This window comes from Cryptomeria japonica, chromosome 3 (genome assembly GCF_030272615.1).
Source record: "Cryptomeria japonica chromosome 3, Sugi_1.0, whole genome shotgun sequence".
NCBI lineage: Eukaryota > Viridiplantae > Streptophyta > Pinopsida > Cupressales > Cupressaceae > Cryptomeria > Cryptomeria japonica.
This window is the reverse complement of record NC_081407.1, coordinates 913,494,153-913,566,241: the sequence shown is the minus strand read 5'-3', so window position 1 is coordinate 913,566,241 and position 72,089 is coordinate 913,494,153.

Sequence of the window (72,089 nt, the reverse complement as noted above, 5' to 3'; positions counted from 1 at the left end):
CACAAAGTACTATATCTTGGTACTCACTATTCATCACAAAGTGCCTAGATCTATCCTATCCTAGGGCCTTTGCTTGAGTGAATCCTCTTGAGTAGTTTCCTAATTGGCAACGTATGTTCTATCACAGAATTGTCAATCCTAGCCCTATTTGCAATCCTAGTCTTCCCTGGAGGACCTGCTCGAGTGTATCCTCTCAGCAGCTTATCCAATCGACAGCGTATGTTCATCACAGAACTGCCGATTTGACCTAGAAGACACAAATTCACATTTTTGGACACAAACGCACTTTTCTGACATAAACGTGCTTAGAGACTGCATAAACGCGCCTGGATGACACAAATGTACCTGCCTAGCACAGACGCGCCTGCACAGTGTAGACGTGATCGCATTGTGCACAGACGCCTTTTCCTGCATAGACGCGCTTGGCACAAACACAGACGTGCCTAGCGAGCACAGACGCGCCTGGCACCAACGCAGATGCACTGGACGTTTTTTGACATTTTTTGGACCCTAACCTAGAGCGCATTTATTACCCTATCTAACATGCATTAATGACAACAATAAATGCAACAAAGTACGAGGAGGTTTTGTGGTATTTACCGGCTCTCCTACCTCTACTGGCCTCTGATATCGGCGAACGTGATCGAATCTGTGAATCAAAGCCATCGCTGCTGACTGCTGCTACTCTATTTCGCTCTGTACTCTGCTCTCGTGGATGTGTGGATGACAATGAGGATGTATTTCCCTCATGGTCTGTCTTATAGACTACCCTATCCCTAGCCCTCGTTTCCGGAGTCAGTCTTCGTTATCCCATGACTTTGTCACTTTATCCTGTCAGTCCATTCTATCCCATCTTTCTTATCAAGAGATTGTCTATGATCTTTTTAGACATTTTTTTCATCCAATCTCTCGAGGGGGCATATCATTCCCATCTTGGGGCAACTTTGTATTAGTTCATATTATCTTCTTTGAAACAACGCGACAAGCCGCATTGTCTCAAAGAGGGGCAAAATGTAGACACCCAAAATTGTCCAGTATTATTAAATAAATATTTCATTTATTTAATTATCTAAGCTTAATTCTTCTATTAATTAAATAAATCCTTATTTATTTAATTAATTCATTTATCCTCTTCTAGCCCTATTTCTCATTTAAATAAATACATTTATTTATTGAAATTATCCTTTTTCCTAAATTAAATAAATATCTTATTTATTTAATTGATCCCACTTCTTCTATTAATTAAATAAATCTTTATTTATTTAATTAATTCATTAACCTTTTCTACCCATGACACATGTCTTTCATCTCTTAATTCCTACACTACCTACCCCTTTCATTATTTTATTATTTCTTTTACCTACCCTCTAATCATAGCCGACCTCCTTTTACACCTCTCAATCTTATCCCTCCATTTCATATAGTGTTTTCTATATAAGGAGTTGCTTCCTTTATTATCAAACCCTAACTACCCAACTACTTGATCAATTTGACTACTTGGCATATGCGATCCTACTTGCAACCACATTTCATTCTTTGTTGAGCTCTTGTGCACATAAAATCCGAGAGCAAATATATCAAGCAAGATCAATGGAGATAGGAAGAATGGAGATCCAAACCCTATTGGATGTGTGATGGTATAATCTTTGTGATTTCATTTGATTTGCATTATCTTAGGTAATCTTCAGATGTTATGGTGGATCTTTGTTGTTGTTAGGCTAGGGTTTTGTGGTTGAATTCATTTAGCCTTTCAATATCGTTATTATTGTTATCCATTTTCACCATATATAGCTTCTATTAAGGGAAAAAAACCCTTGCAGCGTCCCCCCTCCTATGTTGGAGATTATGATGGTGACTTTAACAAAGATGAAGGTGATGGTGTAGTTTTAGTCGACGATTTCTTTGTGGAGGACATGTGGGGCAATGAATGGTTCAAGAAGGATGAGCTTATCCTCGACATTCTATTAGAGGCTCAATAGAAGGTGCAGGGGCGTGTGGACATCAAGAAATCTTTGGATACACTCAAGGATGGTATCTGATGGTTGTATAAGGGCTTCCTCCTCTTAGTCATTGTTTTGTCTCCCCTTTTGGTCCATCACTCTATGGCTTCTCCCCATGAGGTGGCTCATGCTTAGCTTTTTGCAAGTATTGAACAAATGGTGGTCATGGCTCCAACCTAAAATGTGAAGGGGTTAATGAACTCTGCAAATGGAATTTTTAATGATATGCCTTATTTTGTTGGTGGGGGTGATTAGGTAGTGACTTCTCCTTCTTCCTCTGTTGTTGCTTATTTTAGTATTTGCAAGAGGGGTCTTTATGTAGCAACTTTGGTTGGCAATGATTTCACGTAGGAATCTTTCTTGTGATCCTCTTATGAAATATCTCCCTCTTTTGGTTGTGATGTACTTTATTTTGTTGATCCCCTCCCTGCTTTGTAGGCTTCTAAGCCTGATGTGGCTATGCAAAATACCTACATCAATGATGTCAATGTTGGTTATGGCAGTGTGAGTGTTAACCCTAAGGATCCTAAGATGATGAATGTTCCTATTGGTGAGGATGGTTTTGATGCTATTGTTTCTATTAAATCCATGGTTGAGAGGAAAATTCAAATTGCTATCCTTTCTCTTACTATTAAGTCAACTACTTGGCTTAACAACTCATTGGTTGGGATATTTTGTGGTAATCACCCCAACATTGCTATTGTTAGAAGATGGCTACTTTGTAAATAAAATTTAAGAGGTCAAGTTGAGGTATTCGCTTTGTTGAATAACTTTTTTCTTAATTTCCTATTCCAATCTATTAAATTACTCTTGGGCTTTATAGGAAGGTCCTTTGTTTATGGGGCAAAATGGCCTATGTTTTAAAAATTGTTCTCCAAGATTTACTACATTGAATGATGACTTTATCAAGTTCCTTGTTTGGATTAGATTATTGGGTTTTCCTTTGAAATATTGAGATGAAGAGATTTTTATGCTTCTTATCAAGTTTTTTATAGTACATTTCTACTAATTCAATCACTAGATTCTTAAAGTATTTGTTATTTGCTAGATTTTGTGTGTTTATGGAGAAAAATATATCCCTACTAGGATTAGCTTTTCTTCCAAGCTTGGTGATTGGGTGTAGTAGATTGTGCTTAAAGACTCTACAATAATTTGCCTTTGTTGTTGCATAGTGGGCCATGGTACTACTAATAGCTCAAGTCAAATGGAGAAACCAATTTGTTTGGAGGAAAAATGAACAAATACTTATTGTTATTGAAGATACCACCTTTGATGAAGCAAAGAAGGATGAAAATGGAGGGGACGCTTTTGTTAAAAGTATGGCAATGGATTCCTCTCTCAATGGATTGGGATTGGATAATGGATCCACTTGTGGTCTTATGTATTGTTCCACTAAAAATAAATAAAGGATAGAAGGATCCTTGCCCTATGGTCAAACAAAAAAAATGGAACAATTTGGCTTTAAACCACGGTTGGTATTTGGTAATCGTTAGTTGTTTGCTTTCTTGGTTTTGTTGTTGTTCATGTTAGTTGTTTGTCATTGTATTACTATGCTTAATGCTCATCTTTCTATTTGTACAAGGGTCTAGGCCCTTTAAAAATCCTTATTTTACCTTAATCAAAACATGATTTAAATTTAAATTTTTATTCTTAAAAAATATATTTCTTGGGAAGCTTACAAAAAGAGAAAGGTAGTTTTTCGAAGTCTACAACAAAGGAGAATGAAACTGACTGTGTGTATGAAAGGGGTTGTCTCAATAGCCTATGGAGGAGGTCAAAGTCCTTCTCCACCCAAGTAAGCGTCCTCCTCATGCCAGTGCCTAATAGTTTCTATTTTGCATTTATGTTTTTATAGTTTCTTCAATGGGGTTTTCTCTGCCCTTTCATTTTTTTCTTGGCTCTTCGCATTGTGTTGGCGACTCTAGAGTCTGGGCTGGCGATGTACCTAACTACCAATGGATGATTCCCCAACTTCACATGGAGATGAGGCTACAAATTCCAAGGTAACTAAGAAAAAATCTTTCAAAGATGTCCTAATAGATACCCCTAAGGCATTACCTAAAGGGGCTAGATTTGTTGCTAATATTGTTTGCAGTGCAAAGGGTATGGAGCTGATGAAGTTTGACGAAGTAAGTTGAATGCTAATAACCTTACTCTCTTTCCTATTGCAAAAATCTTGGATGCTTTGATGGTGAAAAGAATGGGCTGAAAGATGTTGCTATATTCTTGGCGGCAATGGACCTATTCAAAATGTTGGCCAGGAAATTTGATGCTTGGTTCAAAAATGTTTGGATTAATAAATTAGGTTTTTAAATTATCTTTTGCGGAATGATACAAAAAGGGTTATTCATTGTTTTTTTAAAGATATAATATGCAGGTTTCTATTACTAAGAAGCAATACTGGAACATAGGAAACTATGTTATTTTGTGCTCTAAAATGGTCTCCTGAGGTTGTTTGTGATGAAGTTATTGCCTTGTCTTGCCCTAGATGGGTTGTTAAGAAAGTTTTGCCATTTCTATGGGCTTTCTTGCCTCAAATGTTAGAGTCTATGGGGAAAGTCATGAGACAAGATGAGGCTAGGGTTACCCTACCACATCTAGATGCTAGTAGGGTTTTGATTTATCTCAACCCAAGCATCAAATTTTTTGGTTCTATCAAAGTTATCATTAACAAGCTAAGTATGTTAAAGAGGTGTTGACAAAGTTTGATATGTTGAATTTTTTACCTTTTACTACCCCTTTAGCTGTTGGATGCAATTTAAAGATGCATCTCCAGATATTGATCAAAAGAAGTACAAATCTATGATTGGAGGACTATTGTATCTTACCACTTCTAGACTAGATATTATGCAGGTTTTATGTTTGGTTGCAAAATTCAAAACTAGTCTGAACACTAGTAGAAAAAAAGCAATAAATGACTAAAAAAATACTAAAAATTGCATATAGATGACTAATCTTGGTCACGTGACCATTAGTAGTTTATTGTCGGTCATTTATAATGTGAGCAAATTTATGATTAAACTATTTTTAGTTTTATTGGTTGTTTTGATTGATCAATTTGGTAGTATATTTAGTCTTTAATTTAGTCATTGATTGTTGTTAACTGGTCATTTATTTAGTCATTGTAATCATGCATATTCTAAATGTTAGTAGAGATATCCATTTATTTGTTTGTATATATTTCAATATATACATATGAATGTATATTATATGCATATGTATATACTGCTCATGTTGTTTATTATGTACATGTACTCATAAACGCAACTAGAACACACACACACACACACACACACACACACACACACACACACACACACACACACACATCTAAATATATTTTTATGAGTATATTCTTTGCTTAAAAAAATATAATAACTATTGTAACTATTGTCTTTTAAACCTAAGGGTATATGCCTAAACATATATACGTATGTATATATATATATATATATATATATATATATATATATATATATATATATATACATACATACATACATATGTATGTATATATGTATATGTATATGTATATGTATATGTATATGTATATGTATATGTATGTATATACATACATACATACATACATACACACATACATAAATTTATTTTGTTTTTATAACAAAAAATTAACACAAAAAAAATAAATTAAAAAGGGGAGGGACCTACAATACCAATAGGGGGACCACATGCCCTTTGAAGGTTGTGGCATCCCTGTGGGGGCCGCAAGCCCCTGTGGGGGTGCAACGACCACCCCACAAGGGGTCACAAACCCTCTGCGAGGGTGTTGTGGCTCCCACAAAGTGGGTTACAAGCCTAGAAGAGGGAGGGGAGCTGTGGGTAATGACAGACCCGACCCCCTCTCAATCCAAAAAAAACTAATAAAAAAAGAAAAAAGAAACATGTTTTTAACATACATGAAAAGAAAAAGGGGGCACAAAACTCAACCAATCCTAGCCTTGACAACTCTTGCATTTTGGGCACCTGTAACAAAACCCCCATTACAAAGAAGAAGAAGAAGAAAAATTATATTAGATCTTGGGTTATTATGAGAAAACCAGTGAAAAAGTAGAGGAAATTCTTGAAGAATAATAATACCCATATTTAGAAGAAATAAAAAAAAAAATTGCTGGGAGAATCCTCTAAATCTTCATGGCATCTTGGAGTAGCCCATACACCCTTGAGAAGTCTGCAACAATGGCCTCCATGGAGGCGGCTAGGGTTATGAAATTTGGAGAGATGTCCAAATGAGAGAATAGGGCTAGAATCCCCCTTCTTCCCATCATATTAGAAATTAGGGCTTTCCAATGAAGCCCTAAGATCCAGTGGTGGAAATTAAAACAATCTGATGAATGAAAATTTGTGCTCATCTCATTACGTTTGGTTGGAAAGAATAATTGAAGAATTAAGTTAATTAAGTAGAATTAGTTTCATGGTGGGGGACAATGATATTAGAAACCCATAACTTGGGAGTTTAAAACAACTTGAGGGTGGGGTTATTCTAATAGCTTTTAATTATTGTTTTGGACTTTCATATAAAGATATAAATAATTAAAAAAAATCAAACCTAAATCTTTTCAATATGCATAACTTCTACTATCTATTTTTGCGATCTTTTTATTTTATTTTTTATATCTTTTTATAAATTAAAATGAACATCTAAAAAATAATTTTCTACGATAAATAAAATTATATATAAGTTAAATAGAATTTTTAAAATTTAATACTTGTATATATTGTACATTAAAATTTAAAAGTATTTTATGAAATACAAAAACCATGATGAAAAAAGAAACCACAATTTTATTTATCACTTTAAATAATTTAAATTACCTTTCAATTTTAAAAATTAGTAAAATTTAATTAAATTATTGTACAAATTTAAATTACTCATAGACATGATTATTAATTATTATTATTGTAAATTTATATTATTGAAATTAAATCCATGAAAAATTAATCATAACCTTGATTTAAATTCTAACTTAATTATAACCCTAATCTTAGCTCTAATAGTTGGGAAAAATAATAAAATTATTCTTAGAAGAAAATTGTCAATTATATTATTATAATTTTTAAATTAAATTTATGTCAACTATTAAGTATTGCAAATTCAATTAGATTTATGTTAAATTGATTATAACCTTAAATGTTGTAGATTTATTTTTTGTGACTAATAGTATAGAGAAGTAATAGTTCTTTATTTAGTCATTTTTATTTGTGTGACTAATTATTTAGTTGCGTTTTTTACCTAGCAATCAAATTAGTCATCTATAGCTATGTTGCCAAAAATTAGTAGAATTTAGTTATTTTTAGTTATCGTGACTTAAAGTTTTAGTCACGTAGTCATTTATTTACCAAATTCTACTAGTGGAAGAAGACTCATGATAAAGAAGTGAAGATGATCTTCAAATATTTGAAAGGGACTCAGGATTTCAGCTTATGGTACAAGAAAGATGAATATTTCAGGTTGAATGCATATATAGATGTTGATTGGGCTAGAAGTGTTGATGATAGGAAGAGCACAAGTGGTGGAGCATTCTTTGTGAGAGACAAATTGGTTTCATGGATGAGTAAGAAACAAGAATTTGCATCATTATCAACTGTTGAAGCTGAATATATTGTCGCAACATCTTGGTGTACCCAAGTTATGTGGATGAAGCAAACTTTTAAGGATATCAAAGTTGTCTATGATGAAGCTATTCCTATTATGTGTGATAATACCAGTGCTATAAACAATTCAAAGAATCCAGTTATGCATTCAATAACTAAACATATTTCAATCTGTTTTCATTTCTTGAGAGAGAAGGTTGCAAAAAGGAAGTCAGATTGGAATACATTTCTATAGCAAAGGAGATAGTAGACATTTTTACAAAGGCATTAGTGAAGGATACTTTTGAGTATCTCAGACAGAGGTTAGGGGTTATTGTCCCTCTTTTTTCTAACTAGATGTAGTTTTGGTGGTGCATCTTTCTAGGGGGAGACTTATTGCTTATCCTTGTTTCTTTCATTGATATTGATACTGTTTTCAAGGGGAGGATTGGTGTGAGTGGTTAGTATGTGTATTTTTATCTTTAAGTGCCCTTTGTCATTGTTGTCAAAGGGGGAGAGAGTTGTGAGATTATGGCAGAGATTTTTTGTGAGATTATTGGAGAGAGTTGTTGTGAGATTATCAATTTTTTAGTGGTGTTGCTGGTTATCAGTTTATTGGTGTTTCCATCAATTAGAAAGGAGGAGATTGTTGGAGATTGTTGTTAGCATGGTTGCCATTGATGTCAAACTTGGTTATCTAGATGGATATTAGTTTGGATATGTTTTGTCAGACCTTGGTTATCTGGATGGAGTTTTCTCTTAATACTCTTTTGGTGTTGGTTGTGTCATCCTATATTTAGGGTGGTCTAGAATGCTTTTGGTGCCCTCTGGATATGTTCTTAATTGTATTGCGGTTTAGTGGATCATGTTACTTTGGTCTTAATATATATTGGAAGATGTGTTAAGATGTTTATTTGGGTCTCACGTTGGTTTGTCGAGATCCACATGAAGTATTTTGCATCGGAAGTGGTTATGTGGTTGATTATATCTACACATTATAGTTTGTAACATCTTTTAGCATCTGTGTTAGCATGTGTGGTTTGTTGAATAATTCATGGAATGATGTATTATGATATGTTTTGATTCCCTCTTTCTCCTGGAGTAGAGCAATCTAAGTATTTTAGGTTCGAGTGGCTTAATTTTGTGTAATATTGCTTATTCTATTTTGGTCAAATCTTGATTAGGATTTCAATGTTGTATCTCACATATAAGATGTGTGGATGGTTTAATTGAGTATGGATGAGAAGTGAATTGTGTGAGAAGTGTATGCAAATAATTTGCAAGCATATTTGAGTTTATGGTGATGCGAAAATCAATTTGGGAAGAGATTTGAAGCTGATATATTTTGTTAGGCATAGTGCTGTGATAGTGGATATCATCATAGATGTTTTCCATGTTATTGGTCTCTTGATTATTTTTCAAGAAAAAAAATCATGATCAGGAGAATCCTTCTCAATTTCAATTTAGCTATTTTATTCGTTGTTGATTAATAGTGAGTCCTTCGGCAACAGTTTGTATCTTGTCCTGAAGAAGTGTTCTTCAGCTATACAAGTCCTTTTGTATCTTACCTAAGGTAGTGTGCCTTAGTTTTACAAGTCCTTCAAGTGTTGGTTCTCCTTGGTTGCAAGCCTAAAATGTTGTAAACATTTTTATTTATATTGTGAGTTAGATTCTCATTGTGGTTTTTCCCTGTTTGGGTTTTTTGCGTAAATCTGGTGTTCATGTGTTTATGTGTTTCTGTTTGATGTATTGATGATTAATGTGTTGATATTGAATTAGTTGGTTGATAATTATTTTTGAAGTTCCAGAATGATTCACCCCTCCTCTCAATCTTGTTGGGTGTTCAACAATTGGTATTAAAGCAAGTTTCAGGTCTTTGGAAAGCTTATCCTATTGAGGTAGTTCTAGAAATGGCACGAGACCTTGTTAAAGCTCTAATGTTTGATGGAAAAAAATATTGGCAAGAGACACTGCATTGATGATCAGATGTTGTCATTGATGACAACTTGAGTTAGATATCCAATCCCCAGTTCATAATTCATTCATACCGGAAGATTGATTGAGGTCCCGCGAGGTCTGGTGAGAAGAACATGTCATCTAGAAAAGTGTACAGTTTTTTGATTGGTGATTCGTTTGTGTTGAGTAATTTATGTTATAGATCTAAGAGATGCATTGTGGACGTGTAATATGCCTTATCCAGGTTTTTATGCTCCGGTTTTGAGTCTTGTGTAAGTTAGAAGATCCAATACATGTTTTTGAGTAAAACAATGTTCATCAACAGTAGCGTGTGAAGATTCTTTGTGCAGATCATGTGGAGTGATTTTGGTGGTTATTTGTGTGTTCGAGGATATTAAGCTGACATGTGGGAAGCGTGTGGACAATTTGTTTTGGTATGCATGATTATTTTTTATCGGATTAAGTCGACTTGGGTAACACATTTCATTTGTGTGTTAAATGTTGATGTGGATATATAAGACCGATTGATTTGATCATTTTTTATATTGACAGTTATGTGAAAAGTATGTATGAGAGATTGTGAGTAGTTTCACGTGTGCAGTTGAAAGATTTGTGCTCCGATATAATGCATAATATCATAATAGAGCCATGTTGTAGAATAGAGTCTTTTGTGCTTAACCAAAACTATACTCAGGCATTTGTTGATGCTATTCAATAGTTCAAATCTTCTTGTATCTTTTGTAATCATTTTGTAAGGAAATGAGCCTTCTGGGCTGTAGCCCTTATTGTAATTTTTGAGCAGTGAGCTCTAGGCAGTGTGCCTAGATGCATGTGCATTCCCATTGTAATATTTCACTTACTCCTAATAGGGCAGTATCTCTTTGTGGGTATGTTTCCACCATGGTTTTTCCCTTAACCAGGTTTTCCACGTATAAATCTGGTGTTGTGGTGTTGTGGATGTTTGTCTTATGTGTTTACATCTTTCTTTTTTTGATTTGCATTAGATGGTTGAAGAATCAGATTAATAATGTTAGTTTGCATAACACTGATTCACGCCCCCCTCTCAGTGTTCCTTGATTCCAACAATTGGTATCAAAGCCTAGTTCCTTGAAAGGAGCCTAACAACTTGAGGAAGATCGAGTAAGGTGTTTTAATAGATTCAAGTGGTCTTAGACAACAGCTACTTGTTGCACTTGATGATCTTGACCAGTCCAAAGCCAAAGTTTGGGAATTGAAATCAAATCTCAAGGATGTTGAAAAATTCATTCAGTCATCAAAGGAGCAACTGAGTAATTCCAAGGAAAAGAGAAAGGATATTGTTGATCATCTTAAGAAGAAATAAATTCTAAGAATGGATGATGAAGCCTTGAAGGAAAAGATAGACGAATGTGACAAGCTTGCTAGAGATAATGTAGTTTAGAAGAATGAGATGGAAGCCATTATGATGTAATTAATAAGGGAGATTGAAGAAAGGAAGAAGAATGAGGAAAATCTTGCTCAGTCTTTGAAAGACAACCCCCAATTGACTTCTAAGATGCTCAAAATTGGTCTTAGGCAGAGGTTTGGTAAAGATATCTGCAAGCTACTCCTTGGTAGAAACATGCTCCAAGACAACATCTTTACTTTGAACTTTTTTCCCGAAGAAGTGATATTTCAATTCAATGTGCTTAGTCCTTGCGTGCAAAATGAGATTTTTTGAAATGTTTATTGCACTTGTATTATCGCACAAAATTTTTATTGGTTCTGAGATTTCTATCTTCAAACCTTCCAAAATGTGCCTCATCCACATAGCTTGTGTGCAATTCATATAAGTTGCTACATACTCAGCTTTAGCAGTAGATTGTGAAGTACAACTCTTCTTTTTAGTACTCCATGAAACTAGCCTTCCTCCTAGAAAGAATTCTCCACCGGTAGTACTCTTCCGGTCATCAATATTTCTTGCCCAATCAGCATCTGTGTATGCTTTCAAATCAAAATTTCCACCATATGGATACCATAACCCATAGTCAACAGTACCTTTCAGATATCTAAAAATTCTCTTGGTTGCCATCAGATATGCCTACTTTGGATTCTTCTTAAATCTAGCAACAATACCAACTGCATGGGCAATATCCGGCCGAGTGTGAACAACATAGTGTAATTTGCCAATCATTGACTTGTATTCCTTTTCATCTACAGACTTAGATGCATCTTCCTTGGACAATTTACAACCTGTAACCATTGGGGTTCCAATTGGTTTACACTCACTCAGGCCTAAAGTCTTCAAAACCTCTTTCACATACTTGGATTGAGTAATGAAAATACCATTCTTCATCTGTTGTATCTGTAAGCCTATGAATTTTTTTATTTCCCCTACTAATGACATCTCAAATTCATTCTTCATTTCACCTGCAAAACAATTACTCATGTCATCATTACCTCCAAATATAATGTCATCAACAAATACTTCATTGATCACTATTTCATCTCCTTCAAACTTGAGATAAATGTTGTTGTCATAACTGGTTCTAGCAAAGCTTATCTTCATCAGATGAGTATGAAACCATTCATACCATGCTCTGGGTGCCTACTTTAATCCATACAAAGCTTTATGAAATTTGCATACCATGTCTTCCTTATTTGTCAATGCATAACCATCATGTTGCTCTATACAAACCTCTTCTTCCAGTATCCCATTCAAGAATGTAGACTTAACATCCATCTGGTATACCTTGAACTTCTTATGAGCTGCAAATGCAAGTAATGTTCTCACACCTTCTAGTCTTGCTACTAGTGCAAAAGCTTCTCCATAATCTTCTCCTTCTTCTTGTGCATAACCTTTGCATACTAATCTTGCCTTTTTGCGAACTACAACACCATCTTCATTTAACTTTTTTCTGAACACCCATTTAGTACCTATAACATTCTTGTTTATCGGCTGGGGTACTAGGGTCCAAGTGTTCTTCTCAATTTGATCCAACTCCTCCTCCATAACTTTCACCCAATGATCATCACCAAATGCCTCCTTAGCACTTCTAGGTTCAAAGGTGGAGATCATGCAAGAGTTCTCTCTTATTCTTTTTCTAGTTAGTACACTGACATCCTTATCTCCAATTATCTATTCAGGACTATGATTTAGTCTGACATACCTAGGAATAACATGATCATTCTCTTCAGGTTCAGCTTCTTCATTATCATCTTCTTCTGAATTTGTTTGTTTCGGTTGAACAAGTACATCAGGATTTTCTTTACCAGTTTCAGGTTCCAAAAGAAAAATGCAAGGATCTTCATCCTTCTTCTTAGAAATGGTTCCATTTGAAACTTCAGGACATTCATCTACATGAACATCAGTACTCTCAACAATTTTTTGTGTCCAGTTGTTGAAGCATTTATAGGCCTTACCCTTGGTGGAATAGCCAAGAAAGATTCCTTCATCACTCTTAGCTTCAAACTTGCTTATGTAATCACCTCTTTTAATAAAACATTATCTTATTTATTTTAATTAAATATCTTTTGCATATTTAATAAAATAAATCAATTTGCCATTAAATCATCACAAAGAGTAATTAATTTGAAAAATAAATAAAAATTGTCATAAATCTTCAAAAAAGGAAACAAATCAAGAAAGAGGAATTGGAAATTATGAGCACAAATCTTCAAAAAAGGAATTAATTGACAAAAAAAAGAATTAAAAATTGAGAAAAGAAATAAATTGGAGATAATCTTGAAAAATAAATTAAAAATTGATAAATAATCTCAAAGAAAGCAATTAAAATAATTAGATCTCAAAATTGAATGAAATATAGAATAAGCCAGTTTTTTCTTGATTTTATCTTAATTTTAGTTCAATTTCCTTTAAAACTGAGAAAAGCATCCAATCACATCAATTCACCTGGATTGTGCTTCCTCTTGGAAAATCTTGACCGCTCACCATCATTTGATCTCAGCCATTGGTTTCTTTCTGAATTTTCTATAAATTCAGGCTCTCATCTCTCATTCAAAAATCCTGGAGAATATATTGTTATTATGCTATTTTTGCTCTAGGTTCATTGAGAATTTGCATTGAGATATTGCATATTAGTTATTTCATATTGCTTAAACCATTTAGCTTAATATTGCTTAAATCATGTTAGATTAATCTTGCATTCATCTAGCTCATACTCATGCTCATATAGATTTAAAAATCCTTCGTTTAGGTGTTGTCTAGTCACTGGATAGCTTAGCAATCTGAAAGCAATCTAAACTCGCATCTACTAGAAGGTAATGAGTTGCTTTGTAATGGTTTATTATTCATTGATTATTGATTTACTAACCATGCATCTAATGACTTAATTAAAGTGTTGAGTATTCCAGATACAGATACAGGTCCACTTTTCACACACACATTTTTGGTGCCCACCGTGGGGCAGAAAACTAATTTTTTGGCCTCACAATCATTTTTTTTATCCTCCAGGTTTCATCCGTACAATCTCTGCGAAATATCGTACAAGTAGTATCACTACATCGTACGATATTATATTGAAGCCTATTATTTGTCGTACAAATCATAAAATTATGTCATACGACATATTGTTCTGATTATCTGATTTTATATTTTGTCGTCCTATGCTTAGTTCTGACTTGTATGATAAAAGCCTTTTGTCATTTCATTCTATGATAATTGTCATATGGTGTTGTATTCTATTGGGTTAAAATAAGTTTCACTTTCTAGGTCTTCTCTCAAATTTTGATAACGCTAACGCTAATCTTGGATCGTCTTCTGTTTGCCTGATATTTTCATAGCTTGACCAGTTTCTTGCAGGACACTTGTCAAAGAATTTATCAATCAAACATACGTCTGTTAAAGAATGAAAACAACATGACTACTGATACGTTGTTTTTGCAGGTTGCCTAAAGAGAATCAACCAAACATCGTGTATTCTTTAAATTCATTTTTTTTAGGCACCTAACTTGCTATCTGGTTAAAGAACAAATCTGTATTTCATGTTTTAAGTAAATTCCAAGAGGTAGGAGAGTATGCTCTTGTCTTTTTAGACAATAAAAAATCTAGACCCTTGAGGTATTTTCTTTATTTGGGATTTGTACATCTTTAGCAGGCTTGCCCTCTTGAGGAGCTTAAAAACTCTTAAAGCCATTACAACCAGTGTGAGGGGAACGACCTAAGTGCCAAGTACTCCAACCCACTATAAAATAAACGTGATTTGATGAAAATCAAGTCAACGACATCACTCGAGAATAGCTCTCCTCAGTACCTTTGGGTATATTGAACCTTGGTTTTCAAGGCTGGGAGACCTCTTAATTGAGTTTATACCTCGACGCACCGAATGAACCCCTTACAAGATCCAATTAAAATGAGAAGCTACCCAATTCACCTCCGAAAGGTTGATAATATTTGTGCAAGAGAGATAGTAACTCTCCCAAGATACTTGCCATATCGTGCCCCCATTAGCGTTTGGAGTCGGCTAATACAACATTGAGAATCCATTGCATGAGACTCAGTGATCGTATTCTGATTAACTATTGGGTGTGTACCTAAGTCAGCAAGCAAATGTTTTCTTCTCTAAATCAACCTCCATAGGGTTTGCATGTTGTGATTGGAGTTACTATTTATACTGCGTGTTTTCTATGTTTCCATCCCTCAAAACTAGAATACTAAAACTAGAGAAAACAAATCAACAACTCAGTGATAAACTCTGTCCGTGTCAAAACTAGTCTATCCTAGTCAAAAAACAGTCTATCTCAGAATTGGTCATACTCAGTTGTCATACTCAGCTATTAAAAAACTTGGAATTTTTGTCTGTCTTGTTAACAGTCGCACGAACCTGATTATTTGTCATCCGCCATCATATCCTATGTCGTACAAGTCTGATAATCTATCGGCTGAGCTCAATCCTCCATCGTACGAAATCCAATAGTTTGTCATTTAAAGCTACATCCTGTGTCGTACGAAAAAAAATTGCTCTGAATCTTTTGTCATTCTAGACATACCCATTTGTCGTATGGTACTAGTCAACAACTCGTACAAAACATAATTGTTGTTGTCCTGGAACTATTAAATTGTCATCCGCCTCAGTAAATCCTATCGTACAAATCTCTGATTTTGTTAGTATAGAGTAGTCAAAACTACCTAAAACAGTCTACAACAAGCATAAAATTGGTCATCATCTCCCTGAGCATAAAATTGGTCATCATCTCCCTGAGCATAAAATTGGTCATCATCCCCCTTAGCATAAAAAACCTTGATAGCGTACCCCTACCGTTATGTTGCATGATTTTGTCGATCATCTTTAAGCTAGTTCAAACAAACATCTTATCAAACCTAAGTTAACTTAGATAATGTCTTACACAGGATAGACCATTCTTGAAACCAGACTAGATCTTAGTCACTTCTCTCAATCACTACGTTAAACGAACAACTATCTCCAATTTGATCTTGACTTTTGCAACACATCTAGCTCTGGGTCTCGTCGGTTGCAAATGCCTGTTCAAACCAGAAGCTCTCGCAACAAAATAGACAAAGAAAAAGAAACACCCTTTTCATCAAATAACAATCCATTCTTTTTAGAAAACCTCTTGCCAAATAAACCGTCCTCGTCACAAATACCAATTTACGATCTACCAATCTTCAGTCGGCCCCTATCTCCCACCATGTCTGGAGAAAGGAAAGAAAGACAAGATAGTAAACGAACACTCATGACAACTTCAACAATCATGCCACTGACAATGAGTCCTCATAAACTGAATCTAAAGTCCTTGAGCCTCCTGAGGTCGAAATACATAGATGTCAGAATGATAAAGAGTTCCGAAAAATGATGAAGGTCATCATGGCTAGGGAAAAAGAAGACTATTTCCTAGAATTAGCAAAGCAAGGCGCCAAACTTCCTACTGGTTATAATGTTGAGGCCCTCATCACTAAAGAGGAAGAGACACCATTGGGAAGGATAAACAAACAAATGCAAGCATTACAAACTGAGGTCACAAAACTGAAAAACAAAGATAAATCACCAAAACAATATTCTCTAGACCCAATATGCCCATTCCCATTTGACAAAAACCTTTACATGCCTCCATTTTCCTCAAAAGTAGAAATGCCTAAGTTTGACAAATATGACGGGAATATAGACCCTCAAGATCATATCATAGAATTTTGTGCTTTATGCATGGAGTTCATGCACGACCAAACGTATCTCATGCGCCTTTTCCCGAGAAGTTTAGGGGGGAAAGCTATGGAATGGTTCTCAAGTCTACCAATGGGAATAAAAACTTTTGAAGAATTAATCCAACTATTCTTACAGCAATACTCCTATAACATTTGTCACCCAGTCACTTGATAGAGCTTTGCAATACCAAACAAAAGACAGGAGAACCCTTTCTCACTTTTCTCCAACGATGGAGAAAGATGTTCTCTAGATATTCATGGACTATTCCAGATCTTAAGAAGATGGATATCTTTGTCAACAACATAATCCTTGAATTGAAATATTGTGTCTAGATGCAAGTACATCCTTCATTCAACAAAATGGTACATAATGCCCTCAGAATGGAAAATGTGCTTATAAAAAAGGGAGATATATCACTTTGGAAAGAAACACCACAAGGTTCTAGTTCTAAAGAAAAGAGAAAATACTAGAAATACGATAAAGATAACAACATAAACATTGTTAATGATGGGGTGGTAGATACTGTCAAAGCAAAAACAAAATCCACAATATTTAACTTGGCCAATGGCATGCAAGCACTCAAGGCAGCTGAAATTGCGGCAGAAAATCCTCCGAAGAAAGCAAGAGAATGGTTTAAAGAAAAGCCTTGGCTTTCAAAACCTAAACGTGATTTTACTCCTCTAGATGAATCATATGAATTAACTTTTAAAACCTTATTAGCAGATAATATGATAACATTGCCAGACGATTCTAGACTATATGACCTAGAAATTAGACCCAAATGGTGGAGAGAAAATGAATACTGTGACCACCATCGGAACAAGGGACATAACATAAACAACTACATGAAACTCTGACATGAAATCCAAGATCTCATTGATGTAGGCAAGATCATTGTTGCAAATCACGTGACTAATGCTGATCATAAGCCCTTTAAAGATCCCTTACCGACTTATGAACAAGGAGATTCCTCAAAAGCCAAGGGAGGAGCTAGAGTCAATTATACCTACACTAACAACGATAATGTGATCAACATGTTTGAATCTTCCCAACCTGAATATTGCAATGTGATCATAGCCCAGGATAAACAAAATCAAGCACAAACTGCTAATGTTATGACTCGTGCTCAAAACAAGATTACTCTCCAAGGAGCTAGTTCCTCAACTTTCGATCAAGCAACATCAAACCTACCAATCCCTCCAAATAGACAAATAGATACAATCATGGCCAAATCAAAACAACTGGCTTCATCATCTTCTCCTGGTTATAGTATTGTCGAACAATTGAAGAGAACCAATGCTCAAATCTCCATTTTGGAACTACTTAAGATCTCTTCTGCTCATAGAGAGATCTTGGATAAGGCTTTGCTCACCACCAGTGTCCCTAAAGATTTAGACGTAGATCGGTTTCAATCTATGGTGGGTCACTTGACTTCACCTCATTACCTCACTTTCTCTGAAGAAGATGATAACTCACTGAGTCACCCACATAACCAACCATTACACATTGAAGCCATGATCCATAAACACAGAGTTAAATGCGTTTTGATAGATGGAGGCGTTGGGTTGAATATTTGTACGTACAATCTACTGACATAGCTGGGATTTTTTGAAAACATTATTGATCCAACAAAGAAAATAACAATCAAGTTTTATGATGAAGAAAGAACTTCTAAGGGTCTGATACTATTACCAATCAAGGTAGGACCTGTAGAAAGAGATGTCATTTTTCAGGTCCTTGATCTTCATCTTTCATACATCATCTTACTGGGCAGGCCATGGATTCATGAAATGAAAGCAGTACCATCTGCGTATCATCAGTGCTTGAAATTTCCTTATAATGGAGTTGAAGTCAGTATTCCTGCTTGTACAAGTTATACCTGCAATGCATTAATGAAAAGTGTTGATGCTTTTGTTCCTCATAATAGAGCAACCTCTACAACTGAAAGTTCAGAATCTTTGCTGAAAGATTTAAAAAAGAAATTGAAAATCACAAACATTGGCATAGATGGCTACAAGATAGAGCCTATACTCTCACTAATGTCTCTTCCTTCATCACAAAGACAGTATGGAAACCCATTCATAGGTTATGAAGCCACAAAATTCAACTCCAAAAATAATTTATGATGGTCTCTTTATACAGTCCTCTACTTCTCTTGCAGATGAAATAGAAGAGGATGATGTTCTCAAATCGCTTTTCAAAGAAGATAGTGCAAACAAAGAAATACGACATTGTGAGATTTTCCCGACACAATATGGTCCAGGCTATAAGATGCTTCAACGCATGGGATATTTAGGTACTGGTCCTCTAGGCAAGCGTCAAAAAGGTATTGTTGAACCTATTCAGCTACAAACTAAGTCTGCCAATGATAAAGCTGGACTGGGATATGATCCAAGAAAGTCATCAGATCAGAAGCACACGTCCCACCATCAACTTAAGTTGAAGAAAAAGGTACTACCTTTAACAACACAAGAAATTAATACTCAACAAACCCAGGAAGAGTGCAACAATGAACAAGAAGAATTTCCAACCTAGAAAGAGGAAACAGATGGTAATCACATTCCAATTGTATCAGCTATAATACCACAGGAAGTAGAAGTCCCAAAGGATATGAGAGATAAAGTATACAGAATCAGAGAATTGTTTGCACCATTGAACATTCCGGTCACATATACTGGCAGACAACAAGTAGATGATTCAGAAACTGATTCAAATGAATATGAATGGGGTCCAGACCACATCTCAGATACATCTACTACAAAAACCCCTGAAGAATCCAGTGATATCACAGATGATGCACAAGAGATGATACGACTAAAGATGCAAAAGGAAATAGAAGAAATCAGACTAAAAAGACAAGAAGACTATGAACAACAGTTGGAGGAAGAAAGGACACAGGCAATTTCTTCACCTACTAACTCTCCCTCTAATAAGATAGGACAAATAAGGTACAGAACTACAAAAGAAGAATTAGAAGCTACAGAAACAAAACCAATCATCAGTCCAAACAAATCTGAATGGAACAGATGACAAGGATTAACAAAACCATCAGGGTTATGTCCACAAGTGTGTCAAATACAAGCAATCAATGAACCAAATCACAAAGGAACTTGCAACATCAAAGATGTGGGTATTGATACTATATATACTTTTACTAAGCCACTTGAAGACAAGTTAGAAACTTCATCCTATGACTCTGATAACGTAGACATGAGCTCTATTTATAACAACAACTATTCAACAACGCATTATGACTACTCCATCATGAATGTTGAGATACTGTCTACTAACCCTGTTACTTGTCAAACCACGATATGTAGTCCAATCTGAAGTAGGTGACAATGCTAGAAGTAGGTCGGTTGGATTAGGTCCAATAGACAGTAATATGAATTTTGATAATCATGTCATAACTCTTCCTGGTCTCAAGACACATACACAAGGTAGTCTTCTGGAACTCAACTAGTTAGTCTGAAGCCATGATGATAGTACCGTGAACTCCCTTGAGCCTGTTCCATCCTTATCCCTAATGCATCGTGAACGGATTGATTCTACTCTTTATAACCAACCCTTGAGTGTACCTACTTTTGCCAATGACTATACGTTAGCCTATTATCTCAATGCAGTTGAACCCATGAACTCTTCCACCAGTGAACAGAGTGAAAACAAGACTGAAACATATATCAAGTATCTTAGTCACAAAAATAAGAAAAATAAAAATAAAAGACCTGATGGCAAAAACCACATTGTGGTTGTAATCTAAAAAAGAGAAAATAAAGGACGTACCTAAAGGTGAAAACCTCTCTGAGGCGCTTAAAGGTGAGATACTTGATATGCTGCCAAGTCACTTCCAGGAAAGATCTTCTATATTGATCAAGCCAACTCAGCTAGTGAACATTGGGAGTCAAGAGACACCACACATCATTCATTTAGCCCAATCACTATCAGCAAAAGAGTTAAAAGATTTCAGCAACCTCTTTTCAGAAAAGAAGATCAACTTTGCATGGACATACTCAGATATGCCAAGACTAGATTTTGATCTCATCATGCATCATCTCTCTATTACACCAGGAGTTAAACCAGTCAAGCAAAAGATCTGTAAGATGCATTCTCATGTGGCACTGCTATTCAAGACTGAACTAGAAAAATTGCTAAAAGCCAGATTTATAAGAGCTACAAACTATGCAGAATGGATATCAAACATAGTACCTATATCAAAGGCAAACAAATCTATTAGAGTTTGCATAGACTTCAGGGATCTCAACAAAGCATTTCTGAAAGGCAATTTTCCATTGCCCAACATTGACATGATAGTAGATATGACTGCGGGATATGAGATGTATTCATTAATGGATGGATTCTCTGGTTACAATCAAATCAAGATAGCGCCTGAAGATCAAGAAAAGACAACTTTCACGTGTGCATGGGGAACCTTCTATTGGAATGTTATGCCATTTGGGCTAAAGAACACAAGAGCAACTTACCAAAGAGCGGTAACCACTATCTTCCATGATATGATGCATAAAAACATGGAAGATTATGTTGATGACACCCTAGTAAAAACAATGAAGAGATCTATGCATATTCAAGAACTAGGTCTCATACTAGATAGAATGGAAAGATTCAAGCTCCGGTTAAATCCTAAAAAGTGTGCATTTGGAGTAACATCAGGAAAATTGCTTGGTTACATAATTTCAAAAAAAGGAATTGAGGTTGACCCTGAAAAGGTCCAAGCTATAATGGAAATGCCTCCGCCCAAGAATATCAGTCAAATGAGAAGTTTACAGGGCTGTCTTCAGTCAATAATGCGTTTTATATCTCAGCTAGCAGACAAAGCTCAACCCTTCACAAAGGTATTAAGGAAAGGAGTTCAATACAACTGGGATAAAGATTGTGAACAACATTTAACAAATCAAAGATTATCTTTCTAATCCACCGATATTAATGCCACCAATTCAAGGTAAGCCATTGATTCTATACATATCAGCTATAGATACTTCACTGGGGGCACTTCTAGCACAACATGATGAAAATAAAAAAGAGAGCTATATATTATATCAGCAGAACATTGGTGTCTTATGAAATGAACTACACCATAATAGAGAAAGCATGTTTGGAATTGGTCTTTGCATCACAAAAACTAAGGCACTATATGTTAGCACACTATATTAAGCTAGTAGCCAAGATTGATCCGCTCAAATATCTTCTCAGTAAATCAACTCTTACAGGAAGACTGGCTAAATGGGTCATGGTTCTTATGGAATTTGATATTGAATATGTGGAACATAAAGCCATCAAAGGATAGGTTATTGTAGACCAACTTGCTGATGCTCCACTTGAAGACAGTCAACCTCTACATATAAAATTCCTGGATGAATCAATCATTCACCTTACTCAACAATCATGGAAGATGTTCTTTGATGGGTCTTTCACTCAACATGGTTCTAGTGCCGGAATACTTTTTATTACTCCCCAAAAATATTCAATCCCAAAAGATTAAAAGATTCTCTTCCCTTGCACAAACAACATTACAGAATATGAAGCTTTGGTAAACGGGATCAAGCTGGCCATCGAGTGGAAGATTGTTGAATTACACATCTATGGAGATTCTTAACTCATTATCAACCAAATCAATGATCTATATCCGACAAGAGATGAAAAATTGATGCCTTATAAGAGAATGGTGGATGATCTCAAGAAATACTTTACCTTCATATCATTTCAGCAGATCCCCAGATCAGCAAATAGAGCAGCGGATGCAATGGCCACTTTGGCATGTGGGAATCTAATTTTCACTTTGAATTCCTAGTGGAAGAGTTACATTATCCTGCCTATGATTCTCCTGAGTCCCAGATGGTCTTTTCTATTATTAGACATGACTCATCTCATTATAGCCACATTTATTCTTACCTGTGTGACCAAGTTGTCCCTGTTAATCTTTCCCGAAATGAAAAAAGGAACCTAATCCGAAATGCATCATGATACATCATCATTGCTAACGACCTATTTAGGTGAGGTTTAGATAATACTTTTTTTAGATGTCTAGAAATTGAGTCCCAACGCGCATTATCTGAGGTTCATGAAGGTGTTTGTGGATCGCATTCGAACGGTCTAACTTTAGCACGAAAACTACTAAGGGCTGGCTACTACTGGCCAAACATGGAGAAAGAAGCTATAAAATTTGCTAAAACCTGTGAAAAGTGTCAACTGCATGGGCACCTTATCCATGCTCCAGCAAGGGATCTCATACCCTTTGTGACACACTAGCCCTTTCAATAGTGGGTGTTTGATCTAATTGGCCAAATATATCCTGCATCATCTAATGGACACAAATTTATTATCACTGTCACCGAGTACTTCACTAAGTGGGTAGAAGCAGTTCCGCTCATCAAAGCAACTGACAAACAAGTAGCTCTATTTATTATTAATTATATCATCTGCAGGTATAGTACACCTTCATCCATTATAACTGACAATTGAGGACAGTTCAAGAACAAAGATCTAAATGAACTCTGTGAAAAATTCAAAATAAAACAACACTGGTCATCTGCATACTACCCTCAAGGTAATGGACAAGCCGAAGTATCTAACAAGAATCTATTGACTATCTTACATAGGACGGTCAATAAATCTGGAAAGGATTGGCATCTGTAGCTCAATCCTGCCATGTGGGCTTATAGAACAAGTATAAGAACACCTACTGGGGCTACACCTTTTTCTTTGGTGTATGGGTCCGAAGTAGTATTACCTATTGAGGTCTTGTTACTGATGAAGACTATAGAATATCTAGATTGCAAGAGCTCGAATTGCTGGATGAGTGTCGACAAGTGGAGTTTGATCATCTCAGAGTGTATCAAAAGAGAATGTCCAGAGGATATAACAAGAAGGTTTGACAAAGAGAATTTCAGATTGGTGATCTAGTTCTAAGAGAAAATCCTAAAAATCAACAGTTTCGAGACAACAAGGGGAAGTTTGAACCCAACTGGCTGGGTCCCTATATTGTTACTGCAACTTTTGGCTCTGGTGCCTATCAACTCTCAACATTGAAAGGAGAATAGCTCCGCGAACCGATCAACACCATCCATCTGAAGAAATTCTTCACCTAAATATTCTCTGCTCCAGCAGCCTATACAACTAAAAAGTCCTGAAGAAATCATAAAAAATTAGAAAAAGTCCTGAAGAAATCATAAAAATCAGAAAAAGTCCTGAAAAAATCCTAAAAATCCGAAAAAGTCCTGAAGAAATTCAAAAAAACAAAGAAAAGAAAAAAAGAAAAAAAAAGGGAAAAAAAAGAGAAAATGCCTTGGTGAAAACCTGGTAAACAGGCACCTTGGTAAAAAAAAAAGGAATCTCTGCCAAGCAGGTGAAAACCTGGCAAATAGGCACCTCTTGTACTCAAGCACTCCATCTATCAATGCAACGTTGGTATTCCCACTTTCGTGCATCTTTGCTTTCGCTTGTACATATTTAAGTCACTTTTGTGACATCTGGTTCATTGGAACCCTCATGGCTTGAAACTGATCAATGTCCTAGTCTTAGGTAATCGACAAGAGAACATTGCATGTCCTAAGCAGTATCAACCAAGTCATCTTTACGTCAGTAATACCTAGTCATCCACTCCAAGTCAGTCACCTGTCTCCCGACTACTGAAGAGTTTTATCACTGAGTACACAAGCAAAACAAAACTGAAAACAAATACTGAACAGTTTGAGCTATACATGAAAATTTTCTTTGTGTGTTGTCTTTAATTAAATTTTGATTATTATCCCTCTGATTAACTCGAGGAAGTATATCTTAACTAAGAGGAGCAAGGATTGGGGGCATAATATTTTCGTTGTTTTCTGCTTGTAGGAATGATTCTGATGATCTGAAAACATCTAATTAGCTAGGTGTATGTGATAAGTGCCTTCACATTAAGGTTAAATCGCCACACATACCTTGACTCTACTTAGTTGAATGCTACAGGGAGGTTCCCATCATTTCTTTGTCTGTTTTGAGGGAATTTATTTACTGTGCAATCCGGGTCCATGCGTAATCTATCCAAGGATATGAATGAAAAAAGGGTCATTGTGGACAAGATAATTAATATTGAACATGAAAAGCAAGGAAATCTAAATCTGCCTGTTGTGGTTGTAAAATGCTCATTGATGAAAATTAAGCTTTTCAAAATCCAGTGACTAGGTTTAGGTTGCATTTTGCATATCATTTTGCATTTTGTGAATTTAGAGTGATTTTAGCATGATAACAATGATCTCTTTATCTTTTGAATGATATTTGGAAGCTTCATCATTTCTCAGCTAAGTGGTCTCTTTTTCATCATCGTTTCTCCGATTGAGTACTTGTGTATTAAGATGTTAGATGCATACATGAGCATCTTCTATAGAACCATACATTTCATTTTACACTTATTTGCATTCATATTATTGCATGAAGAAAAATAAACATTTGCATTACTAGTTACTCATTCTCCTCGTTTATTTGCATCATCATTTATTTGCATAAAAAGAAACAAAAATAAACACCCATATTCCATTTGCATTCATTCATCTATACTGAAAATATATGCATACATATAGAATAAACCATATAGAACAACATCTCATAATCATTCAACACAAGTACGATGAAATCAAATCGAGAACTCGTAAATTGGTTGTCCTGAGTCCATTTTCGGGTTCGAAATCGAAATCTGACATCAATTCTCTCATCAAAATTTCACGGTGTTGACCACTTAGCGCTTTCATCAACTGCTCATTCTCTTCTTCAATTTGCACTCAATTTATCATTAATCAACACTAAATCTCAATTGAATTCTCACATTAACTCTGATTTTAATCTTCAACGTTAATCTTTGTGCTCAAATAACTTATAATTGCTTAAAATCACTACACAACCCTCGCCATCTTTCGATTTCACTCTTGAGGGGGCATACTCATGACCTCAAAGTCGAGAATTTCTTTCAAAAATATTTGTTACAAGTCCAGCAGCTAATTTGTTCTAAACATCAAACAAGACCTCATCGCTAGGGGCATCTCAACTTTAGCGCTTTATATCAAGTTGAGATTTCTCGACCATCTGAATCGAATCAAATCTCTAGGGGCATATCAGTTTTATTGCTTCATATCAAGTTGATATTGTCTTTGTCTGAATCAGTCTCTTAATCAGTTTCATCGCTTTTCATCAAGTTGATTATTCATTTAAATTTAATCAAGGGTTTAAAGAGTATCTTTGATCACACTCAATCTAAGTAGGTGTTCAGTTTCATTGCATTGAATCAAGCTGGATAGTTTATCTTCGCTCATCGTATCTTGATCCATCAAGTTCAAGATCAATTTTATCTTCACTCACTGTGTCTAGTTCAATCAATTTCTAGATCAGTAAGATCCGCTTCTTGATCAATCAAGTTCAAGTTCAGTATCTTTTCTCTCTATCATTCCTAGTTTAATCAAGTTTGGGATCGGTATTTCTTTAATCAACTCTGTTCAGCTTCACTGCTTCAAATCAAGCTAAACACCTTTCTCTTCATCTAGTTCATGATCAATCAAGTTCAAAACTAGTATCTTCTAGACATCAAATTTTCTTTGAACCAACACGTTGCTCACACATTAATTCAAAGAGGGGAAAATGTAATACCCTAAAAATGGTCATCTAAACCATGGGCCCCTAATCTCGACAATGTCATCAAGGTCCTAACCAAAGGCAATTAAATAAATCTTGAGCACACAATTAATTTCTAAAATCATCAATGTCACATGGCAAAATTAATCAACCAATATTAATTAAATATTTATTTAATTAATTGATCATTCCAAGTAAATCATTTTCAACAATTATCTTATTTATTTTAATTAAATATCTTTTGCATATTTAATTAAATAAATCAATTTGCCATTAAATCATCAAAAAGAGGAATTAATTTGAAAAATAAATAAAAATTGTCATAAATCTTCAAAAAAGGAAACAAATCAAGAAAGAGGAATTGGAAATTATGAGCACAAATCTTCAAAAAAGGAAATATATCAAAAAAGGAATTAATTGACAAAAAAAAGAATTAAAATTTGAGAAAAGAAATCAATTGGAGATAATCTTGAAAAACAAATTAAAAATTGATAGATAATCTCAAAGAAAGCAATTAAAACAATTAAATCTCAAAATTGAATGAAATAGAGAATAAATGAATTTTTTCTTGATTTTATCTTAATTTTAGTTCAATTTCCTTTAAAACTGAGAAAAGCATCCAATCACATCAATTCACCTGGATTGTGCTTCCTCTTGGAAAATCTTGAACGCTCATCATCATTTGATCATCAGTTGACCAAATCTAACAAGTGCTCTACTGAGAAGGACTTGCTCTTGAAAGTTGAAGAAGTCATCTTTCCTAGCTGACATTCTTTACAAAGAGCATTAACCAGTTTGTCTAGCTGAGGAAGACCTCTTACTATCTTAGACTTTCTTACTTTAACAATACTATCAAAATTTATATGACAAAATCTCTTATGCCAAAGCGAGCTATCATCTACTTTCGCAATCAAACAGTTGCTAACTTTAGGATTTAGATGAAATAGATTACCTCTAGTTTGTTTCCCGGTTGCAATCAATTCACCTTTGTTGTCAAATATTTTGCACATTCCATTTCTAAAATCTAGTGGGTATCCTTTGTCATTAAGTTGTGCCACACTTAAAAGATTTTTCTTTAGGCCTTCAACCCAATAGACATCATTAGCACTGCTCTTCCCATTAAGAGAAATCACTCCCTTACCTTTAACCATACAGGGTGAGTCATTGCCAAATCTGACAACACCGCCATCAAATTCCTTCAGGAAAATAAATTTTCTCCGATCACAGGTCATGTGATGTGAACAACCACTATCAATGATCCAATCATCACAGTTATCCATTCTAGATACTAGTGCCTTCTAATCTGATATTTCTTCCTTAATAGCTACAAACACAATATCTTCACTAGCATCATCATCATATTCTTCATAAGTAATACCACTGTCAATAGCTACAAGACAATCTCTCTTGCCTTTACCCTTATACTTCTTAAATTTGTCTCTCTTGTATTCATTTTCACCATTAGGGCAATTAGCTGCTATATGACCAATCTTGTTGCATGCAAAACATTTTAAAGGTAGCTTACCTCTATATTTACCAGTGCCTCTAGGCAGTCATTTTGCCAACAATGCTTCAAGTTCCACTAAGTTGTCTTCATCATCAACATCTTTGCTAGATCTAGATTCATAGCTATGGCCGGTTGTAATACCCTAAAAATGGTCATCTAAACCATGGGCCCCTAATCTCGACAACGTCACCAAGGTCCTAACCAAAGGCAATTAAATAAATCTTGAGCACACAATTAATTTTTAAAATCATCAATGTCACATGGCAAAATTAATCAACCAATATTAATTAAATATTTATTTAATTAATTGATCATTCCAAGTAAATCATTTTAAACAATTATCTTATTTATTTTAATTAAATATCTTTTGCATATTTAATAAAATAAATCAATTTGCCATTAAATCATCAAAAAGAGTAATTAATTTGAAAAATAAATGAAAATTGTCATAAATCTTCAAAAAAGGAAACAAATCAAGAAAGAGGAATTGGAAATTATGAGCACAAATCTTCAAAAAAGGAATTAATTGACAAAAGAAAGAATTAAAATTTGAGAAAAGAAATCAATTGGAGATAATCTTGAAAAACAAATTAAAAATTGATAGATAATCTCAAAGAAAGCAATTAAAACAATTAAATCTCAAAAATGAATGAAATAGAGAATAAGCTAGTTTTTTCTTGATTTTATCTTAATTTTAGTTCAATTTCCTTTAAAACTGAGAAAAGCATCCAATCACATCAATTCACCTGGATTGTGCTTCCTCTTGGGAAATCTTGACCACTCATCATCATTTGATCTCAGCCATTCATTTCTTTCTGAATTTTCTATAAATTTAGGCTCTCATCTCTCATTCAAAAATCTTGGAGAATATATTGTTATTATGCTATTTTTGCTCCAGGTTCATTGAGAATTTGCATTGAGATATTGCATATTAGTTATTTCATATTACTTAAATCATTTAGCTTAATATTGCTTAAATCATGTTAGATTAATCTTGCATATCTAGCTTAAATCTTGCATTCATCTAGCTCATACTCATGCTCATATAGATTTAAAAATCCTTCGTTTAGGTGTTGTCTAGTCACTGGATAGCTTAGCAATCTGAGAGCAATCTAAACTCGCATCTACTAGAAGGCAATAAGTCGCTTTGTAATGGTTTATTATTCATTGATTATTGATTTACTAACCATGCATCTAATGACTTAATTGAAGTGTTGTGTATTCCAGATACATATACAGGTTCACTTTTCACACACACACACACCGGTATCTCTACTTCTTCTCACAGATGGGTTAGAGACAAAAGCTCTGAATGCAGATTCTGATTTCTATACACTACCATCATAACCATTTAGTTCAAAAGCAGTAAGTTTGCCAATAATAGAGTCAAGAGTTACCTTTGTCTTGTCATTGGATTTCAGCTCCTGAATAGCTACAACTTGGATAGCATAGACTGGTAGCAGGGTTCTCAGTACCTTACTGATAACTGTGGCATCTTCCACTTTGCCTCCTGTACTCTTTATCTCACCAACTATATATTTAATCCTTTGACCATACCGCTAGATATTCTCACCTTCAGACATTCTCATGTCATCAAACTTTCCTCTTAAACTCTCTTCTTTGGCAATCTTAACATGTCCATCACCGTTATAATTATGTTCAAGTTTTTGCCACACTTCATTGGCAATTTCAAGACCATGAACATCTACATATTTAGCATCAGACAAAGAACTGATAATAGACTATAGTGCTTGGTGATTTTCTTGTTGTTCTTTCTTCTAATCATCAGTCAGGATTCTAGTAGGTGTTATATACTTAGTTCCTATATGATCCCAATACTAAATACCAAGACTCTTAATGTAAATCTTCATTCTATCACTCCATATTCTATAGTTATCTTTGTTGAGCTTTGAACCTTCTTTCTTCATCATGATCTACAAGATCTTTTCCTCAAGTTGTTAGGCTTTTAGATTAAGAGGACTTGAGATGCTCTGATACCAATTGATTGTATGATGAAAGAATAAGTATTCGCTAGAATACTGAGAGGGGGGGTGAATTAGTATATTGAAAAACTGATACAAAGTTCCCAAACTCAAACTCGGTCACACAAAGTAAACATATTTCAGTCAAGATCAATATTCATAAGAATACTTGACATCAACAGGTTTAACTGTTATGACAACTTAACAGTAAAAAACTTTAATCTTGTAAACATCAACAATGTTGAATCATAACTCAACATACTCATCTCTCAATGCTTCTAGTTATCATGCCTTATCAATAGTTAACCAAATCAACAAATAAGATCATAACCACAAAAACATTAACCACTTGACACAGATGTTTATATGTGGAAAACCCAAATAGGTAAAAACCACGGTGAGATGAGACTCACAAGGATAGCTATTTGAACTCTTAAGAAGTTCACCCTATTAGGAGCCAAGCTTGTTAAAGCTTTACAATAAGTCCTGTTAAGAACTAATTCCGGTTAGGAATCACCCGATTAAGGGATTTACAAATATGCCTTGATGAAAAGCACAATACCCTATTAGGAGTAACCTCACTGGAGGATTTAAGAATCCAAGCTAATGGACCACCTTGTTAGAGGATTTAATGAGTAACCAATCTTGTTAGAGCTTACCCGGTTAAGGGATTTCACTTCTGCTATAATTTTTAGAAAACAATAGGTTTTCTTGATCTGTCTGAGTAGCACTAGATTTGCTTGATTAGATCCTTTTAAGCTTCAATCTGCCTTTAGTCAAAGTGCAGTTCCATTCACTGGTTAGGCAACTACACACTCAATAGGTTTCTATCAATCTTGTCAACAACCTTTACAAACAACTTCATCGACCTTAAATACAAATCAATTAGGTCGGTAACACAACAAAAACCTAATTCTCATCATCAAGATTACAAACAAGTTGATACAATCTTGACCGTTAGAAATAATGACAATCTCTTCACATTCTTCAAGAAAATTCCAACCACTTCATCGGACTTTGTAACTCATCACGCGTTGTGCATTAGATGCAATCCACTTTTCTCCTTCCCTAGACAAAAACAAACGCACCAAAACAATTTGAACTTATCCTCATACAATGATCACATGTGTCTCCATAGTATCACTCATCAGATAATAAACCAACAAATTGGTTAGGGTTTAACAACTGATAGGGTTTACCGGTTACATTGTATAGAAAGTGTAGTCACATAAATTTGTCCACTTAATTAAATGAATACTTAGTATTTATTTGATTATTTAACCATCAATTAATAATTAATTAAATTAATATTTAATTAATTCATCTTAACCCTATTCTCCTATTAATTAAATAAATTATTCAATTTATTTGATTTAATTCACTTAACCAAATTCAGACCATTAATTAAATAAATAAATCATATTTATTTAATTAAATCTTCTCTCACATTTAAATAAATTAATATTTATTTAAAACCCCCAAAATCCCACCTCTCACATTTAAATAAATAAATCATTTATTTAAATCACCTTTATCCTCCACCCACTTGCATTTTCCTACAAATGCAAGTTGCACAATTATTTTAAATAAATAATTTATTTAAAATCCTATTTATCCTCACCCACTTGAAACCTTTAATGGTTTCCCTTAAAGTAGTCAAACTTGATGGCTTTAAAGTCTTCAAACTTGATGGCTTCCTTCTATAGTCTTCTTAAGACTTTAATGGTTTTCCTTAAAGTCTTCAAGCCTTTAATGGTTTCCCTCAAAGTCTTCAAGCATTTTAAATGCTTTATCTTCATTTTTCTCATTTAAATAAATTAATATTTATTTGAATATTTATCCAAATGCAAATTACACCATTTAATTGAAATAAATGATTTTATTTTAATTGAAAATACCAAAATTTCTCCCACTTGCATTTTCCTACAAAATCCACTTGCATGCCTAAACCCCTTCTAAATTCTTCTAAACCCTTCCTAATTAGCCTAATCCATCCCCTAAATATTGTCACATTCCTAAGCAAATTGGAGTCACTTCTCAAAGACTCCAAAGTCTTTGAAAAGCAATTAATGCTTTGTGTGTTCAACAAATTAACCCTCAAAGTCTTGGATAACCTTTGAAAGCTTCCAACCTTCAACCACTAAATGGCTCAAAGTCTTGGATAACCTTTGAAAGCTTTCAACCTTCAACCACTTAATCCCCAAAGTCTCCAATAACCATTAATGGTTAATTCAACCCTCCCACATGGTTAAAACATTTGTTTTGACTCAACCTCTACCCAACCCAAAGGTCTCATCAGGCCATTAATGCTTTGACCATGATTATCTCTTAAACATTTGCACAAAGGTTTATCCTTGGATTAACTCTTAATCCAATGGGTAATCTTAATTTAGACTTGACCCTTACCTTCTAGATAACCATGAGGTCTTCTCAGGCCTTTAATGCCTCCAACCTCTTCTCTCAACCCAATCCTATGTTGACACTTGTCACCATTTTATTGGTGCCAATTGTGCACATGGATCCCCAACTTTCAAACTTGGCCCTTGATTAAACCATTCAATCTTAACCCTTCATTTCCCTATTTCTTCTATAAATAGAACCCTTCTCCTCAAGCAAAAGGGGAAGCATTTTAGAGTATTGTTGTTATACTGGCATTAGCATAGAGCTTTTTCATAGCATCACTAACTACTCTTGCATAGTATTTGCTTATCATATTCAACCATCTTGAATCTCCATATGGCATCCATGGCTAGTGCTAAAAGCTGAGAGCTACACTCATTTGGGACTTGGAGAGGAGAGGAACAAGGGAGGAGCAACTATGAGCATCTTGATTAGCTATTTCATTCTATGTTTATATGCTTTCTATTTCATGCTTAATATCTCTCTTGATATGCCTGTTTAGGATAATCTTTTGTTGCTAACACTAACGTTTGTTTCTTGTGCTCTTGTGTGTGTTGCCATCAAACAGATTTTCTAATCCTTTTTGCAGAGCATCAGAAAGGATTAACCCTTTACACCATTTTACCGGTTCAACTTACAAACTTTACATACCGGTTTACAACATCTTCCACAAAGCTCTTCTTACTAGTTACTATCCAATATAAAAAACAACAATATCAAAAATAACATGAATACCATTACCAGTTCAATTAACATCAATGACAATATATCATTAATGCAATCTCTATGCAAAATGCCAACAATCTCCCCCTTTGGCATTGATGGCAATACAAATATCAACGCCTCTGATTGTTGCTGAGATTGGTGAATAGGAATCCTAGTTTACATTATTGCTCTGTTTGTCTTCAGCCTGTCGTTGGTTCACCTAATCAGACACATAATTCTTCTCCTTAATCACATAATTCTTCTCCCCCTTTGACAACAATGCCAAAGTGAAAGTAAAAAAAAATGTAATTCTTCTCTCACTGTGCATCAACATCATTCTACAACTTGATGCTCCCCTTGTGGAATACATCCACTTCTTCACCAATCCATGTAAAATTCTGCAAGTGGTTTAGGGACTGATGTAATCAGCATCATCCTCAACTAACTTCATGAAGAGAGACAACCCCCAATTGACTTCTAAGATACTCAAAATTGGTCTTAGGCAGAGGTTTGGTAAAGATATCTGCAAGCTACTCCTTGGTAGAAACATGCTCCAAGACAACATCATTACTTTGAACTTTTTCCCTCAAGAAGTGATATTTGAATTCAATGTGCTTAGTCCTTGCGTGAAAAACAAGATTTTTTGAAATATTTATTGCACTTGTATTATCACACAAAATCTTTATTGGTTTTGAGATTTCCATCTTCAAACCTTCCAAAATGTGCCTCATCCACATAGCTTGTGTGAAATTCATATAAGCTGCTACATATTGAGCTTCAGCAGTAGATTGTGAAGTACAACTCTACTTTTTACTACTCCATGAAACTAGCCTTCCTTCTAGAAAGAATTCTCCACCGGTATTACAATGGATGATACTTCTATCCCGGAAGACCAGACTATTAAGCTAGTAAAAAATAATGTTGAGGATATGGATGCAGGTAAAGCTGATGAGGATAAAGACAAGATTGATAACCCTCTTGTTCTTGGAAAGGAAGCAGATACAGAGGAGAATGCTGAAAAGGAAAAGGTGGAGGTGAAGTTTGAATTTTAGGTTGAGGTAAGAGACACTGAGAAATCAGTGAAAGGGAAGCAAATTTATGTGGATCTAGAATTTACTCAAGGCCCCGTCAACCTATCTTCTTTGTCCCCTTTCCAAGCACTCAAATTGACAGCATTTTCTCAAGACAAAGCCAGTGAGGATCTTCTAAAATCTCACACAGAGGATAGTGAGTTGCTTTCCATGGCATTTGATGTAGTGGAGAAGCTCATGCAATCATTTTAGAAGGACTCATCAGACACTCCATCTGGGCAACTGAAAAGCTTAATCAACTTTGTGGATAGTAACCTTCAATCCTTTAAAAAATTTAATGAAGAGAAGGTCTGAAATGATTTTAATGCAAGAAGGCCCCAGACACTAAAGAAGATGATTGTTGATGACAAAGTCACTTTGGGTACTTGTGTAAAACGCATTCAAGATGCACTATCTGAGGGTGTAAATATCTACAAATCATGCCTAACATTATCTCAGTTCACCCTGGATATTGAGAAAAAGGCTAAAAAGCATGAGGACCAACTTACATAGATGTCTCAATCATTTGATCCGTTATCAGTCTCCTTGAGCAGTCACGAAAACCAAGTGATATCTTTGTTGGAGAAAATCAAGAGTTTGAGTCAGGAAAAAGAGAAAATAATTGTTAGAGTTTGTGAACATAGGAGTCTCATTACTCCCAAGTTAGATATCATGCTTAGTGGTCTGGAAGATGCCCAAAGTGCCATGAAATCTACGGAGACAACAGATCTCAAGTTAGCAGAGGCACTTGCATACTTGTTCAGTGGGCTTATAACTATGTTGGAGAGTCTCAAGAAGGGCTGGGATAGCCACCTAAATTCATTGAAGAATTATTTTGCAGACATCTTCAAATTTTTGTGAGTATAAAAGGGTTGTGTGTATATATGTAAATAACATTTTTGTTTTTTGGAACCCTACCTTTGCCATTGATGTCAAAGGGGGAGAGTAGATAAGTGAAAAATATTGATCATAGGGGGAGTCTAGATTTTTGGGGTCTGGTAGTCAGATCTTTGGTTGCAATGTATATATTTTGGTTTTGGTCCGACACTTAAGTCATTTTTCACTAAGTGTTGTCATCAATGCCAAAGGGGGAGATTGTTGGCAAGAGACACTGCAATGATGATCGGGTGTTGTCATTGATGGCAACTTGAGTCAGATATCCAATCCACAATTAATAATTTGTTCATACCAGAAGATTGATTAAGGTCCAGTGAGAAGAACAGGTCATCTAACATAGTGTGTAGTGTTTTGATTAGTGATTCGTTTGTGTTGAGTACTTTATGTTGCAGATCTTGGAGATGCATTGTGGACATGTAATATGCCCTATTCTAGGTTTGTGTGCTCCTGTGTTGAGTCTTGTGTAAGTTGAAAGATCCGGTAGACATGTTTTTGAGTAAAACAGTGTTCATCAGTAGTAGTGTGTGAAGATTCTTTGTGCGGATTGTGTGGAGTGATTTTGGTGATTATTTGTGTGTATGAGGATATTAATCCAAAATGTGAGAAGCGTGTGGATAATTTGTTTTGGTCCGCATGATTTTTTTTGATCGGATTGAGCTGACTTAGGTAACAAGTTTCATTTGTGTGTTATGTTTTTTTAGGCCGACATGATGAAATAAACCTAAAATGTTGAGGCGAATATATAAGATTGATTGATTTGATCATTTTTTATATTGATGGTTATGTGAAAAGTATGTATGAGTGATTGTGTGCATTTTCACATGCGTGGTTGAAAGATTTGTGCTCCAGTATAATGCAAAATATCATAACAGAGCCATGTTGTAGAACAAAGTCTTTTGTGCTTAATTGGAACTATACTCGGGCATTTGTTGATGCTATTCAATAGTTCAAACCTTCTTGTATCTTTTGTAATCATTTTGTAAGGCAGTGAACCTTTCAGGTTGTAACCCTTATTGTAATTTTTGAGCAGTGAGCTCTAGGAAATGTGCTTGAATGCATGTACATTCCCATTGTAATATTTCACTTACTTCTAACAGGGTATTATCTCTTTGTGGGTATGTTCCCACCATGGTTTTTTCCTTAATTGGGGTTTCTATGTATAAATCTGGTGTTGTGGTGTTGTGGATGTTTGTCTTATGTGTTTATATCTTTCTTTTGTTGATTTGCATTAGATGGTTGAAGAATCGGATTAATAATGTTAAAGTTTGCATAACACTGATTCACCCCCCTCTTAGTGCTCCTTGATTCCATCACAAACTATAATTATTGGAAGGAAATATTAGAATATTATTTGGAAGCAGTACATGATAGAATTTGGGAGATCATTAAGACTGGTTATCAATGACCTCTGAATGGACCATCAAATCCAGATGATATTAAGGCTCGAGAGACAAATACAAAGGCTAGAACAATTCTTATCAACTATCGTAGTGATCGAGTTTTTGGAAAAGTCAAAGGAATGAAAGAAGCAAAGGGAATCTGTAACAAGTTTTGTTATGCATATGAAGGTGATCTGAAGACTTAGCAAACAAGAATCTTGAACTCGAAGAAAAAATTTGAAGGTTTCAAAACGGCTAATGATGAAATCATTGAAAGTCACGTACATAGAGTGAATGGAACAACAAAAGTTATCCGAGCTCTTGGACAAGTGCTTGAAGAAAGTGATGTTATCAGAAAGATCCTATTTACATTGACAAAACCCTACAAATTGAAGAAGTGTACAATTGAAGAATGTCATGACTTAAACAACTACATATTGATCAACTTATTGGTACATTATCTACCTATGATATTGGAGAGATGAAAGGTATAAAGTCTAGAGAAGATGCATTCAATGTTTCAAGGATATCAAGAGATGAACCAGAAACTAGTGAGAACCTAGATGAGATTTAAGAAAACTTTGTACGAAGACTAAAGAGAGGAACTAGAAAGTATAAAGGTAATTTGTTGTTGAAAATTTTTAATTGTGAAAGAATTGTTCATTATACTTATAAATGTCCATAAAGAACATCACAGAAAGTCTAAGGATGATGAAAAGAAAAGTAGGTATAGAAGAAATGACTTTAAGAGAAGAATAGATGATAGAGATAAAGGGAAAATGAGTTTATATTCTATGGAGGCATATTCATTTGAAGAAGAAGATTCTGAAGACTTGAATGAAGAATTTTAATTTCTAGCTATAGAGAAGTATCAGGAAATAACTGATAGACTGAAAGAGAAGACTGCATTGCATGCTAAAGTTGAACCTAGATCATGGATCATTGATTTTGGATGCTCAAATCACATGACCAGAGACAAAGACAGGTTTATCACTTAGAAGAAGTATGATGGTGGATCACTAAAATTTGTAGGAGAGGAAGCTACGTCGATATGCAAGATAGGAAGCATCTTGATTGATGGTAACCATAAAACTGATGGTGTTTATTATGGAGAAGGATTGAGACATAGTCTGTCGAGTGTTAGTTAGATGCACAATAGAGGTTATGAAGCTGTGTTTACAAAAATTGGATGTATGATTAGAAAAGGTAGAATTGAAAATTTGGTAGCAGAAGAAATTAGGACAAGTGGGAATTCTGCTATGCTCAAATTCATCATTGCTAAATAGGAAATAAGGAAAATCACGAATCCCTTAACTATCTAAGCAATTCAAACACAAAACCAATGAAATAGATGTAAAACATAATAAAATTAAACAATGTAAAACACCCTATTGTGCATCATGGCTTCCATTGTTCTTCTCCTCTTTGTGGTATAGTGGCTCTCAGATATCGCGCTGGCAACCTGCAATTGACATAAAGATTCAAAGTTCGTGATTGTTGAAAATGGAGATTGAATGCTCAATTTATAGATTTTTGGAGAAGATTGATTGAAAGGTGGAACAGATTGATCAAGAGGTGGAACTCAGGTGAGCTCATATGAAGATTGATAGTTGAACTGTTGATTTAGAGGTGAAACATAATAGATTGAATAGATTAATTGAGTCAACTAATTGAGAAAAAGCTAACTGAAGGAAGAAAAAGAATGATAGGAGGAAAATGAGAAGATGACAAAGCTAACTAGAAGATGGAAATAGAGATTGGAGAGATAAATGATTAATTAATTTATTTATTGAATTAATTAATTTAGCATGTGCTTGCACTTTAACTTAGATTTTCCATTTAATCTTTGCATGCAATTTAATTCAAATAATTGAATTTATTTTAAATTCAATTTAGTATTTGAATTTATTTAGAACTTGACTTTGATTTTCAATTTGATTTTTGAAATCATGCACATGTATTTGAATTTAGAAGAAATTAGAAGAATTTGAAATTTGAATGAAATTAGAATTTGGGGATTTGGAAATGGAAGAATTAATTAGTTAATTAAATAATTTAAAGAAACTATTTAATTATTTAGAAATGGACTTTAATTAAATAATAAAGATTATTTAAATTAAATGATTAAATCATAATTAATTAAATAATAAATATTTGGAAAGGGTTGAATGATTAATTGATTAGAGATAGAATTTTTTTATTTTTTTTTAAGCAAGTTCTGCCTAGGGGGCAGTACCCATTATATTTCCTTCAAAAAAAAACCTTACAAAGGGATAAGGAAATGAACTCCTTTGGCTACATCCCACATGGATAAATTATACAAATACTTAATCCCATTTCCCATAGCCACTAACCTATCCCCTACTCCATCAGGAAATAGGTCAACATTTTCCTATAGGAAAGCTTCAAAACTTTCCATGCTATTCTCCTTAACAATGCCTGCCTTGAACATGGACCAGGCCTTCTGCATCTTCTTCTTCTTCCCTACTACCTGCAAACCAAAATACCCCGGCATACAACCATTTGCTGGGCTAGAGACTATTCCATCCAATGCTCTCATAACTTCAAGATATATGTCTTCATCTACTGTCCTGCGCAAGATGCCATTGGCTAAAATGGGGTGACCCAACACCTGAATATTTGGCTGAAATAGATCCTCCATCAGATGACCATCGTGAACATGTCCCCCAGTCCAATAGTCGGGACATAGAATGTCTACCACTGTTACTCTCTCCTGCTCATTGGCCTTTTTGAATAGGTGCTCCACCTGTTCTTCGGGCATTTCCTCCAACTCGACGATCTTGCTGCATTTGCATATGATGCCTAAGTGATCCACCATTCTTCCGAGAACTGCGTATGAGTCCCTGAATGATTCAATATATACTAATCTCGGTCAATGCTCCCCTTCCAATGAAACTTAAGGAAATCCGACTGACGACGTTCTGGCTATAAGGGAATTTCCATCAGCCCAACATCCTCAGTCAACACCGTCAAAGCCATCCTATCTATCCATCTCAATGTCCTGCTAACACCTCCATTTCGTACTTCGCCAAAGTTTTACCCTTGCAACCGAAGGATAATTGCCAAGTTATCCAGTCCCCTGACGAAGATATCTTCTACAATCCTTCAACCTTTGACCTTTAAAATCCTTCGTTGCAGAAACCATTTTTAGCACCCGAGCCAACCTAATCATGAGCGTTGCTTCCATAATCTGTAGATTCCTGAAAATAATTTCCAATCAATGACAAATATAGAGCATGGCAGACCTCGAAGACTATGTGCAATCGTGTCTCTAGTACTTTATCCCCTATCCTCAAAGCACACAACCTATCTCAGACAAGATCTCTGTTATCCGATTCCGGATCTTGGAATCTCGGCTTTGTTTGTAGCAAAATTAGAGATAGAAATTGAAAATATATGTAATTTATTTAAATAATGAAGATTATTTAAATTGGGGAATTAATCAGAATTAATTAAATAATAAATATTTAATTAACATTAGAAAATGGTTAAAATGATTAAATGATGAAAGAATAGAAAATAGAATAATTAGTAAGATTGTGAGGAAATATGAAATTAGAAGAATAAGATTAATTAACTTAATTAAATAATTAAAGAATTATTTAATCAATTAGACGAATAATTAGCACATGATCAATGAGACATTTTTAGGTGTCTAAATTTGCCCCTCTTTGAGACAAAGTCTGAATGACATTGTTTCAAAGAAAATGAAAAATTCTGCCCCAGTATGCCTTGGTACCACTGTATAGTGTAAATATGCCCCCTCGGAAAAGGTGGTCGAAAAATTTAAAAATTGAGACCATATTTTCAATATCAGTATAATAAGCAATTATGTAAAGTTTCATGCAATTTCAAGATCATTTGAGTAGCCTACAAGTTGTTTGAAGCTGACGGGAACCGCAAGCATCGAGGTGGCAAAAAACCCTAATTTTGAGCTATAAATAGAGATTTTAGGTTTTCATTTGCTCATTTGCAATTTGGTAAGTTCTTGGTTTTCTATGACAGTTTTGTGCTTTCCTTTGAGTATTTGATCATCATGGTTGGCTATAGAGCTCGATTGCACTTGTCTGACCAAGTATGATCTTATCAGAGACCTTTAGGGACTGGCGGCATGGTAACTTTTCTAATTTTTGCCTGTTTTGGATATTTTTCCAAAAAAAAATTCAATGTTCAATTTCGCATGCATCACGCAATTGCCTTTCATTTTTCACCCATTAGCTATAAATGTTACGCATTTGTATCAACTGTTACACATTAGCAATAAATGTACCACATTCGTGCTAATTGTTATGCATACACTGTAAATGTTAAACAATAGCTCATTTCATTACGCATTCATGGTAAATGTTATGCATAAGTTGTTATTGTACCCCATTAGTGCTAAATGTCAGGCATTGGTTTAAAACATTAGCATTAATTGTATGCGAAGGTTTTTGTATGCATTTGATAATTTTTTGTGTTCTTGTGATCCGATATTTGATATTTTCAATATTTTCTCTATGCAGGAGAATATTGGAGTATTATATTGCCGACAGAGTAGACCCAGCGGACTTGATCTTCATGCTAATTTACTTGAGGAGGAGATCGAGCATATTCGACAGCTTGGATTATATTATGTGTTACATTTTCTAGAGGTTATGGCCAACAAAGCCTTGATTACAGCTTTGATAGAGTGATGGCATTCTGAGACATGTTCTTTTCATCTTCCTACTGGTGAGGCATCCATTACCTTAGAGGATGTATGGCGTATACTGCATATTCTGATTCATGGTGAGAGAGTTGTGTATGACCATGACGATGGTGTTGCTGGATTGTGTGCACTTTTTTGAGTGTGAGGTACAGGACTTACAGATCAGTGGTCGGTATGATATCCCATGGGTTCGATTAGACTATGATGATTTGACTATCATACTATGCAGTATCGTCAATGGTTTGTTGATGCCTGACAGATGAGGTCATGGATTTCCAGTTGGATGAGGCAGAGTGCTCCATGATATGATTGTGCATCGACGAGTATATGCTTGGGGTCCATGCCTTCTAGCCATGGTGTATTATCATATGCATGACATTGTATACCTTGGATATCGATCTATCAATTGCGGTGTGACATTGCTCCAGACGTGGGCATGTGAGCACATTTCTATTTCGAGACTTGTTATTCATGTTGACTTGCTACCTGGTGAGCCTTATGCTTATAGGTACACGATGGGTATTAGACATAGGGGTTCATGTAACACCTTGTATTGGAGACATTAGCTTGATATTCTGCAGATTCTTATTTGGAGACCATACTTAGATTGCCTTGGTTGGGTGGATGATGCAGTGCACTTGCCTTTCTGTAGACAACAGAGATATCTTATTGGTAGGACATTCAAGACGCATAGGATTATTAAGATGTCTCTTCCAGAATGGGTATTGAGATAGTTTGGGGAGGTACAAGTTACACCGGCGGTTACTGCTTATTTTGCTCATGTATCTCGGGAGGTATCTGATTGGGGGGTATGTATACAACCACATGTTGCTTCTATTGAGTTTGATACTCTTCAACCATTACTTTGGGTTTGGGGTAGAGGTGCAGAAAATCTAGGGACTATGCCAGAGTATGATGCATGGTGGGCTAGACATAGGCCTATTCCACTTACTAATCTTGTTGTTCCGATTACAGCATAGCAAATTCAACATCCTAGACAATGCCTGAGGATAGACATGGAGGAGAGAGTCGGAGGAGGAGAGGGGGGTGGAGGAGCTGAGGGGGGAGATGAGGGAGGTGGAGGAGATGAGGAGGGAGATGAGGGAGGAGATGAGGGAGAATATGAGGACATAGACATTGGTGGAGACACCGAGTCTACTAGTAGTGGAGATGACGATGATTCTTCAGGGTCATCGAGTAGCGAGGATGATGATGATGATGATGATGATGATATGCTAGAGCTGGAGGATGTGCCTGCTACAGAGGGTGGAGGAGGATAGGTGGGTGATAGGGATGATGATTATGATCCACATATTCTCAGAGCACAGATTCAAAGTCTAGAGGATGAGGTCGCTAGATGAGATGTCAAGCGAGAGGCTTACAGTATAGACTATGGTGCATTAGAGACTGAGAGGGATCATCTCTAGAGGGAGAGAGATGAGGCAGTCAGATGGTCACAGATGATTCAGGATGCCTATGATCAACACTTTGCTCCAAGTACTGATGCACAAAGACAGTTTGACAGACTTTATTACGCTGCACAGGAGGCTTTTTATTATCGACAACTTTATTATGACACTGTACCTGAGGCACAAAGAGCTCCTAGTTTTAGTGTTGTTAGAGATCATTCCAGTTCTAGTAGGACTTCCACACGAAGGACCAGTAGTGGTGGTGCTATGGGACCACCTCCACCTCCTGGGGCAAGAGCTAGTGGACATGATCCACTTGCTAACAGAGGAAGTGTCAGTTGAGACATATTGATCATGTTATCTGAGCCTTCGGGCTTGTTTATTGTATTCATACACATTATCATTTTTGAGTTATATATATGATATGCAGTTTTTTGGCAATGATCTATTTATGCTTTGCTTTTCATGTATGTTAAATGATGCTATGAGTTATATGATGTATGTCTATATGATTCTATATGATTCATGAATGTTTTATGAATGCAATGGTTTCTATATGATTTATTAATGATGTTTATGAATACAATTTATTTCTACATGTATGCATAAATGATGTTTATGAATGCAATATTTACTACATGATTTATTTTTTGTATGATAATGCCAGAACAAATTTTTAACTTAGATGTACTTTGAAGAAATGTTAGTAAGATGAAAGAAAGAAGAGATTGATGAAAGAATAATGTTAGAAAAGAATATGATTTAGAAAGAAGATGGGAAATCAACAAACTATCAATAAATAGATGAGATGAGAATGAAATTGAATGAATCACAAACCTGTGTCATTTATTTTATTATGCAATATATATTCATCACTGAGCCTTATTTTTGAACAATGAAGCTTAGCACACCAGGGTATAAGGAACCAAGATGTAAAGATATCTCATTGAAGAAACAAACACGTAGCAGACAAGGAGTGAACCCCTCGATTCTAGGAAATACACTAGGGGTCGAGGTATGTGTGGAATTCAATAGATGAATGCTCCTATCATAGACACCCACTAGAGAAATTTCCCTAGAACTTCATTGGTTCACACCACAAACAACAAAAAAAGAAAAAGATAATGCCCATCGTGGCTCCTCTAGTCACTTGTGGACATCCTTGAGTAGCATAGGAACATAATCTATCGCCAAATGATAAAAGATAAAGACTGAACCGGACAAAATTCAGCAACTATTCTGACCTTGTGCCTTCATTCTCAGTTGCTTGATGTGATGGTTGATAATGTCTGATCTCAGAAAGTTGTAGACCCCGTTTAAGACTGACTTGCTTGATTTCGAGTGTATCCTCTTCTGTTTAAGACAAGATAATGATCACTTGATATGGATATGATACAATTGACAAGATAGTTTGATTAGTTGATTGCAGATGTTTGACTAGATAGTTGTATTCTTTGTTAACTTCGTGCGAAGCGTTTGCTAGATATTTGCTAGGGTATTTGTTTCTTGCGAGACATTTTATTGCAAGTTTTTTAATTGATTGATTTTCGGTTGTTTAGTTCTTTTCCAAGAGCTTTTTCGATGTTTTTGGATTATGTGGATTGATATTTGAATGTTTTTGATTGATTTTTTCAGGATATTTTTAAAATGTTTTTGCTATTCTTCAAAAGACGTTATATGAATGTTTTTGGTATTTTCATTACTCTTTCCGACTGTTTTGGATTTTTTGAAATATTTTCCAATGTTTTTGGATTTTATGTGTTTCACATATTTGAATGTTTTTGATTGATTTTTTCAGGACATTTTGTAGATGTTTTTGGTATTTTAAAGTTTTTCACTGTTTTTGGATTTTATGTTTTTTCACTGTTTTTGGATTTTATGTTTTTTTCACTGTTTTTGGATTTTTTCAGTTTTTCATTGTTTTTGGATTTTTTCAATTATGCCCCCAATGTGCAAACCTGTATGATATGATGATCTACAGAATGCATGTGGAGATAATGAATTTTTGATATGACCTATGTTAATGCAATATGCATGATGAAGATGCATTTCCTATTCGAACAAGGATGACTGTGTTTGTTTGGCATTTTGTAATACAATTGAAATGGAGGTACAAAACATTTAGTAGATAAGCGGTGAATTGATCCCTAAGGTTATTTGGAACATCCAAATTAACACACTTAGTGACTAGGATTTACAAATGGAGACGCGGAAAACTTCCCCATTGGTTCTTGAAACTTTGATCTTCTTTTGCCCATGTGTGTACAAATGAGTTAATTCTTTCTCTTGTGTTCACTAAAGATCATTAGCATCCTATATGACTAGCTACATGGATTATTCTAACTTCAAAAGCACCCCAAATAGAGCCTCATTGCCAGCAAGCTTTTAGAGCTTCGATGAGGTTATAGATTGTAATTTCTCAGATATTGTTCCATTGCCAGCAGGCGTTCATAGCCCTGATGGAGTTACTTGCATGTTCCCATAGTCACGATTTTTGTCGCACTTTGTATGTGTGATATTTCAATTATATATCATTTCTCTTTTGTCTTGAGATGAATATTTGGCATAACTCTTTTTCTTTTTATTTTCTTGCCTTGACTTTGTAAGTAATGAAACCTACATGGGTGTGATAATTACAGCGGCGCTGAAGTAGAATTTCAGATTTTTCACTAGTCATATGATCAACTAGGTTTCTAGAATGAATTAGAGATTTTCTTAATATGTTTGAGATATAGCAATTGATATATTTTTGGTTAACAACTCTCAAATAGTGAAATCGCTACCCAACTACAAGTAAAGCGTCGTCACAGGGTAATGTTGAAAATGAATGACCTTAGGACCTCAAAGACTTCATGTCCAAATATCTAAGAAAAGAGATGACCCTTGTTTCTCTTAGATGCAAACAAATGACCAACTTGGATAGTTGCCTTATTTTATTGATGCTGCTATATGCAAATGCAGAAACTTTGCTAAAGCGATGTATTTGAAAAAGAAACTATATGCAATGCAATGCTTTGAATAAAATGATATGCAATGTGAAAGTAAAACCTAAACTAACCCAACCCTTAGGTATAATATCATTTAAGGTACATGTTGTTCATAGGGTCAGAGAGTGGATCTCCCTACATGGTAGCCAAATTGTATGCTCCATTGCCTATAACCCTTGTTATGATAAAAGGACCTAGCCAGTTAGGTTCAAACTTCCCTGGCTTTTCTCGTTCCGCTAGGTTCTCTTTGAGAACTAGATCTCCCACTTCAAAAGTTCATGGGTGGACTCGTTTATTATAACTTCGTCCCAGTCTATTCTGATAACCTTGTAGATGATTGAAAGCAATTTGTCTCTTTTCATCAAGCATTTCTAGCTCTTGTAATCTTGCCACCCAATACTCTTCCTCTGATATGATGTTTTTTAAGGAGACTCTTAGAGACGGTAGTTCTATTTCAATAGGGAGTATTGCTTCTATACCATAGACCAAGGAATATGGTGTTGCTCTCGTAGGGGTGCGTACTCCTGTTCTATAAGCCCAAAGAGTGGGATTTAACTAGAGATGCCAGTCCCATCCTGTGTCAGTGACAAATTTCTTAAGGATCTTCAATATTGTCTTGTTTGTTTCCTCTACTTGTCCATTGCTTTGCGGATAATATGGTGTTGCAAATCTCTGTTGTATCTGAAATTTGTCTCACAATTTTTTCACTTCTTGATTTTTGAATGAACATCCATTGTCTGTCACTATGCACATTGGAATCCCATATCTACAGATAATGTAATTGAGCATGAATTTTGCTATTTACTTTCTAGTGGTGTATGTAAGAGGAATTTCCTCAACCCATTTAGTAAAGTACTCAGTAGTTGTTAAGATGAATTTGTGCCCGTTGGAAGAAGTAGGATTGATTTTACCCACTAGATCTAATCCCCATTGTGAAAATGGCCATGGTGATGTAATAGGTTGAAGATCTTGTGCTGGTGCATGAATGAGATCTCCATGCATTTGACATTGCTTGCATTTTTGCACATATTTATAGGTGTCTTTTTCCATAGTTGGCTAGTAATATCCTGTTCTTAGCAATTTTTTTGACAATGATGGACCACTTTGATGTGCCCCAAAAATTCCATCATGGACTTCCTTTAGAGCAAGTTGTTCTTCATTTTCATCAAGACATTGGAGAAGAGTTCCATCGAAGCCCTTTCTATACAATGTATCAACAACAATAGTGTGTCTAGATGCCTGACAAATAAGAGTCTTCTTTTGATTTCTAGACAAATCCAGAGACATGTACTGAGTGTGTAAATATGTGTATATCTCATTGTACTACGGGGATTCTGGACCCACAATCGCACATACATATTATGTTGAGGGAATCTCATATGCTGGTATCATCAATTGTTCTATAATAAACTCAAACCGAGTTTCATTATTAGGCATATTTAGAAGAGACCCTACTATAGCCATGGCGTCAACTACCTTGTTTTGTATCCTTGGAACCTATTCGAAAGATTTTGTTGAAATTCTCTTTGTAATCTTCTAACATTTTCTTATAAGGCAGGAGTTTTTTATCTTTCATGTTGTAGTCATCATTGACTTGTTTCACAATCAGTTGCGAGTCACCATAGACCTGTAATTATTTTATTCTCCACTGCATAGTTGTACAAAATCCTATGAGGAGAGATTCATATTTGGCTATATTGTTCGTACATGGAAAATTTATCCTAAATGACTTAGGGGTAGAATCACCTTGAGGGGTGATGAACAAAATCCCACCTCCAGATCCATGATTTGTATATGACCCATCAAAGTATAATTTCCACATTATAGATGATGTCAATGTAAATATCGATTCGTCTAGAAAGTCTATGAGAAATGGGTGATTGTCTTGTAAAGGAACCTCTGCTAACTGATTTGCTATAATTTGTCCTTTGATGGACTTTCTGTCCACATACTCTATATCAAACTCACTCAAGGTCACGACCCATTTAGCCAATCTCCCAATCAATGTTGCTCTACTTAACAGATATTTGAGTGGATCAAAGCACACAATGAGTTGCACCTTATGACTCAACATGTAATGTCTAAGCTTTTGAGATGTGAAGATTATAGCTAAACATTCTCATTCTATAGGAGTGTAATTAAGCTCATAACTGATCAAGGTTCTATTTATATAGTAGATAGCTCTTTCTTTTCCTTTTTCATCATGTCAGGCCAACAAAGCTCCTAGAGCCGACTTTATCACTGATATATATAGTAACAAAGGTTTTCCTGGAGTAGGTGGGACTAACACTGGTGTGTTTAGAAGATAATCTTTCGGAGCTTGGAAAGCCTCTTGGCATTGTTCTGTCCATTTAAAAGTAACTCCTTTCCTAAGTAAATGCTAGAATGAATGACATTTATCTACCAGTTGCGCTATGAATCTCCTTATGGATTGCAATCTTCCTTGTAACCCTTTTAATTGCTTAAGTGTTGATGGAGGTTGCATATCTATGATCGCTTTGACCTTGGTAGGGTCTACTTCAATTCCTCTGCTAGACACAATAAACCCTAACAATTTTCTTGTTGTTACACCAAACACACACTTATTTGGGTTTAGCCTGACATTGTACTACTCTAACTGATCAAATATCTATGCAAGGACTGTAAGGTGACCTTCTCTTGTCCGTGATTTAGCCAGTAGGTCATCCACATAATCTTCCATTATGTTGTGGATCATGTCATGAAATAGTGTTGTCATGGCCCTTTGGTATGTTGCTCCTATATTTTTAAGTCCAAACGACATCACATTCCAGTAGTATGTTCCCCATGGACATGTAAAGGCCATTTTATGTTGATCTTTTGGTGCAATTTTAATCTAGTTGTATCCTGAGAAACCATCCATTAATGATAGCATTTCATCCCAGCTGTTAAATCAACTATCATATCGATATTGGGTAATGGGAAATCATCCTTAGGGCAAGCTTTATTTAGATCCCGAAAATCAGTACATATTCTTATGCCTCTTGTGGGCTTAGTCACAGGTACCAGGTTGGATATCCATTTTGCATAGTTGATAGGTCAAATGAAACCTACATCCAATAGCTTTTGGAGTTCTATTTTGACCAGTAATGCAATCTATGGATGCATCTTTCTCAATTTTTTCTTATATGGTTTAACTCCTGTTAGCAAAGGTAAATGATGTAACACCAACTCAGGATCTAAGCCTGGCATATCCGCATAGGACCAAGCAAAGTTGATAAGACATTTTTTGAAAAAATGAATGAACTTGTCCTTTTCTTCCTAGTTTAATGATTTTGCCAAGTGGATATTATGTATAACCTCTCCTTCTGCTATGTTTACCTCTTCAGTTTCTTCTATAAGCAATGCCAAATTTTCTCTTTCGATAGGGAGGTTACCTAACTCGCTCTTTCCATTATGGTTATTTTGATATGTATCTTCTGTGACAGAGGTACTTGCCTCTCCAAAGTATATCATCCTATCTATGTCTATAGCAAATCGTGCCTTGTGATCACCTTGTGGAAATCCCTCTCTAACTCCAAAGAATTCTGCAATGGCTTCATCATTTTCAAACCAATCTAGAGTTGGTTTTCCTTCTTGCCCCCAATCAATCAAGTGCGAGTGTATAAGGGGTAAGTCATTACTCCCTTCTGTCATAACAGATTTTGATAACATAAATACTTGCTTGTTTGAGTGACTTGGTGTATTTTCATCTCTATAGGCTTTATTTGATACCTTAGCATAGCACTAATTCGTGGGATAGAATCATGGAGTGATAAGAACTCATATTTGTGAGAGTTTGTCTCACTTTCAATGTATGTTTCATCTTCTGAGGTAGTATCACTTATCTTGTCTTGTTCCTGCCTCTGATTTTGTTGTAGATTGGTTGGTCTCCTTTGCACAGTAGTTACCCTTCTTAAGCCTGGTATAAGTCATTGTAGTCTTTCTTCATCTGATTCGTTAGGTTGAGCTTGAGTCATTTCTCTTGGCAGAAGTATTGATAATAACCAGAGATTAGGTTCATCTATTGGTGGTAAACCTGTGTTTGTTGCAACATTTGTTTGTGCGGCTGTTTTAGGAATTGTATTATTGTGTGAATCAGTGCTAGGTTCTTGCAGGAGTTGGCTTATGTCTTCACTATCTGATTCTGTGCTAGGCGATGTTGGTACATGGTTTCTTGTTTGAGATGAAGAGGGAAACACTCGTGTAGACAACTATCTTTGAGATATGTAGTCTAATGGTATCCTTGGTCTGTTTAGTATATCTAGTGTGCGTTGTCTAGCTTCCGTTGTATGTGGCACATGTTTATATCCTAACCCTTGATTCCCTGGATTGTCATTAGGTACAATGGTTTCTAATCTTCCTTGTTTCTGTAATCCTAAGCCTATGGTACCATCATACCTATGTTTTTGTAGCATTTTGAACCTATTGTCATACTGATCTAGAGGAAATTTGGGTATTGTCATGTCATCTTCTTCTTTGTATATCTGATGATTGACATCTTCATTTAGAGATTCTTATTGTAAATCACCCCATATAATGAAAGAACATGAGTCTGAGTATCTGACAATTTCCTTTCCTTTGTCTTGTTTCATTACTACATTTTGGGGTTTCCCAAAAGACCTAGGAGAGAGAAACAATTATTGTCCATTTGAGGTACTTGAAATGGAATACTCTCCACAACCAATATCTTTTATCTGTAAAGAAGATGTTGTAGGAACATTCTTCTATGTTTCAGTGGTTGTCAATGCATCCATTTGTGTAGTGAGAGTTGTTGCTTGATTAATTGGTACCTAATTATCCACACTTTCTTTCAAGTAATTACAGTGTTGGAATGGATTTGGATCACCTTTTATGGTGATTTCAATACCGCTATATGAGAATTTGACACACTGATGAAATATCAATGGTACTGCTTGCATGGTGTGAATCCATGGGTGGCTCAATAACATGTTATATCCCAGTTCTCTATCCAAAACTTGAAAAGCAACCTCTGTTGTCATAGGTCCTATTTGCACAGGTAGCATTACTATACCTTTTGAGGGACGTTCTTAATCATCATATGCCTTGATATTTATTCTCTTTGATGAATTAATATGAAGCTCAAAATATCCCAATGCCTTAACCACCTTTAAAGTACAAATGTTGAGACTGACTCCTCCATCTATGAGTACTCTTCTAATTCTTTTCTTATGTATGTAAGCTTCTAGATGTAGCAGGTCATTATGGAGCAGTTTATCACTAGGAATGTCCTGTGTGGTCAATGCAATGCAAGTGCCTTGTGCTAAATTCCCTACCATGGATTGGAAGGCATTTTCATCTATATCTCTGTACACTACTTAATATTGAAGTGATTTGTCCAGAATGGCTTTATGAGTGGGTGAAATACGCAGTAGTTCAAACAGTGATATCTGTGCTGGGGTTTTCTTGAGTTTCTCAACAACATTATAAGTCCCTACTAGTGGTAGGTTTATTGGTACTCCTTGTAAAGTTACCTTTGATCTAAAAGTAACTACTGCATAGTCTCTATCTCTAGGAGTTATTGTGATTGTAACCACTGTATCATCTCGTGTGCAGGAACTGTCGGTACCATATGATGTTTTGTTGAGGTTTATGTTATATCCATCCTTATAGTCTTCATGTGTAAGTTTAACATCCATGATATGTGCTATAAGTTCATCTTCAAACCATCTTGAATGAAATGGTTCATCATGCCCCCAGTCCATGAGACAGATTTATGTCTTAACCATATTTCGGTGCCTCTGATAGCATTCAAATTTGGTTATCATCTTTGTGAATCTCTGGATATTGCTCATCTCTATCAAGCGTTTCTTGTGAATCATTTTTTACTACATCTCTTGAGGTAATGGCATGAAAAGTATAATCGTATGAGACTTTTGTGTAGTTAGCTATATTATCTTGTGTTCCTGATGTAGTAGCCTTCCCTTTGTCATGTTTAAAAAATGGATCCGTAAAGATAGTGTGATTTGTGTTTGTTGATGGTTTATCGTTATCGATCGTGTTGTCACCTTGATCGATCATATCTTGGACCAAGTTTTTCAACATATAGCAACTTTCCATTTTGTGACCTTTATGTTACTATTTACTAAGTTGTCATTAGTTTTATGTCCAAAGTCATCCTATATACTTTAGTCAGTTAATACTACCAAAACATTCAGTCGGTAAGTACTAAGGCAGTCAGTTATAGAAGAAAGGCTAGTCACCAAGATGAGTAATACCAAGCTGCCTACCAAGTGAAGTTTCTATGTCTATTGAGCAGCAAAGAAGATATACCGAGTTAATCTGAACCAAGTGGAAATGTGTTACCAAATTTAAGGATCCTGGACACATATGTGGAAACATGTTACAAGATTCGAGAACAGGGAACCGTTATTACATAGGAAAATTGAATTCAAAGATTTTGTATGATTTTGAGGAAGTCTATTCAATGAAATAATTTCTATGTTTATTCATTCAATAAAACATGTTTGTATGATAATGTATGAACAAGATCACCGCCTCAGAGATCTATATATTCAGAGAGATTTGAGTATCTAAAAAAGAGAGAGGGTAGATGATGAGTTGAAAATGAAAATCTTGAGAGAAGTTAAGATGTGATGATTGAACAGAAATATTCAGAGGTCACCGAGAAGGTTTTTTTTGAAAACAGCTTAAGGGACAGAGTATACAGAAGAGGTCACCGAGTTGATCTATCAATTACTGAGGGATGCTATGAGCAAGCTAATTTCACATTGTGCACAAAGAGTCTGCTATAACATTCCAGATGTAAAGTTGCAGATTTTTGTAAAGATTTTGATTGAATTATTTGAGTTGTAATAGAAACCTTTAACAGGGTAAAAGACTCTAACAAAGTCTATAAATTGTAAAGCCTTTAACCAGGTACAACATTTTTTAAAAGTGTTTGTAAAATCCTTTAGCAAGGTAGATCTAAAGATCTTGATACTCCTAAAAGGGTAAGCTATCAAAAATAGCTAAACATGTAGCTCTAACCGAGCAACCTTTATTATTGTAGTAGTGAAGTTGTGGGTGTCGTCCCTGCCGCAGTTTTTCTCTCTAACAAAGAGTTTCTACGTAACCAAAATATTTGTGTTATGGAGTGAAATGTGTATGGATGTTATTTCTATGATGATGTTTTAGCTTTATATATTATGAGATTAGCTATACACAGTTTATGTTTATCAGTAAGATTGTTTTTGAATTACTGATTCACCCCTCCCCTCTCAGTACATTAGCTTTCCTAGTTGGACCTAACACTTTAGTACGATGATAATCACAAAAATCATTATCATTTCACCATGTAGGTTGGAAAGGACCTGGTTCATATACTCTTATTTCTGACAAAGTGATCATGTTTGTTTGTATTAACTTTTTTAGCGCTGATTCAATAGGTTCCCCTAGAGGTGTGTAATTCCTTCTTGGATCATTTACCCTAGGGTACTTTGTGTTCATGTTTTGCGTAGCATTTACGTTTGTTGAGATAGTGTTATTCTCCGTATGTGGATTTGATGATTGACTCGTGCTTAAAGATAAAATTGGTTGAGTTCTATTTACTGTTCGGGCATCTACAACACCATCGTTGGTCACATTTTTATTTTTCGACCAAAATTTGGATTTATCATTGTTGTTGTTGTTGCCATACTTAATGAGACCTTGTTCCACTAGTCCTTTCTCACACTTTAGATCTTTTTCATTGATTTTTTTAAATTTTGTTAAACATTGCATTTATATCGGATATTTAATCTTAGGGATTAAGTTTTCTGTGAACATATCCACTTGCTCTATTTTTGGAATAATGGTCTTGCACCTCCTATAGAGAGCTCTCCATCGTTGTATAAAGGATGCAAATGTTTCATTCTCATATTGTTTCACAACACACAATTCCATTAAAGTGACTGGGGTTTCAATGTTATGTGAAAAATTTGCATTAAAGTGTTTAGCTAATTCTCCCATGATGTGATAGTTGGTGGTAAATTTGAAAACCACTTTAAGGCTGAGCCTCCCAGACTTTTAGGAAACAACCTCATTAGGTAAGTGTCTTCTATTGCAACCTCTATACATGCCATTAAAAACTCTCTGATGTGGTCTCTAGGATCACCTTTCCCTCGTATCTGTCAAATTTTGGCATTTCAAAATGTGGTGGGAAAGGTGGCATGTACAATGTGTGATCAAAAGGATAAGAATGTAAGTCCTACATTGTGTAGCTCTTTTTGTCGTTACTGGTCTGCATAGTCGTCACTTGTTGTTGTAAATTCTGTAATTGTTGTGATAAAATATCTATTTGGGTCAAAGGTACACTTTGTGCCTGTGTATGTCCCACAAAAGGATTCGTGGTAGCATAACTAGGGGGTTGTTGGAAGGTCCCATGATTATAATTTTGTGTTTTGTACATTCCACTAGGTACCGTGAAATAAGTGATATGTGAACCCATGTTTGGCTGAGTTGTACTTGTTGTATTGGCAAGACCTAGATTTTCATTTTGATGACTATATGTTGATCCTATAGAATAGGAAACCGGAGGTTGGGCTGCACTTGTTGTATGAGGAATATGTGTTTGAACATGTGTTGAGACACTTGATATTATCGGCATGGTCTATGTTGGTGCGCTAACATTTATTGTTGAAGATGATGCACTCGACTGAGAGTTCGCGTTTGAACTAACATTTGTTTATATAGGTGCATTCTGAGCAAAACTGGAGGTCATTGTTTGCATTTGTGTTATATACGGTATTTGACTGCTATATTAACCTAGAGTATTTCCTAGTGGTAAGATTTTTATGACATCAAAATCTTCAGGTAATTTCACCCCATTTTATAATAACAACGAGAGATATTTGTCTCTATCACTATGTATAAGTGCATCTAAGATCATAAGGACATGTGGGTCTTGTTGAGCTGATTCAATCTCTTCTCGTGTTAAATATTGTTGTAGTTCATGTATTCTGGGTATTGCCTGAGAATTTGACTGTTGACTAGTTGATATGTCCATATTCCAAGTTGGGTTTACAGACTGGTCATTATTTGGGTCCATTATACCTTTTTCCTTTTGTGACCTTGTGACGGGCATTTAAGACTTCTATGTGAGGGTGGTTTCAAAACTTTATGCAAGACGACAACTAATACTAGACTCTAGACCTAAGTATGGGATATGCAAGAGCAGACTAGACTCTCTATTGAGGATTTGGATGTGAGACCCGTTGAGTATTTCGAGATTTCTGCAACGCAAGTTTTTCAAGTTCTTCTCATAGATGTTCTACAGCAATTTATCTATCAATCCTACGAGAAATTTTATACTTGATAGTTATCTCATACTTGACTCCTATATACTAGGGTGCGTTTCTCCTTGATTCCCAGGCTAAGTTAGCTAGACCATCAATAATCTCTCACTGACCGTTGTTTGGCGCTAGATTAGGTTGCTTGAAGGGGAGCAAACCATCACCTGGGAGACCCATTAAGGCACATGCTATTACTTTGTAGGATGATTATGCAAATGACGATGGGCTAAGACGTACATGAGGTCTAGACAAGGACTTATATGAGGATGATAATGAGGACTATGCAAGGACTACCTATGGTCACAAGTGTATAAACTTTTGAGTTTTGACATTTCAAAAATGGACTTTATTTTCAATAATTCCATGTGTAGGACAAGTTTGGTGGTTTTCCAAGTCTGAGAACAATTGTTTGGAGGTAGATATAGCTAACTGAACTATTTTTTCAAACAATCTCAGAGAATTCAGAGATACGTAGGATAGGGCCTGAAATAGCCCAAATAACCGACTCAATACTGGTTTGATACAACGATACATAAAAAGACACAGAAGACAATCTTAGGCTGGAAATTGGAAACCATTCAAATGAGGCCCTTACAATAAAATACCAAAACAAAACGAACAGATAGAGAGTCTGGCAGCACTGGCTCCACTCCATGGCATGCACTTCTCGGGCATGTCTGTCTCTCTTACCCTGAAGATCCAAAGATCTTATAACTAAGAGATTTCTATATTATAATGCAAGGTACATGAAGGGTATCTATGGGGTACGATCCGCACTCCCAAAATAACTGAATGTGGGGTTTTGGGCTACTAAGTTGGTTCTTATTGTAAAATTTTGAGGAGTCCCAATCCAAAGACGGATTCTCAGAGCAAGCCACTCAAGACTTTAGTTGAGATTATCGGTGCAAGGAAGGCCCCCACATACGTCGAATTCACTCAACACTCTAGCCGCCTGACCAGTATGTTTATATAGAGGCCCAAAAAACCCGCTTGAGAGTATGCTGGGAGAGTTGATATCCCCAACGCATCCCAATTTGAAGTACCTCTGTGGGGTGATGAAATCCCCAGTCAAAGATACCCCTCTCTGCTTAAAAGAAAATAAAATTGAGTGTCGTTGTCATCTCCTTCCTTTCCCCCAAGACCCTGAAGGCGGGTGGAAAGGTAGTTAATGCAATAGTAGGTCCACCCCAAACACAATAAAAGATTATTTCCCTTAAGAAAATCAAATGTGAGTTAATCTATGTGCATCTTGATTCACGTCTATTTTAAAGCCCAAATTGAGGTGTTGAATACGCATGTGCATGTCAATTTTAAACACCAAACTAAAATGTGAAGGCATGCATGTCAATTTTAACCATTGTTGATTTTAAGCCCAAACTGAAGTGTTATACATGCATGTTAATTTTAACCAATGTTAATTTCAAGCCCAAACTGAAGTGTTACATAGGCATGTCAATTTTAACCAATGTTGATTTTAAGCCCAAATTGAAGTGTGAGAGCATGGGTGCAATTGATCTAAAATACTAATCCGATCCTTTCTATAAATTTTCCACAGGCTACAAATAGATGATTAGTAGTAAAATCAAATCAGCAGAAGATAGAGAATCCAATCTAAGAGAAACGAATGTATGATGCTACTTGCGCAATTGTGTGACCCTGCATAGGTGATTACATAATTTTGTTTGATCGATTGCGTGATCCTGACAGAGAGAATGCGTGATCCTAACAGATTGATAGCATGATGATAACAAGGTGATTGCAAGATACACAGGTAGATAACACCAAAAAAATAAAGATTGAAGTTAATTTTGATCAGAAACCTACAAAACAAATTGTGAGGCTCTAGTTAGGTCTCTAATCATCCATTCAATGTTAACCAAATCATATTTCACCTAATATGAGAGAACTAAGCTATTTTATTTGTCGATAGCTGGTTGGTCTTCCAAATCTTGTATCTTCTTTTCTGCTTTGAGAATTCTCTAATGACGTCTGGCATGTCTTCTTTGCTCCTTTGTCCTTCTGGCACGTGAAATCCTGAATTGTACCTTACTTGTCATAAACTGTTATAAAAACATGCAATAAAAATAATCTATTTCTAGATTTACTCACTTTCATGTAGAATTAAACAGACTAGAGAACAAAAAAGGAATAAAAAATAGAATTATTAGAACACAAATATTCAAAATGAATGCTTGACAATATCAGAGCGATTGCGTAATCCTGTAAGGGAGATTGCGTGATGGGTTTCGCACAAATGCGTAACCCTGTTTAGTCGATTGTGTAGCCCTATCTATGCGATTGTGTAATGATGTAACCACAAATGCATGATGAAGAGATCTTTTTTCAAATCCATGCAAAACCTACAAAAAAGGAAAAAAATTGTACGGCCTGCAAAAATAACACAAAAAATAGAGAAGGTTAATTAGTTGTTGTTCACGTCGGGTTCACCAAATTGTGCTAAGCTCAAATTCATCATTGCTAAATAGGAAATAAGGAAAATCATTAATCCCTTAACTATCTAAGCAATTCAAACACAAAACCAATGAAATAGATGCAAAACATAATGAAATTAAACAATGTAAAACTCCCTATTGTGCATCATGGTTTCCATTGTTCTTCTCCTCTTTGTGGTATGGTGGCTCTCAGATATCACGCTGGCAACTTGCAATTGACACAAAGATTCAAAGTTCGAGATTGTTGAAAATGGAGATTGAATGCTCAATTTTTAGATTTTTGGAGAAGATTGATTGAAAGATGGAACAAATTGATCAAGAGGTGGAACTCATGTGAGCTCACATGAAGATCGATAGTTAAACCACTGATTTAGAGGTGAAACAGAATAGATCGAATAGATTAATTGAGTCAACTGATTGAGAAAAAGCTAACTGAAGGAAGAAAAAGAATGATTGGAGGAAATTAAGAAGATGACAAAGCCAACTAGAAGATGGAAATAGAGATTGGAGAGATAAATGATTAATTAATTAATTGATTGAATTAATTAATTTAGCATGTGCTTGCACTTTAACAGATTTTCAATTTAATCTTTGCATGAAACTTAATTCAAAAAAATGAATTTATTTTAAATTCAATTTAGTATTTGAATATATTTAGAACTTGACTTTGATTTTCAATTTGATGTTTGAAATCATTTACATGTATTTTGAATTTAGAAGAATTAGAAGAATTTGAAATTTGAATGAAATTAGAATTTGGGGATTTGAAAATGGAAGAATTAATTAGTTAATTAAATAATTTAAAGAAACTATTTAATTATTTAGAAATTGACTTTAATTAAATAATAAATATTTAATTAACATTAGAAAATGGTTAAAATGATTAGATGATGAAAGAATAGAAAATAGAATAATTAGTAAGATTATGAGGAAATATGAAATTAGAAGAATAAGATTATTTAACTTAATTAAATAATTAAATAATTATTTAATCAATTAGACGAATAATTATTAACAAATGAGCAATGAGACATTTTTAGGTGTCTACATGAATGTTTACTACATAAATGATAGAAGTGGAAACAAATGTTATCTGAGTCAACGTAATGAATGTTGGTTATGGTATAAGAGGATGAGACATGTTAACTTTGACAACATGATAAAGATCAATAATTATAAATCAGTGAGAGATTTACCAAAGATTATCAAGCCTCTTGACATTGTGTGCAAAGAATGTTAGTTAGGAAAGCAAACAAGGAGTATTCTACATCACATTCGTTGAAAATAATTCGCACAGACTTATGCGGTCCTACAAGGACATCCAGACTCAATGGTGAAAGATATTTTATGTTACTCATTGATGATTTATTATTCTAGAATGACATGGGTTACATTTTTTAGGGAAAAATTTGAAGCTTTTGAAACATTTAAAGTTTTCAAGTCAATGGTAGGGAATCAAGTTGATCCTAGAATCAAATGTTTGAGATCTGATAGAGGTGGAGAATTTAATTCAAATGAATTTGATAATTTCTATGAGAAATATGGCATTAAGAGACATCTTTTTTCTCTAAGAACCCCTCAATAGAATGGTGTGGTAGAAAGGAAGAGAAGAACTGTTATTGAGATGGCTAGAACTATGATGAAAGATGCTAACCTGGCTAATGTTTATTGGAAAGAAGTTGTGCATATTGTTGTTTATGTTCTCAACAAGGTTAATATAAGGATAAATCATACAAAGACATCCTATGAGTTGTGGTATGGAAGACCACCTATTGTGAAATATTTCAAAATCTTTGGGAGCAAGTGTTATATCAGAAGAGATGAGAACTATCTCAAAAAGTTTGATACAAGAGCTAATGAAGGAATATTATTGGGATATGCTACAAACAACAAGGGTTACCAATGTTACAATAAAAGATTGAACAAGATCTAGTGGAGAGTGCAAATGTGAAAGTATGTGAAGCATGGGATCATATTGCCTCATAACCTATTTAGGAGATTGAATTTAAGATCATACTTGCTGTTGTAGAAGAAAAGATACCTCTAGAAGGAAGCAATTAAGAGAAACCAAATAAAGTAGAAGAAGAGGATAAAGAAGAAGTCGAACAAAAAATTAAGACCCCAAAATATGTGTAGAGGAATCATTTGGAAAATCAGATAATTAGAGACAAGAATAAAGGAGTTCAGACAAGAAGAAGTGTCACAGATGTAAATGAGCAAACTAATTGCTATTTTCTTTCACTATTGAACCTAAATCATATGAAGAAGAAAGAAAAGAAGAAAGTTGGGTTCAATCTATGGAAAAAGAATTGATTCAGATACTAAAGAATCAGACTTAGGAGCTAGTACCTAGGTCGGTGGATAAGAATGTGATAGGAACAAAGTGGGTGTTCCAAAACAAACTAAATGAATAAGGACAAGTCACAAGAAACAAGACAATATTGGTATGTAGTTCGTGGCAAAAGTGAGCCTAAATACTAACCACAATCCCACAATCATTGTAGTCCATGAGACTGCATTTCTTTGAAGCATTTTATCAAGCAATTAACATGCCTGCTACCATTTTGGGCTCTGTTGGCTAATCTAGTAAGCTTGGATACAGTTACAGCTAGAGTGTATTCTTTCAACAAATATGCAACATATATTGGTGTTCGTACTGATGTAGTGGAGGACTTGCTACAAATCTTGGTTGGTCAACCAACATGGACCTTTCACTGGCTAAAAGTTCAAGAATCCCAAAGTAGCATATTGTTTTCTTCCTCCTATTTTTCATTGAAATAATCTCTTATCGGTTTCATTACAATATGTACATATTTTGGAAGGATCAAAGATAGTTGCACATTGCTAACATTTTAGTATTGAAGGAGCTAGGGAATTAAAAAAAATGGTTTCTAGAAACTGTTTTGGGATACCCTCAAAACATTGCCATCTTGCATTAATAATTCACTCCATATATCAATATAAGGTAACTTTAGTTTTCTTGTATCCTTTTTTCTGTATATAGATGCAACTTTTCATTTTTCAATGTCCATTATAAATATTCCAACTTGTCCAACCGATGAAGTTTCTTTAAGGTTTGGAGAATTATAAAAATAAAAATTTGTTTTTTGAGTTATAGTTTGTAGTGTGTCTCTTCCAGATTTAATTTGTATAGATAGGTCATCTCAATGTGGTATTAAATTTGGGAGTCTATTGAAGTCAAGAGGTTTCATGAAGGTGGCGTTGCAGAGTTTGGGAGATCTCTATTGAGGAGGAGTGGCCGCAACACCCCCATAGGGACTGCGAGCCCCATAGGAGTGGCTGCAACACCCCTGTGGGGACTGTGACCCCCTATGGGTGTGGCCCCACTCAACCTTTTTTTTTAATTTAAAATTTATATTTGTTATTTGAATACATATATACATATATATGTATATATGTATGTATATATACATATATACACATATATACACATATACATACATATATACATATACATGTAGCTAGGAATCTGGAAATCATCAAAGCAAGTAGTATTAGTAATCTAGCTCAATCATGAAAGCTCAAATGCAATGATCAATCCTAAACACACTCAATAAAGACATGAAAACAAGACATTCAAGATTGAAAACTAAGCAAACCAAATGCAGACTTGAATGTCTCCTTCATGTGGCTCCATTGTCCTTCTTTCTTCTTCAAATAGATTTGTTTGTGGATCTCACCTACTAGTGCATAAGCATGATGTGAAAGCAAGTAGACAAGATTGTAGCACAAGAATACTCAAAGCGTGATTGATTCAAGGATTCAAAAATGTGATCAATTGGGATCTTTGATTGAAGAAATTCATCCAATTTATAGACAAATTGGAGAAATGACAAGATTAGCATGAAGAGATTTGAAAGGAAATTTCAAATCAAGTATGACAAATATGACAAATTATGACAAAATTGACACTTTCTATGCAAGATTGATTGATTGATAATTATGACAAATTATGACAAATTGCTATGTCAAAATTGATTGATTGACAATTATGACAAATTATGACAAATTTGTTATGTCATTCCCATGAAATTAGGAGAAATATTAGAGAAAATAGAAAATTAGATGAATTAGAAATTAGGAAATTAGAAAATTGATGAAAATTAGGAAATTAGGAATTAAGTGAATTAATTAACAATTTTTCATTTATTAATTAATTCACAAAGAGGGAGGAATTAGTTAGCCAATTAAATAAACATTTAATTGTGACAAGAAGACTTAGGATAAATAAATAAATTATTTAACCTAGAGGGAGAAATGACAAACAAGGTTAAATGAATAAATCATGAAACCCTAGAAGATGAATTAGAAAATGCAAGAATGACAATTAGGTCTTGACAAAAAATAATTAATGTCGATTCGATTTAATCATGATTCTGACTGACAAAGGACCAATGCTGACAAATGATTTGATTGATAAATGCGCCAATTGACGAGGAACAATGACTAATTGATCCAAATTGACATGATTGAGAAGGACGACGGTCGATGTCAAATCGATAGCAAAATGACAAAAATCGATGACAAAACAAATTGCAAAATGACAAGATCAAAAATAACAATGATCGATGACAAATCGATCGCAAGTCGACAAGATTGAAAATGACAATGATCGATGACAAATTGATCACAAGTCGACAAGATTGAAAATGACAACGATCGATGACAAATCGATCGCAAATCAACAAGATTGATAAAAGGACAAAACCCTAATTAGGTCATCGATTAGGATTGACGATGTCTAAAATATGACAAATGAGCATGCACATTGATGTGACAAGATAAGATCGACCAAAATCATGACAAATATTGTTATTGACAAGACCAAATTCGAAAGCGAGACGAATGAAGAATGCAGAAGAAGGACTCGATGCTCGCAAATGATAAAGACCAAGTGCGAATCATAGGAGAAATGTTAATGCGATGCAAAAACCCCTAAAATAAGGCAATGCGCAAATGTTAAAGTATGATTCCGCAAGCATTGACCATTTTTAGACGTCTACATTTTGCCCCTCTTTGAGACAATGTGATTCTAAGTGTTGTTTCAAAGAACAATAAGGAAAATGCCCCAGACACTGACAATGACATATGCATGCCCCCTCGAGGAATTGGCTGGAAACATCCAGAAAAGAGGCCAATTGATCGATAAGAATGATAGAAAATGATAGGATCAAACGGACTGCCAAGACTGACGGAAGAAATGTTAGTAAGCAGAAATTAGACAGAGGACAAGTAGAGATGAAGAAAAACTTGCTTTCACGAATGCACATAAGTAGGTGAGAACCTTTATTTAATGTAGCAAAGTGGATGTAGAGCATCATGGCATTGAAGGCCAGAGCTGAAATGCAACCCTTTTGCAAAAGACAGACACATCGCACACAAGGAATGAGTGAAGCATCCTAGAGTGCATACATCAAGGGTCGAGGTATGTGCGACGTTCACAAAGAAAACGTACTTATGACAGACACCCAATGATATAGTTACCCCAGTTTGTGACAAACATTCCCCAAACAGCAATCACGACAAAAAAGAAAGGGACCATGAACCATCCCGGTCACTCTAAATCACTCAGTGACATCATCGAGCAACATAGGAACATGATCGAAGATAAATCAATAAATGATAAGACTCACTAATTCCAACAAGTAAAACAAACATCTTGATCTGCATTGTCAAAAGTTGAACGTGTTGATAGGACGATCATGTTGTCTAGTTTCAGGGAATGCGGTACCCCGTCTAAGACAGGACACAGTCTGGTTTCGAGTATACCACACCCTATATAAGACTCATGATAATGTGCCAAGGATGAATGATAGTGATGCTGATGTTCGATTGATATGACAATTGTGATTAGTTTGAATGTCTGGTTTGATTGAAAAGTTCATCTGTTAATGTGTGATTCCATTAAAGCGCAGTGTGTGATTGCATGTCGTTGGAGGGATGCTCAGTGATCTGTCTTATGCACAAAGGGGATATGTTTTTGTTTTTGTTTTTCTTTTCGAGTTTTTACAATTTTTTTTGTGTTCATTTTTTTCAGGACTTTATATGATTTTTTAAGGAGTTTTTTCAGGACATTATTTGAATTTTTTTATGATTTTTTAAGGACATTTTTCAATTTTTTTGGATTATTTCAGGACATTTTTCAATTTTTTTGGATTATTTCAGGACATTTTTCCATTTTTTTGTTTTTATTTCAGGACATTTTCAATTTTTTTTGTTTCTATTTCAGGACATTTTTCAATTTTTTTTGGATTATTTCAGGACATTTTCAATTTTTTTTTTTTTGAATTATTTCAGGACATTTTTCAATTTTTATGATTTTGCTCCCAGTGTCTAGCAAGGCAAGGAATATGACAAGTGAATAAATAAGCTTTCTGAAATGTTGGTGGATAGAGGGAAGACAAAGGCCTTATATCATGGAGACAATACAGATGCAATTTTCAAGGGCTATTGCATGATGGGACAAGAGACTAGATATGACAATGTAAAGCAGGAACATGGCATGAGGGACATGTCAAGAGGTTTTTGAAACTATGTTTAAATTTTGCGTCCTTATGTCAGATCAAGATCAAGGAATGAAAAAGAGTGTATGGATAGTGATAAGATATGGATAGGATAAGCAAGACCAAGAATGGATAAGGGACATAGACTGAAGGTCAGGATAGGATACGGGATAGTGGTAGAAAGTTGCAATAAGATAGGGAATATGGATGAAAGGTTGTAATAAGAAAATGGATAAAGACCGAAAGCTATGATGGACTAAAAGTTGCAAACAAGATGCATGATGCTCATGAAGATCGTCAGCCTTGTCAAGATCAAAGGTGGAAAGGGAAACTGGACATGAGGGACAATAGGATATGAAGGGTAATGATAGGGGTTCGATAGGATAATGGAACAATGAAGGACAAAAGGATATGATAGGATAAAACATGTCCCCAAGTGCGGTATGCAAGAAGTTCATAGATTACGCATGATGCCTGTTTGCCAGGTTTTCATCAAGGTACTTGCCCAAGGTGCCTGTTTGCCAGGTTTTCACCAGTGGATGAATTATTTTTGCTTTACTCTTTTTTTTTCTTTTGTCTTTTTTTTGTATTTTTTTTTTACTTTTTTTTGTATTTTGACTTTTTCAATAGAAGATGGACACATGATAGGGGATGGAAGAAGGACTCAAGCATCTTTTTTTTTTTTTTTGGATAGTAGCCTTGAAAAAATGGATCACAACCTTAAAAGTATGCTCAAAGACATTGGTAGGATAAGGACATGGAAAAAGAGATGAAATTAAGGAAAGAATTTATGCAAAGGATGGGATCAAAGGGATCGAAGGATGGAAAATATGCATTGGATAATGGATAGGGTATTGGAAGAATTGGGCTTCAATGGATGGAAATGAAGGCAAGATCAACATTGGCACACACCTTGACGGGTGGTGGACTGATGGAGAAAAAATGTATTTTGGATATTGAGATTTTGAGGAAGGAAAGGCTATGGATTTTGGGACATAAGGGCCCAAAATGGATGAAGAAGGTGGTGGAGAAATAGACTTGGAAGATTTGGATGGAGGAATAGCAATTTTGGATGCCAAGTTGATTGTTTCTTTAGGCTTTTGTGCTTCAAGGAGCTTCTTAGGGGTCCATATGGTTTTTGATTTTTCATGCTTTTGTGGTTCCTTGGAGTGCATTGCTTGCACAAGGGATTTAGGAACCCATATATATTTTGACTTTGCTTTATTTTTCTCAGTGGGCCTCTGTGGCCTTTTGGATATTTCTTTTTCTTTATAGATCATATTGTTCTTTGTTTTGACATGTCGATTATATTGAACATGTTGATCCTTGAATACGTGTGGATTGCTAGACTTATGACTTTTATGCTTGGCATCCAAATTGCTTGGAGGGGGAAAGGAATGCATGGATGGATATGAATGAAATGGACTTCTTTTGGATTGATGAAATTTACTCAAGGATGTGTGCCTTTGCTGACCTTGCATAGAGGAGGAAGAGATATAAGGACCTAAGATGGATGGAAAGTATGATGGGGAAGGTGTATGTTTTGATTTTGATGGAGGGATACCAACATCTTGAGAGTGAGTTGTGTAGACATGAGCCTTAAGATCTTCTTTGATATGGAGGGGTTCTTTCTCATGAAGGTCTTCTCCTTTGCCTTTATGAATATCTTGACTTGTAGGATACTCTTTTCTTTGGGAAGAAGACGCGAGTCCATTATGAGGTGGATATGATATGAGAGAAATAATGAGATCTTGAAGTGGATCACATTGCACCAAAGTGGAAGAACCCATTATGCATGTTGAGGGTTCATGAACATCTTGCACTGACATGTTAGAATCATGAAGGGGATTAGGATCATGAGGGGGACTAGGATTGTGTAGTGGACATGGTTCAATGATAGGCTCTTCAAGAGATGGAATGGGAGAAATAATGGGATCATCAAAAGAAATGCGATCTTGGAGTGTATATGGAGCATTAAGACAAGGAGATAGAGGAACAAAAGGATCTTGTGGAGGGTTTAAAGGAATGATAGGGTCTTGTGTTTGAAATAAATTTGGAAGGATACTTTGATCTTGACAAGGAGGAAGATCATTGGATTCCTCTTTAAAGGTGCTTTTCTCTTGACTTTCAATGGGATCATCGGAAAGGATGGAAGGGATATCTTGATCTTGCTTAGGAAGTGGAATGTCAATAAGATTTGAAAGGATATTTTTTTCATGAAATGGAATGGGATCATTTATGATTGGATGGACTGGGATATCTTGATCTTTCTCAGGGAATGGAGTGTCAATAGGACTTTGGATAGGATGGACAAGAATAGGGGAATCATCATGATTGTCTGGGAACATGGGGTCCTGGTCAACAATTGGATGGGATGATAAGGTTTCAAGATCTTGATCTTGATTTTCTTTAGGACTCATTTCTTCATGCTCTAAATTATCCTCTTGACATGAGGTTGGACTTTGGATATGCATGGGGAATTCTAGCAAGGGATTAATGCTTTGGCATGAAGGAAATGCACTTTGAACATTTGTAATGGATTCTGGCAAGGAATCAATGCTTGAACATGAGGAAGAGGGACTTTGAATGGGGTCCTCTAAAATAGGTAATGGCAATAAAGTGCATGGTGGCATTGGGTCTTGTATTTCTGAAACATGACAAGGATGTGCATCATTAATTGGATTATCTTGGCAATCAATTATGGATAGCTCTTGGATAATTTCATCCTTAGGTGTATTGTTTGATGAGGACAATATGGAAGGTTCTTGTGAAACTTCTAAAGGTGTAGGGATAGATGCCACTGGAGAGTGTATTTCACGTCGGGTTCACCAATTAATGTAGCTAGGAAATGTGGAAATCATCAAAGCAAGTAGTATTAGTAATCTAGCTCAATCACGAAAGCTCAAATGCAATGATCAATCCTAAACACACTCAATAAAGACATGAAAACAAGACATTCAAGATTGAAAACTAAGCAAACCAAATGCAGACTTGAATGTCTCCTTCATGTGGCTCCATTGTCCTTCTTTCTTCTTCAAATAGATTTGTTTGTGGATCTCACCTACTAGTGCATAAGCATGATGTGAAATCAAGTAGACAAGATTGTAGCACAAGAATACTCGAAGCGTGATTGATTCAAGGATTCAAAAATGTGATCAATTGGGATCTTTGATTGAAGAAATTCATCCAATTTATAGACAAATTGGAGAAATGACAAGATTAGCATGAAGAGATTTGAAAGGAAATTTCAAATCAAGTATGACAAATATGACAAATTATGACAAAATTGACACTTTCTATGCAAGATTGATTGATTGATAATTATGACAAATTATGACACATTGCTATGTCAAAAATTGATTGATTGAAAATTATGACAAATTATGACAAATTTGCTATGTCATTCCCATGAAATTAGGAGAAATATTAGAGAAAATAGAAAATTAGATGAATTAGAAATTAGGAAATTAGAAAATTGATGAAAATTAGGAAATTAGGAATTAAGTGAATTAATTAACAATTTTTCATTTATTAATTAATTCACAAAGAGGGAGGAATTAGTTAGCCAATTAAATAAACATTTAATTGTGACAAGAAGACTTAGGATAAATAAATAAATTATTTAACCTAGAGGGAGAAATGACAAACAAGGTTAAATGAATAAATCATGAAACCCTAGAAGATGAATTAGAAAATGCAAGAATGACAATTAGGTCTTGACAAAAGATAATTAATGTCGATTCGATTTAATCATGATTCTGACTGACAAAGGACCAATGCTGACAAATGATTTGATTGATAAATGCACCAATTGACGAGGAACAATGACTAATTGATCCAAATTGACATGATTGAGAAGGACGACGGTCAATGTCAAATCGATAGCAAAATGACAAAAATCGATGACAAAACAAATTGCAAAATGGCAAGATCGAAAATAACAACGATCGATGACAAATCGATCGCAAGTCGACAAGATTGAAAATGACAATGATCGATGACAAATCGATCGCAAGTCGACAAGATTGAAAATGACAACGATCGATGACAAATCGATTGCAAATCAACAAGATTGATAAAAGGACAAAACCCTAATTAGGTCATCGATTAGGATTGACGATGTCTAAAATATGACAAATGAGCACGCACATTGATGTGAGAAGATAAGATCGACCAAAATCATGACAAATATTGTTATTGACAAGACCAAATTCGAAAGCGAGACGAATGAAGAATGCAGAAGAAGGACTCAATGCTCACAAATGATAAAGACCAAGTGCGAATCATAGGAGAAATGTTAATCCGACGCAAAAAACCCTAAAATAAGGCAATGCGCAAATGTTAAAGTATGATTCCGCAAGCATTGACCATGTTTAGACGTCTACAATACATATACATACATATGTATGTATATGTGTATATATGTATATATGTATATATATGTGTATATTTGTATATATATACATATACATACATATATATACATACATATACATACTATCGTATGTAAAATTCATCTTATTCAAATATCAATTAGAAATAAAGGGAAATCGCGAATCCCTATCTAATCAAAGAATTCTAACAAACTAACAATAAAATAACACAGTCAAGCAAAATAGGAATTAAAATTATTCAATAAAACTCCCTATTCCAAGATCGCATATAGCTTCCATTTCTCTTCTCTTCTCTGTGGTATGATGGCTCTTAGATATTGCACTGGTAACCTGCAAGTGACACAAAGATTCAAAGTTTGTGATTGTTAAAAATGGAGATTGAATACTCAACTTATAGATTTTTAGAGAAGATTGATTGAAAGGTGGAACAGATTGATCAAGAGGTGGAACTTAGGTGAGCTCACATGAAAATTGATAGTTGAACTGCTGATTGTAGGAGTGGAACTCAATAGATTGAATAGATTAATTGAGTCAACTAATTGAGAAAAATATGACTGAAGGAAGAAAAAGAATGATTGGAGGAAATAAAGAGGATGACAAAGAAAGCTTAATTTAGAAAAAGCTAACTAAAAGATGGAAATAGAGATTGGAGAGATAAATGATTTAATTAATTAATTGATTGAATTAATTAATTTAGCATGTGTTTGCATTTAGAGTTAGATTTTCAATTTAATCTTTGCATGAGATTTATTCAAATAATTGAATTATTTAATTCAATTTAGCATTTGAATATATTTAGAATTTGACTTTGATTTTCAATTTGGTTTTTGAAATCATGCACATGTATTTGAATTTGGAAGAATTAGAAGAATATGAAATTAAATGAAATTAGAATTTGGGGATTTGAAAATAGAAGAATTAATTAGTTAATTAAATAATTTAAAGAAACTATTTAATTATTTAGAAATGGAAGAATTAATGAAATTAAACGAAATTAGAATTTGGGGATTTGGAAATGGAAGAATTAATTATTTAATTAAATAATTTAAAGAAACTATTTAATTATCTAGAAATTGAATTTAATTCAATAATAAAGATTATTTGAATTAAAGGAATTAAATCATAATTAATTAAATAATAAATATTTAATTAATATTTAGAAAAGGGTTAAATGATTAGATGATTAGAGATAGAAATTGAGAATTAATTTATTTAAATAATAAAGATTATTTAAATTGGGGAATTAATCAGAATTAATTAAATAATAAATATTTAATTAACATTAGAAAATGATTAAAATGATTAAATGATGAAATAATAAGAAATAGAATAATTAGTAAGATGATGAGGAAATATGAAATTAGAAGAAATAGTTAATTAAATAATTAAAGAACTATTTAATCAATTAGAAGAATAATTAGCACATGATCAATGAGACATTTTTAGGTGTCTACATTTGCCCCTCTTTGAGACAATGTCGTAACGACATTGTTTCAAAGAAAATTAAAAAAAAATTGCCCCAGTATGCCCTGGTGATACTTAGGGTGTAATGCCCCCTCGAGAGATTGTTTGTGCATTAAAGGCATGAATGATATCTCGAAAAAAAGAAGAATGTGAGATGCAAGAATAGTTAGTTGATTAGAGATAGGGATAGGTGATGTGGAGATGATATTGAGATAGAATACGAGAGAATGAACCTTAGAATGAAATAGAACAATATTAGATGATAGAAAATGATTAAGAAAGAGACGATGAGGGAAGAATCAACAAACTAGCAATAAACATATGAGAAGAAATGAGAATGATTGAATGAATCACGAACCTATGTCATTATTTATTGCGCAATATATATTCATCATTGAGCCTTATTATTGAACAATGAAGCTTAGCACATCAAGGTATAAGGAACCAAGATGTAAAGATATCTCATTGAAGAAACAAACATGTAGAAGACAAGTAGCAAACAAAGAAAAAGATAATGCCCATCATGGCTCCTTTAGTCACTTGTGGACATCCCTGAGTAGCATAGGAACAATATCTGTCACCAAATGATAAAAGATAAAGATTGACCTAGACAAAATTCAGCAACTATACTGACCTTGTGCCTTCGTTCTCAGTTGCTTGATGTGATAGTTGATAATGCTTGATCTCAGAAAGTTGTAGACCCCGTTTAAGACAGACCTGTCTGATTTCGAGTGTATCCTCTTCTGTCTAAGACAAGATAATGATCACTTGATATGGATAAAATATGATTGATAAGATAGTTTGATTAGTTGATTACAAATGTTTGACTAGATAGTCGTATCTTTTGTTAACTTCGTGCGAAGCGTTTGCTGGATATCTGCTAGGGTATTTGTTTCTCACAAGACATTTTATTGCAAGTTTTTGTGATTGATTGATTTTTTATTTTTAGTTCTTTTCCAAGAGCTTTTTCGATGTTTTTGGATTATGTAGATCGATATTTGAATGTTTTTGAATGATTTTTTCAGAATCCTATTTGAATGTTTTTGGATTTTGTAGCATTGTTTTGTAGATGTTTTTGGTTGTTATGTTTTCCATATTTGAATGTTTTTGGATGATGTTTTCAAGACCTTATATGGATGTGTTTGGTATTTTATGATTTTCAATGTTTTTGGATTTTTAAAATTTCAATATTTTTGGAGTTTGAGTTTTTCAATGTTTTTGGATTTTGAGTTTTTCATTGTTTTTGAATATTTGCGAAGGACGTTACATGATTTTTTAAGATTTTTTCAGGACTTTATATGATTTTTTGGATTTTTTCAAGACTTTATATGATTTTTTGGATTTTTTTAGTTATGCCTCCCATGTGCAGACCTGTATGACATGATGATCTGCAGAATGCATGTGGAGACAAATCAATTTTTGGTATGACCTATCTTAATGCAATATGCATGATGAAGATGCATTTCCTATTCGAACAAGGTTGACTGTGTTTGTTTTAACATTTGTAATACACCAACTGAAATGGAGGTGCAAAACATTTCATAGATAAGAAGTCAATCGATCCCTAAGGTCCCTTGGAACATCCAAATTAACACACTTAGTGACTAGGATTTATAAATGGAGATGCGGAAAACTTCCCCATTGATTCTTGAAACTTTGATCTTATTTTGCCCATGTGTGTACAAATGAGTTAATTCCTTCTCTTGTGTTCACTAAAGATCCTTAGCATCCTATATGACTAGCTACATGGATTATCCTAACTTCAAAAGCATCCCGAATAGAGCCTCGTTGCTAGCAAGCCTTGAGAGCTCCGATGAGGTTATAGACTATAATTTCTCAAATATTGCTCCATTGCTAGTAGGCGTCCATAGCCCTGATGGAGTTACTTGCATGTTCCCATAGTCAATCTTTTTGGCGCACTCGTATGCGTGATATTCCAATTATATATCATTGATCTTTTTCCTTAAGATGAATATTTGGCATAGCTCTTTTTCTTTTTATTTTCTTGCCTTGACTTGTAAGTAATGAAACCTACTTGGGTGTGACAATTACAGCGGCGCTGAAGTAGAATTTTAGATTTTTCACTAGTCATATGATCAGCTAGGTGTCTCGAGTAAATTAGAGATTTATTGTGTTTGAGATATAGCAATTGATAGATTTTGGGTTAACAAGTCTCAAATAGTGAAATCACTACCCAACCATAAGTAAAACGCCATCACAGGGTAACGTTGCAAATGAATGACCTTAGATCCTCAAAAGACTTCATGTCCGAATATCTAAGAAAAAAGATGACCCTTGTTTCTTTTGAATGCAAACAGATGACAAACTTGAATAGTTGCCTTGTTTTATTGATGTTGCTATATGAAAATGCAAAAATTTTGCGAATGCGACTTCTGAATATGATGTGCTTAGAAAGAAACTATATGTAGTGCAGTGCTTTGAATAAAATGATATGCAATGTGGAAAGTAAAACCTAAACTAACCCAGCCTTTAGGTATAATATTTGTGTAGGTAGTTCATTGGTCTTTGTTTAAAGAGTCGGATAAAGATTTGTTTTTCAATAGGATGTAAGGATTCAACTAAGTGTACACATTCAACATCTTCAATGTTTATTT